The sequence below is a fragment of the Cervus canadensis genome, chromosome 27 (genome assembly GCF_019320065.1).
Source record: "Cervus canadensis isolate Bull #8, Minnesota chromosome 27, ASM1932006v1, whole genome shotgun sequence".
In the NCBI taxonomy this organism is placed as follows: Eukaryota; Metazoa; Chordata; class Mammalia; order Artiodactyla; family Cervidae; genus Cervus; species Cervus canadensis.
In genome coordinates this window covers 26001854-26073942 of record NC_057412.1, presented here as the reverse complement: position 1 = coordinate 26073942, position 72089 = coordinate 26001854, and positions in this window count along the sequence as shown.

Sequence of the window (72089 nt, the reverse complement as noted above, 5' to 3'; positions counted from 1 at the left end):
TTCATGGCTCAGCGGTAAAGAATCCACCTACCAATGCAGGAGACATGGGTTTGATCCCTTGGTCAGAAAGATCTCTTGGAGAAGGAAATGACAACCCACTCCAGTATTCCTGCCTGGGAAATCCCATGGACAGAAGAGCCTGGAGGGCTAGAGTACATGGTGTCTATTAGGTACTTAACGACTAAACAACAACAAACACTGTTTTCACAATTTTCAATGATTTCTCAGGATTATTGCTTAATAATTGTGTTACTTCCTGAATAAAAGGTTTGGAAGATTTAGGATGGTTCTATAAATGGCTTAAGTAACCAAATGCTTAAGCAACATCTTCCGTAAATGTAATCTGTAGCTAAATCGGCTAAGAGGTCATCTATGTGACCCTTGGTACTTATCATTTATTTTCCAAAGTTTTTTTTTTAATATAAAATTTCTCTTTTATTTATTTATTTTTTCATTTATTTTTATTAGTTGGGGGCTAATTACTTCACAATATTGTAGTGGTTTTTGCCATACATTGACATGAATCAGCCATGGATTTACATGTGTTCCAAAGTTTTAAATCACCCAGAGTAGCAAAAAATAGAAGAGGATTTAATTGATATCTTGGTTTTGCTTAGTATCATGTCTTTGGGAATAACAAGTTGGGAGATAATTGCACCCTTTTTCTTTGAGAGAATTCTTTCTTCCTCATTCCAACTTTATTTTCCCAACCCATTCTCTTAAAGAAATTCTGACTATATTGACCTATCACAATACTCCCATTCTCCTTGCTATTTAAATACATCTTCTTTGTATCACACTATTCTCTACTAAGGACTTCATTCACTTCTACCTAAATTCATTTTATTAATTTTTTTTTATGCCGGTTCTCTAGCTCTCCCATTGTAGTTTAAAATATACAAAGAGAGAGTTTGTCTTGTTCACTTCTACATACCTAAACTGAGATCTGACCTGGAACATAAGTTTTATATAATATTTACTGAGTAAATGGACTGGCAGAAGAATAGGAATGTGATACAAGACACAATTAAAATTGAGCTTTCTAAGTGTAGTTGGCAGGGAAATTTCCTTCTCTTGAGTTCTGAAGTTATGAACAGTTATTCTCAGAGCTGCTGGCTTTCATGTCTCCAAAGGAAAAATCTTAAAGAATAAAGTTGACCCACAGTAAGAAGTAGAGATGAGATGAAAAAGATGATGAGAACTTTTGTTGGATTAAATATCTGTTTCTTAATATTCATCAGAGGAGCTGCTGTTTCTGCAGATTTTCCTTCAACTCAGAGTTACTCCAATATCCTTCGGTTAAAGAAGGATCCTTCAGCAAAACCTAGAGTTGGAAATCTGATTTCCATGCCAAACAATACTGACTGATCAGGGTCGAAGAGGAAATAATTTGATTCATTGAACTACTATAAATGGAAGCAAAAACTTCTCTAATAGGATTTAATATTTTCTATGTGATTAGCTCCTTAACAGTGTAAACAACACTTCCACGTAGAGTAGATCATCTGAGATTCACAATACCTCTGTGAGGAATTTGTGTATCAATAGAATCTTTTTCAAGATAAAGTAGTGGTGCTTAGGTCATACTTATTAATGTTATAATATCACTGGATGCTTAGAATATGCTAAAGTTGTCACTAAGCATGTTAAACGTTATGGAAATCCTAGAGGTTAAGTTCTGTCATAACCCTCTTTTTAAGAAATGAGGAAGATGGGGTTGATGAGGTAAATACTTAGCAGAGACACACAGGTAACAGTTATATGGCAAGTCAAGTTCATAAGGCTAATCATTGAGATAGGCCCGGAAACAGTCTATTAAAATAACAATGATTGGATATGACTAAGAATCAAAGTAATACATGTGTTTTGTGGGTAATTTTGGGGGGAGAGTTATTTATCATAACTGATTTACATTTCTTGTGGATTACTTCCATATCACATGTCTATGCCTAATGTGCTTTCTGATGTGTAGACCCAGCTACTTAAAGAGCAAATAGTTCAGCTAGGTTGGGGTATTGTTCATTCACTCAGTCAGGTCTGACTATTTGAAACCACATGGACTGCAGCACGTCAGGCTTCCCTATCCTTCACCATCTCACATAGTTTGCTCAAACTCATGTGCATTGAGTTGACGATGCCTTCCAAGCATCTCATCGTCTGTCGCCCCTTCTTCTCCTGCCTGCAATCTTTCCCAACATCAGGGTCTTTTAGAGTGAGTTGGCACTTCCCATCAGGTGGGCAAATTATTGGAGCTTGAGCATCAGTCCTTCCAATGCATATGCAGAGTTGATTTCCTTTAGATTTGACTGGTTTGATCTCCTTGTTGTCTACAGGACTCTCAAGAGTCTTCTCTAGCACCACAGTACGAAAGCACCAATTATTCTGCATTCAGCTTTCTTTATGGTCCAATTCTCACATCCATACAGGACTACAAGAAAAAGCATAACTTTGACTATATAATGCACTATCTAGGGGTATCATAGCTTTTCTTCCAATTAGCAAGCATATTTTAATTTCATGACTGAAGTCATGATCTGCAGTGATTTTGGAGTGCAAGAAAATAAAGGTTGTCACTGTTTACATTTTTTCCCCATCTGTTTGCCATGAAATCATGGGACCAATACCATGATATTAGTTTTTTTAAATGTTGAGTTTTAAGTCAGCTTTTTCACTCTCCTCTTTCACCATCATCATTTGATAGTAAGAAAGGAAGCATGTAAGATCTGGCTGGGAAGAGTAGATTAGTCAGTTCAGCCACTCAGTTGTGTCCAACTCTTTGTGACCCTATGGACTGCAGCAAGCCAGGTGTCCCTGTCCGTCACTTACTGGCGGACATTGGTCAAACTCATGCTCATCAAGTCAGTGATACCATCCAACCATCTCATCCACTGTTGTCAACTTCTCCTCTTGCCTTCAATCTTTCCCAACATCAGAGTTTTTTCTTATGAATCAGTTCTTCGCATCAGGTGGCCAAAGTACTGGAGCTTTAGGGTCAGTCCTTCCAATGAATATTCAGGACTGATTTCCTTTAGGATTGACTGGTTTGATCTCCATGAAGTCCAAGGGACTCTCAAGAGCCTTCTCTAACACCACAGTTCAAAAGCATCAATTCTTTTGTGCTCAGCTTTGTTTATAGTCTCCCATCCATACACGACTATTGGAAAAGCCATAGCTTTCCTTAGATGGACCTTTGTTGGCAAAGTAATATCTCTGCTTTTTAATATTCTGTCTAGGTTGGTCATAGCTTTTCTTCCAAGGAGCAAGTGTCTTTTAATTTCATGGCTACAGTCACATCTGGAGTGATTTTGGAACCTCCCCCCACCAAATAAAATATTTCACTGTTTCCATTGTTTCCCCATCTATTTGTCATGAAGTGACGGGACTGCAGGCCATGATCTTAGGTTTTTGAATGTTGAGTTTTAAGCCAGCTTTTTCACTCTCCTCTTTCACTTTTATCAAGAGGCTCTTCAGTTCCTCATTGCCTTCTGCCCTAAGGGTGGTGTCATCTGCATATCTGCATATATTTCTCCCAGCAATCTTGATTCTAGCTTATGTTTCATCCAGTCCAGCATTTCGCGTGATGTACTCTGCATATAAGTTAAATTAGCAGGGTGACAATATACAGCCTTGATGTTCTCCTTTCCCTATTTGGAACCAGGCTGCTGTTCCTGTCTGGTTCCAACTCTTACTTATTGTTCTGCATACAAATTTCTCAGGAGGCAGGTAAGGTGATCTGGTATTCCCATTTCTTGAAGAAATTTCCACAGTTTGTTGTCATCAATGCAGTCAAAGGCTTTGGTGTAGTTAATGAAGCCAAAGTAGATCTTTTCCTGGAACTCTCTTGCTTTTTCTATGATCCAGCAGATGTTGGCAATTTGACCTCTGGCTCCTCTGCCTTTTCTAAATACAGCTTGTACATCTGGAAGGTCTTGGTTCATATACTATTGAAGCCTTGCTTGGAGAATTTTAAGTATTACTTTGCTAGAGTGAAATGAGTGCAATTGTGCAGTACTTGAACATTTTTTGGCGTTGCCTTTCTTTGGGGTTGAAGTGAAAACTGGCCTTTTCCAGTCCTGTGGCCACTGTTGAGTTTTCCAAATTTGCTGGCATACTGAGTGCAGCACTTTCACAGCATTATCTTTTAGGATTTGAGATGGCTCAACTGGAATTCCATCACCTCCACTTGCTTTGTTCATAGTGATGATTCCTAAGGCCCACTTGATGTCACATTCCAGATGTTTTGCTGTAGGTGAATGATCACACCATCATGGTTATCTGGGTCATTAAGATTTTTTTGTACAGTTCTTTTGTGTATTCTTGCCACCTCTTCTTAATATCTTCTTCTTCTGTTAGGTCCATACCATATCTGTCCTTTCTTGTGCCTCTCTTTGCATGAAATGTCCCCTTGGTATCTCTAATTTTCTTGAAGAGATCTCTCATCTTTCCCATTCTATTGTTTTCCTCTATTTCTTTACATTGATCACTGAGGAAAGCTTTCTTATCTCTCCTTGCTGTTCTTTGGAACTCTGCATTCAGGTGGATATATCTCTCCTTTTCTCCTTTGCCTTTGGCTTCTCTTCTTTCCTCAGCTATTTTTAAGGCCTTAGCTATTTGTAAGGCCTCCTCAGACAACCATTTTACCTTTTTGCTTTTCTTGGTGATAGTCTTGATCACTGCCTCCTGTACAATGTCACGAACCTTCATCCACAGTTCTTCAGGCACTCTGTCATTCCCATCTAATCCCTTGAATCTGTTTGTCATTCTACTGTATAATCATAAGGTATTTGATTTATGTCATACCTGAATGGTCTAGTGGTTTTCCCATCTTTCTTCAATTTAAGTCTGAGTTTAGCAGTAAAGAGTTCATGATCTGAGCCCCAGTCAGCTCCTGGTCTTGTTTTTGTTGACTGTATAGAACTTCTCTATCTTCAGCTACAAAGAATATAATCATTCTGATTTTATCATCAGCCATTTGGTGATGTCAGTGTGTAGACTTGTCTCTTGCCTTCTTGGAAGTGAATGTTTGCTATGACTAGTGTGTTCCCTTGACAAAGCTCTGTTAGCCTTTGCCCTGCATCATTTTGTGTTCAAAGAACAAACTTTCCTGTTACCCCAGGTATCTCTTGATGTCTTACTTTTGCATTCCAGTCTCCTTTGATGAAAAGGACATCTTTTTTGGGTGTTTGTTCTAGAAGGTTTTGTAAGTCATCATAGAACCATTAACTTCAGCTTCTTCGGCATTAGTGTTTGGGGCATAGACATGGATTATTGTGATACTGAATGATTTGCCTTGGAAACAGACAGAGATCATTTTGTTGTTTTTGAGATTGCACCCAAGTACTGTATTTTGGACTCTTTTGCTATCTATGAGGGCTACTCTATTTCTTCTGAGGGATTCTTGCCCTCAACAGTACATCTAATAGTCATCTGAATTAAATTTGCCCATTCTGGTCCATTTTAGTTCACTGATTCCTAAAATGTCAGTGTTCACTCTTGGCATCTCCTGTTTGACCACTTCCATTTACCTTGATTCACATACCTATCATTCCAAGTTCCTTCCAATATTGTTCTTTATAATATAGGACTTTACTCCATCCCAGTCACATCCACAACTGGGCATTGTTTTGCTTTGGCTCCATCTCTTCATTCTTTCTGGAGTTATTTCTTCACTCTTCTCCAGTAGCATCTTGGGCACCTACTGATCTGGGGAGTTCATCTCTCATTGTCATACCATTTTGCCTTTTCATACTGTTCATGGGGTTCTCAAGGCAAGAATACTGAAGTGTTTTGCCATTCGCTTCTTCAGTGGACCACATTTTGTCAAAACTCTCCACCATGACCTGTCCATCTTGGGTAACCCTACATGGCATGGCTCATGAACAGACTCCTCTTTTCTTGGGATTCTCCAGGGAAGAAGACTGGGTGGGTTGCCATGCCCTTCTTCAGGGAATCTTTGTGTCCCATGATCGAACCCACATCTATTTTGTCTCCTGCATGGACAAGCAGGTTCTTTACCACTAGTGCCACCTGGGAAGGCAGTGTGTGAGGGCCTTAAGTATCACACTGTGAACTGTGGCCTTAAGTAAAGGGGCTGGCAGGGGCTTTGGTTGGAGCTGTGTACTGGCTAATATTTTTCAAGTCATACTGTAAATCCTCTCTTGAGTATGGAGTATGTAACTTGCTTCCTACTTTTATCTTTCCACCCTGATTTTAAGTTGCTGCTCTGATCACATAGTTCTACTCAAAAAGTTTCAGTGTCTGCACATGTCCTCCAGAACAAAGTCCAGGCATCTTAGCCTCTGACCTCAAACTAAAATATCAGAAGCACTTACCCAACCTTGATGAGACTTTACCTTTGCTGGAAAAGCCTCCCACATGCATATCTACTTTCATCTTGCTGTATTCTGATATGACTTGCCTTTTCTAACCTGATACATCCTATACCTATAATGGTCTCCATTGACATTCCTCTATGTGCAAATTTCCCCCATATTATAGTTCCCACTTCAAATTGTACTGTCTTTATTATATCCTCTTTCAGTGCAAATTAATTTTCTAATACAATTTTTATGACTTTATGGCTCACCAAATTTTGATCTTGTGAAATAATTTTTCTCTGTACAAATTGGTTTGTAAAATGTTGGGTTAAACATACTTTAATAGGCTTTTCTCCTCATAAGCCTTCTAGAGGTTTTTTTTCTGTGATAATGTGGATGTCTTTAAGAGATAAATATGCCAATCATGAATTATCAACATTATTTAATTAAGGAAATTATTTTTTTGTGGACACTAGGATTACTTACTCAGAGAATATTATTTGAGAGGAATAGTACTATTTGACAATATTTTGTTGCACCTACTCATTATATTTGTAGCTGAAATTATCCATAAAAAAATGTATTTCTTCCTTTCCTTGAGTGTTGATTCTTATGGGAAAAAAGGCTTATCTTCCTATACTTGCTTACCTTTAGGAAATTCGTGAAGTTTTACAGTATCTGGTAGTTGTTTGCTAATTGATAGTTGAGTTTAAAGAAATTTTTGCCACATACTTATAGTTTTCAAGAAGACAATAAGACTATTTTTATTAGTGAATATCTTATGTTGAATACTTTTTACACATGTATTATATTTTATTAATTGTCACAAATATTTTCATGTATTAAAATATATACTTTGAATTATTTTACTAATTTTTGATTTTTTTTGTTATTCAGAAATGCTTTGATAGGTGATGCCTAACTTAATTTCTGAACTTCATATATGAAGAATATAAGAAAAATACAATAATAGTAATCATAGGTAATTTATAATAAAAATAAATTAAAGTTCAAGTTTCAGGGGCCCTCACTCATGCTGTGTTTTTTGAGGTGCTGGGAAAGGTCCTAGAAATGTGTTCATGTGATTTTGTTACAATAGATTCTTATTCTGTTGCAACAATAAGATAGCTTAGTACAAGTCCTTTAATACTCTTACTTCACTCTGAGTTCCCCTCTGTCATATTTACTTACATGTTGGGTAGCTCTGAAATGACCACAGTTGTCACCCCAATTTGTAATTTTCTGATGTTTATCTTTTAACTGAATATCCACTTTCATCCCCAACGTAGAAGTTGTCAGTACACTTCGGTACTTCCTGCCCCAGGCTTACTCAGGAGCTGAGCCAGCCCTGCTAGACGGTTCTGTGCTCTCCTCTGGCTGCCCTTTCCCTCCGTAGGACTTTCTCGAGTTTCAGGAGTCTGCACAGTGCAGGGGCGTACACAGCGTAGAGAAGGGCAGAAATTCCAGGGAATACCTCGGGAACAACCCTCAGGCAATGCAGAGTAGGCGTGGTTTAGTCCCAGTTCTCGGGCCCTCCAGCTTGACCTGAGGTGTGATCTAAAATGTCTCTCAAAGGGCTGACACCAATTGCTCCAAGTGGTGACTGCATTTTTTTATGTTCTTTTATTGGTTTTCTCCATATCATTGCCTCACTTCTTCACTAGGCTTGTGAGATCACTTCTCATGTGAGTCAACTGTACCCATGTTCTCTTCCTAGAGTTTGCTTCTGGGAAAGCCAAATACATTTGGTTTTGTATTTGCATATTTGTATTGCTTTTCTGTAAATGTTCACAAGTGTGTGCTAAGTCGCTTCAGTCATGTCTAACTCTGCCACCCCATGGACTGTAACCTGCCAAGCTCCTCTGTCTATGGAATTCTCCAGTCAAGAATACTGGAGTGAATTGCCATGTCCTCTTCCCTGGGATCTTCCTGACCCAGAGATTGAAGCTGTATCTCTTGTGTCTCCTGCATTGGCAGGTAAATTCTTTACCACTAGCACTACATGGGAAGCCCAAAGGGTTGCCTGTGTTGTGTAAACTTCAAGGTCTATACAACCTAGATCCTCTGTTCAATGTGGCATACTTATGGAAAAAAGAAAACTATTATTTAATTCTGAAAGCTTCTCACTCACCACAAGATAACGGGGTAGGCAGTGGGAATTACTGTTATAGATTCACATGATCTTTAAAATAAATGCTGAAACTTTTTTTGATATCATGAGATAATCTGTGCAGAGGAAAATCTTTAGTTTTATATTAAGAAAACTATTTTAAACCTCGACCTCTATTATCCCTCAATAACAGAACTTCGAGGTTGAAGTCGGGAACTTGGATGTCGTTTTGACCTGTTTCATTCAGCAGCCATGCCCCTAAGCTACTGTTAAATTAGAGAAGTTAAACCAACAAACCAAACAAAAACAAAAACAGTAAGGAAATGTCAATTTGGCTTGCATCCCCATAAACAAAAGCAAGACTTCTGTAAATAAAAGTAAGTCAGAATTGGATGGGAATGTCTTCAATGCCTCACAGGATCAGTAATGGGCTATGTGCAGCTTTCCTTTCTGGGTCAGCTGTCTGAATCCTGCCCCGGTCAGCTGAAGCCAAGAAAGTCATTATTATTTCACAGCTGATTTATACAATCGATGGAATGAGTCTATTTTCGCTCCAGGTTTTGGAAGACAGGTGTCTGCAGTTGAGCACCCCCTTCACACAGTGCGGTAATTGGCCCCCTTGTTAGCAGCGTGGACAAGAAAGGCCAGGGATTAAATGAACACTGAAACTGAACCACAGCACTGTGGCTGACCCAGGAGCCTCAGTCCACTGGCCAGACAGGATTGATAGCCGAGCAGGATTTTCTTTTTCCTGCCCCGCACTGTGCAGATTGAAGGGGAAATTCAAAATACCAGGCGGCAGCTTGCTATTTGTTCAGGGCACTTAAAACATTTTGAAAAGAAAAGGATTTCAAAGGAGCTTATCAAAAATTGCTTTTGGCATGGAGCTCTGCTTGACATGTTTCAACATAAGAGTAAAGTGCCATGGTCGAGTTATAACCCCTGAATACATAAGTTCATCATCACAACACTTGCAAGTCCCACATTGAAATAATTCTCCTTCAGGCACTTGGTTGAAAAGTGGGGCTAGGTCTGATTTCCTTTTAGTTCTGTGATAGGTAATAGAGTGGTCATTTTCAAACAGTTCATAAATTAAGAAGTAAAAAAAAAATGGATTTTCCATTTTCATAATTTCACTTAGGGTATCTTTTGAAGTGTGTATTATTAGTTTGTCCTAATGCAAAACTACCAACTGAAACTAATCTCCCTAATGAGGTTCATTTGTCCTTTGACAAAGCAATAAATGTTTCCTCAAGAAAAACTTAACTAATAGCGTGGCCAGTACTTTATAATTAATTTTCTTCCTCAATCCTTGCAAGCATGAAAACAAACAGTAAAGTTTTCATTTGTTCATCTTTTTAGAACAACTGTTTAGCAGAGATATGCTTGATTAATGGATTTAATTTGTTCCTTTCTTCTGTAGTCAGTTTTCATATTACGTTGGTTATCAGTGGATAGGACAATAATGTGGGCCTGCTCATTGCTCTCCACTCCGTCAGTGTCAGTACTGGCTTCTCGCTCCGGGTCTGCATCTTTAACCTTTGTCGTCCTGCAGAATCTTTCATCAATCTGTGTTACAGTCACCTTGGGAAGAAAAGGCAGAAGCACTCGGTCAGCACTTACAGGTAGTAAAGTGTGTCATTATTTCTAACGAAATGCTGGCAGCAGTGCACCTTTCATTTCCAACTAAAATATGATTTGTGAGATCAGTAACCCGACTGTTACAAGGGAAAAATGGAAGGTACCAGTCTGGTCACTACAAGGCCCTCTGTAAAACCAACACAAAATACCAAAGATGTCCCTGCGTGCCAAGCACTTTCAAGTGGCTGGGGATAGTTTTGCAAATGGAATATTATTGTCAAATAATGAAAGTACCCACGTAGGGGTCAAATAGCATCATAAAAAAAATATAAGAGCTGACTTCATATACTGGCCATTTTGCAGTAGGGGAGAAATCTCCATGGTTCAAATCTGGAGTTCACTCACCTTTCTAGCATGACATAGTGGCCATGAATTCTAGCTTGAGGGTTTTTTATTATTATTATTATTTTAAAAATCTAGCTGTGATATAGGCTCTGTGGAAAAATAGAAATATTTAAGAAACTTTAAGGGATGCATTTTTGGCAATTTTCTTGCTTCAGCATAAAATTTAAAATTAAAACGTATGCTTTAAGATGTTCTGTATATAAAATATATTTATATATTATGTAATTTGACCAAGGGTATGTTTATTTGCATATTAAAAGATAAAACTCTAAATTAGTATTTTCAAAATTCAGAAAATATAAAATAAATACATGCAGGAAGTTTGAAGAAACTTTCATAATCTTATTTTGGATACTGAGTTTCATACTTTAAAAAGTGACTTTTCTCAAAACTTATAAATTTCCAGTTATAAGAAGAATAGGTATTAGGGATATAATGTACAGCATGATGACTTGCATGGCTACATGCCACATACAAAGTCATTAAGAGAGTAGATCCTAAGATTTCTCATTGCATGGGAATTTTTTTTTCCTTTCTCTCTCTCTTTTTTTTAATCTATATGAAATGATGAATGGTAATCAAACTAATTGTGATAATCATTTCATGATATATGTAAACCAAGTAACTACCTTAAACATATATGGAACTGTTTGTCAATTATATCTCAATAAAACTGGAAAAATAATTGAAAAAATGACTTTTCTTGGGTATCTCTCTCAAAAAGTGAATTTGATTATTTTTTCTTAGTGTTCCTGTCACTATTATTGACATTTCTATTATAATAATAATACATTATTTGTAAACATTTCCAATAGCTACTGCAGGGAATAATTCTAAAGCAATATATTTTTAAATGATCTTGGCACTTATTCCATGTAATCTTTTCTTGACCTGTTTTGGAAATTAAAAATACAAACCCAAATAAAATGCCTGATATTTAAGAAAACTTTTATAATTTTAGATACAAATCAATGTAGAGTCAAGATCTGGGTTTTACTACCAGTTTTGTCACTTACTAGTTTTGAGTTATTAATATAATCATTCATTCTTGTCAGAATAATATAATCATTACCAACTTCTTACATATGCATCTGTGAGTCTCTGCCATATCACCTCACAATGGACAAGCATATTAGGTGGCTCCTCACCATGCACTTATTTCATCAGTATTTCTTATTCTGGCGTGAAGTGTATGCAGTAGCTATGTATCACACTGAACACCACGTCTCCCCTCTTTTTATGTACGTGTCTGTGCAACCCCCATCATCCCCAACTTCTTCCTCGTCTAACCCTTCCCTGTGTGTTGTTGTGGCTCGGCCTCTGTATTGCATTTCTCCCTGCCTAGTCCGGCCCATCCATCTTCCTCTACAGCTCTGCTGAGTAAATTCCTGCCTATCGTCACAGCTCTTCTAAAATGCTCCTCTTACTCCCTGAAATCTTTACATATTATCCTGGTTGGAATTAATTTATTCCATCTTTTTGGTCTTATAGTACTCTGTTTTTAATTCTCCTAATGTACCAACCATAGTTTGAATTGAAAAATAGTTATGACTATATGTATTGTCCTTACCACTAAACTGTAAGGTCTGAAGTCTAGACTACATGCTTTTCTCATCTCCTCCTCACCTGGGCCCTGCCTCACAGGCAGAGCAAAAATGTCTGTTATAGAGGGCAGCTTAATAAAATATATAGAGTAGGTACCTGAATAATTTGATCATAAATTATGAATATCTTTTATTATTCTGAAATCACAAATATATTTTGCCAGATATTATCCCAAGAAGGGGACAAAGAATGATTTTTTAAAGGAAAATAGTATACATACAAAAACTTCCTCTTATTTTTTTCCCCCTTTTGTCACATAGTGCATTTAAAAATAATTTTCTTCCCATTTTATTGAGATACAGTTGGCACACTGTTCAAGTTTAAGGTGTACAACACAATGATTTGACTTATATACATCATGAAATGATTATCGCAATAAATCATCTCATAAAGATACAAATTTTTAAAAAAATAGATAAAAAATATTTTATGTGATGAGAACAACTATTTGGATTGACTGTCTTAACAGCTTCCATATATAGCATGTAGCAGTGTTATTATATTTATCATATTGTACATTATTTCCTTAGTTTTTATTTATCTTATGACTGGAAATTTTTACTTATAAAAGTTTGCTCATGCAGCTCAAATATGAGAGAGAAAGAGAAGGTAAAAAGCTCAACACAGCAATTTATATATTAATTTTAACTTGATCTGTTACGAGTAATGAAAACTTTGATAGTGGAAAAGAAAAACAACTTGAGGGAAAAATTATTAATGATTGGAGAATGTCTTTAATTAAAACTCTTTTACTTAAAACAAGAGTCTACGAAACTCCTCCCCCTGCAAGGCACTGTACATTTAATGTACAGTATCTGCAGGCCTTTGTCATCATTCCAAAGATTGTCCTTCAAGCCTTAGAAGTTTATGGAAACAAAAGAGTTCATAAGAATAAAGTCCTTATTTGCAAGGCTCAATACAACCTTAGGCTTCCCCTTAAGATCTCATAACCCCATCTTGTCTAGAGAGGAACCAGTGTGTTTTAGTGATATTTCTCTTCTCAGGTGAGTTTGAAGGACTGTCCCATTAAGCTCTACCTGTTAATATTTACTTTGCCCAGAAGCTACTGCTAGCCACGCACCAGGATTGTATTGCTTATTCCATCCCCAGGTTTATTGAGATATAACTGACATGTAACATTGTGCAAGCATAAGATGTACAACTTGGTAATGATTTGATATACATGTGTATTGTGAAACAATTACCACAATAGGTTAATTAACACATTCATCACATCATATAATTACTCCCATTTTTCATGTATGTGTAGTAGAATATCTAATATCTACTCTCAGCAAATTTAAATATAAGATATAATTTCATTAACAGTAATCATCATGCTGTACATTAGCTCCCTGGGAAGAATTCATCTTATAATTGGAAGTGTGTATCCTTTGACAAACAGCTAACTTCCCCCCCGCCACCCCCACCTCTCAGCTACTGCAACCACTATTCTACTCTCTGCTTCTTTGAGTTTGACTTTTTTACCTTCTACATACAAGTGAGATAAACACTGTTTATCTTCCACTATCTTACTTATTCCACTAAAGTAGTGAAGATAGGTAACAGCCTTGAACAAAAGAAAATTGAGTGAAAAGGTATTTAAAAGGTGAAGTATTATACAAAAATGCAATTTTGCTTCCATCACAGAGGATCATTTATAATTTTATATATATACATATATATACACACACACACACACACACACACACACACACAACTTGCTTTGTTAAGACCACAACTTCTCAAACATGTGTTTATAACTGGTTTAGGTTGCTTATAGTATAACAAGATCTGGCAATTTTTTTATTTAATAACTAGAGGCAGAACAGAACCTTTCTTATTTTATTTTCCACACATGTAATTTTTGTAATAATTTTGTTAAAGTAGGATTTTCAATAAACTAAACCGTTACATAAATATAAAATAAACATATCAAATATTTTCTAACTCACTAATACTTAGGAAACTAGCAAGAGTTTAAAAACAGTAAAATAAAGACTTGGATCACAGACATTTACATCCTCTATCAGTTAAACTTCTTTTGCATCAGGACAAATGAGAACTATTTCATTGCTATGATCAAGAAACATTTGTATTCCTTTTAGTATTCTACTGAAATTAAAGTTAATTTCTATCCCTTCAGAATTCTAAGATAGTCTTTTTTTTTAAGTATTTATTTATTTACTAGTAGCTGTGCCAGGTCTTAATTGCCGGATGTGGGGTCTTTTTAGTTACAGCATACAAACACTTAGTTATGGCATGTGGGATCTGGTTCTCTGGCCAAGGGTAGAACCTGGGCCCTCTGCCTTGGGCACATAGAGTCTTAGCCTCTGGACCACCAAGGAAGTCCCTAAAAAGTAGTTTAGTCAAAGATATTCAAAGGTATACATTGTACAGCATCAGATAACCCCAGAGACTCAATTAGACAATATCCAGCATTCCCTTAAAGAAATCTCAGTAATATTTTTGTCCCGTTTCCAAGCCTTTCCATTTTTTCCTGACCATTTTTATACTAAAAACACTGCCCCAATTATTCATATTTATTAAATTAATATCATTTTTTTCACTTATAAGCTCAAATTTTTATTGTTGGAGAGAAAAATGTCTCCTTCTACTCTTTTTCGAAGGACAATTTATCCTCACAGCTAGTTTCTTTCCTAGTTATTCCAGGCTAGAATATAAATATCTAGGATGTGCCACATAGTCCCTTAAGGAAAAAAATAACATAATGAAAATCACTCAAATTTAGCAATTTAACATAGGTGACCTTTCCATGTAGAAGAAAAGCTTGAAAGGGATGGCATTGAGGTGTTCTCAAACTCTAGAGAGAGGGAGACATACTTAAAAGAATGAGGATATGGACTTGATTTGAGGGAGAATGAATTCTCAAAGGGCTTCAATCCTACTTTCAGAATCAGTGGTATAATGGATAGTCATCACTGAAGTTGTGTTAATGTGCAGATTAAGCTGTAGAAGCTAAAGACTTTGGTGTCTGAGTTTTAATGCCTGAGAGAAAGAAGTAAAAAGCGATTCCAGTTCTGTATTTCTTAGAGACTGTCCCTGGTTAATGCAATAGACATTTGATTATTAAGCTTGTAAAACAAGGGAGCCACGTTTTAGGAGGAAAGGAGGTTTCTGTTTTGTAGTGGTTGCTTGACTGTTTAATGTCAGAGTTGCCCTTGAGGCCAAACAAGCATGTGTATGTGCTTCTCAAGTTATTGGTTGTCTTGAAAATATGGAACAGGCAAAATCAGAATAATAACAGGGCTTTGTAACATAGTAGTGGAGATATGACTAGGCTCCTTTACAAAGATATACACATCCAGGACAAGAAAAATTGTTATGAGATAAGCTCTGGGCAGTTAGGTTTTCAGTTTGAACTAGTTAGAGCTAGAAAGAGTGCTACTGAGGGTGAAGTACATTTAAAAGCTGCCTGTAAGTAAAGTAGAATGAATTTAATGAGCTACGGAGAAGGACAGTTTTCAGAGTTGTGTATATTGTGTGCTTTTTCCTTGGTATATGTGTATAAACCTTACTAATTGCCCTCTTTTAGTGTTGAAAAATGTTTTAAATCATTTATACCTTTTATTATATTCCAAATTTTTCAAAATAAGCATATTTAAACTTCACAGTCAGAAACATATAAAACAGATGTTACTGAAAATATAGCTTTTAGAATGATATAATATGAAGTAAGAGTTTACAATCATATTAACTTATTGATTTATTTAATGTATTAAGCAGAAGTATACAGTTCAGCTATAAATGAAAAGGCAATCCATTAGCCATTTGTAAGATTACTGTATGTGTATGATAATTATTTTAGTCAACTTAGATTAAATTGTTTTTGTAAAATACTCTGCTAAGAATCTTCAAAATACTACTACTGAATAACTTATAATTACTTGGTCTGTACTGATTAATAATGAAATATGCAGAAAAGCAAATAGTAGATGGATTGCTTAGTTCTCCACATTGTCATCTTAGTAAAGTTTTTGCAGTGATATGTATGTAAATGATCTTCAGGTTCTAACTAACCACAGTTCAATATTACCTCAAGAGTCTTTAAAATACAGCATAGGCTTAGACTATATTAAGAACTATGCTGTATTCTAGTCATGATTAGGAATGTTTTCATTATATACTAAGCTAGCCAGAAAAGCATTTTGCGAATTGATTTCAATTCAAAGTAATACATTTTAAGGAGAAATGACATGGTTGAAACAGAAAGCATCCATGAAAAGGAAGGAAAATATTATATAATCTGAATTTTATTTAGTAGGAATAATTGAGTGAATGAGATAAGATTAACTCAGAAATAAGAGGATTTGAGAAAAATAAATATATGTATTCAAATGTGTGAGGAGTTGTCAAATGCAAAAAGAGGGTGCTTACTCAGTATTGTCCTGAAGTTAAAAGTTATAAGAACACAGATTATGAATCAACATATGTAAGAATTTTCCATCCTTTTCATTGATGTTGTTTATATTATAAAGTTGGGATCTCCCATTCACTGGATGTATGAAAACTGAAACTAGTGATTCATCTCAGAAACAGAGTAGAAGATATCAAGGTTCTTTTGGCCATAGATTCTATAAGGATGTGGAGGTTATGTTAACAAATTCTGTTTAGTATATGTTTAGTGAAGCCAAAGTTACAGATTGGAAAAATATTTTTAATATTAGTCACCATGTTCTAGAATATAAAATCATACCAACCATGCTATCACTTCTGAAAGAATCATGATAATAGAAAGAAAGAGGGAGAAGCATAATCAAGACCCTTCTAGTGGAAGCCACAACAAATCGAAACTAGCATAACCAAAAGAAATTTATAAAATCACTTAATTGCAATGTCTTAGATTTGAATGGGTAGATTCAAGCATCGTTATATGCAAGTGATCAAGTGATAGTTTTAACAATCTTTCTTCTTGATACATGCATCCTCTCTTTCTCAATGTCTTATAGTAGATCTTTTCTCTGTTGTGTTTTATTTAAGTTCTCTTCACATGCCAAGAAATATGCCCCTAGATATTCAAGAATACCTAATTCTAAAACTTCCTGATCTCAGACAGCATAAAGACCTACTCTCTTTAACATTTAGTGTGTGTGTGCTCAGCTGTGTCTTACTTTTTTGCAGTCCCATGGACTGTAGCCCATCAGGCTTCTCTGCCCATGGGATCTCCCAGGCAAGATTACTGGAGTGCGTTGCCATTTCCTCCTCCAGGGGATCTTCTTGACCCAAGGATAGAACCCACACCTCTTGTGTCTCCTGCACTGGGAGGCAGGTTGTTGACCACTAGCTCCACCTGGAAAGCCTTCTCTGGCATTTAGAAGGATCATAAAATAAGTTTTCTAATTTACTGTTATGTATTTTGATTGTATTAGAATAATCCCTGTTATCCACAGGGTAAACCTAGATACAATTCACACTTTCATGGTTGAGGATTAGAAGAAACAGGCAAAAAAAAAAAAAAAAAAATCACATGAAATTAGAAATAGTTCTAAAAAGAAGATGAGAATACAACAAGTATCTAGTATATGCACAATTAATAGCTAAAGTACATCTCACTAGGCATGCCCACACAAATCATTGCCTTTCTTATTTCCTAGACCTTTTTACTTTTGATCATATAACTAGGCCCAAGTCCTGGCCTTGAAATGGGAGTAACTTAACTGTGTAAATAGGAAATAAAGAAACCTTAACTATTAACCAAGAATGGAAAGCTACTACTTGTTTGTATGGAGTTTTTAGTACATATCCTTAGTCAATTTACCTAGCCAGTGGCCATAAAACAACTTAATCTTTAGTTATTTGCTCATTAAGCAATCATTTTTTAAATGCCAGCTAAACATCAGAATGTTGCTCAGTTCAGTTCAGTTGCTCAGTCGTGTCCGACTCTTTGTGACCCCATGAATCACAGCAAGCCAGGCTTCCCTTCCATCATCAACTCCCGGAGTCCACCCAAACCCATGGCCATTGAGTCGGTGATGCCATCGAGCCATCTCATCCTCTGTCATCCCCTTCTCCTCCTGCCCTCAGCATCAGGGTCTTTTCAAATGAGTCAGCTCTTCGCATTGGGTGGCCAAAGTATTGGAGTTTCAGCTTCAGCATTCATCCTTCCAATGAATACTCAGGACTGATTTCCCATAGGATGGACTGGTTTGATCTCCTTGCAGGTCAAGGGACTCTCAAGTGTCTTCTCCAACACCACAGCTCAAAAGCATCAACTCTTTTGTGCTCAGCTTTCTTTATAGTCCAACTCTCACATCCTTATATGACTACTGGAAAAGCTATAGCTTTGACTAGATGGGCCTTTCTTGGCAGAGTAATGTCTCTGTAATATGCTGTCTAGGTTGGTCATACCTTTTATTCCAAGGAGCAAGCGTCTTTTAATTTCATGTCTGCAGTCACCATCTGCAGTGATTTTGTTGCCCCCCCCCACCCAAAATGAAGTCAGCCACTGTTTCCACTGTTACCCCATCTATTTGCCATGAAGTGTTGGGACCGGATGCCATGATCTTAGTTTCTTGAATGCTGAGTTTTAAGCCAGCTTTTCACTCTCCTCTTTCACTTTCATTGGGAGGCTTTTCAGTTCCTCTTTGCTTTCTGCCCTAAGGGTGCTGTCATCTGCGTAACTGAGGTTATTCATATTTCTCTCAGCAATCTTGATTCCAGCTTGTACTTCAATCACCTCCACAGTTCGCATGATGTAGTCTACATATGAGTTAAATAAGCAGGGTGACAATGTACAGCCTTGACGTACTCCTTACCCAATTTGAAACCAGTCTGTTGTTCCATGTCTGGTTCTAACTATTGCTTCTAGACCTGTGTACAGCTTTCTCAAGAGGCAGGTAAGGGCGTCTGGTACTCCCATTTCTTAAAGAATTCTCCACAGTTTGTTGTGATCGGCACAAAGTCTTTGGCCTAGTCAGTAAAGCAGAAATAGATATTTTTCTGAAACTCCTGCTTTTTCGATGATCCAGCAAGATGTTGGCAATTTGACCTCTGGTTCCTCTGCCTTTTCTAAATACAGCTTGAACACTGGAAGTTCTAAGCTCGCATACTGTTGAAGCCTGGTTTGGAAAATATTGAGCCTTACTTTGCTAGTGTGTGAGATGAGTGCAATTGTGTGATAGTTTGAACATTCTTTGGCACTATCTTTCTTTCAGTTTGGAATGAAAACTAACCTTTTCCAGTCCTGTGGTCACTACTGAGTTTTCCAAATTTGCTGGCCTACTGAGTGCAGCACTTTCACAGTATCATCTTTTAGGATTTGAAATAGCTCAACTGAAATTCTATCACCTTCCCTAGCTTTGATCCTAGTGATGCTTCCTAAGGCCCACTAGACTTTGCATTCCAGGACATATATTTTAAAAGACATACGTATGATAGCAAAGCATTATACAGAGTGAAGTAAGCCAGAAAGATAAAGACCAATACAGTATACTAATGCATATATATGGAATTTAGAAAGATGGTAACGATAACCCTATATGCAAAACAGAAGAAGAGACACAGATGTACAGAACAGACTTTTGGACTCTGTGGGAGAAGGTGAGGGTGGGATGTTTCGAGAGAACAGCATCAAAACATGTATATTATCTAGGGTGAAACAGATCACCAGCCCAGGCTGGATGCATGAGACAAGTGCTCGGGCCAGGTGCACTGGGAAGACGCAGAGGAATCGGGTGGGGAGGGAGGTGGGAGGGGAGATCGGGATGGGGAATACATGTAAATCCATGGCTGATTCATGTCAATGTATGACAAAAACTGCTACAATATTATAAAGTAATTAGCCTCCAACTAATAAAAATAAACGAAGAAAAAAAATAAAAATAAAAGATAGCAAAGCCTATCAGAGTCCAACAAAGGAAACTGTCACCATTGACTGGAGGTTGGGGAGACTTCTCCAAGATGGCGCCATTTCAGGTGGGCTTACCTGTGTCTTACCAGAGGTTCAGGACGTGGATTGATGGACAGATTTGGGAAAAGTGTACTATGTAAACAAAACAGTATGAAGCAAAGTGCAGAATATTTTTAAATTGCCAAAGGTTTCTAACTAAGACCAATTTCTCCTAGGGCATTTCAGCGGGGACGCTATTGACACTTTAGGTGTAGCATGCCTTTGTTTTATGTGACTCCACTAGCAATGAAGGAAAATTAAGATGCTTACTTCAGTTTGCTACATACCAATAACACTCTCCAGACATAATGGCATCCAAAAATCTCCAAGATATTTTCAGAATCTGATTTTGAAATCATTTGCAGTCCCTGTTGAGAACTATTGCTCTTGGATAGTTTCTGATTTTTAAAAAAAGAAAAAAAAATGTTATAATGTATGTCATCTATGTGCCTAGTTGTTCAGTCACGTCCAACTCGAAGCAACACTTTGGACTGTAGCCCTCCAGGCTCCTCTGCCCATGGGATTTTTCAGGCAAGAATACTGTAGTGGATTGTCATTTCCTCCTCTAGGGGATCTTCCTCACCCAGGGATCAAACACACATCTCCTGTGTCTCCTGCACTTTAGGCAGATTCTTTACCTGCTGTGCCATCAGGGAAACCCACCTGTCATTTGGAAGTACTGAGTCCCAAGTGATAAAGTCTGGATTAGCAGTAGAAAGGTGGAAATGGAGAAGGGAAAATATAAAGGTGCTATTAGTATAATTTTATTTTAGTTGCTTCCAGATGACATCCAAGCAACAAAAATAAAATTATGTTAATAGCACCTTTATATTTTTCCCTCCTCCTTTTCCAACTTTCTGCAGCTAATCCAGATTTTATCACTTGGGACTCAGTATTGCGTGTGCTGAACTAATTCATTCCAAGCTCTTCTTCAGGTTTTTCTTCCCTGAAGCAATCTTGCATACTCCTGCCAGACCACTACTACATAGTACTTTTATTAGATAACCAGTTGTAGCACACTATTTCTGAATTCATAGTATCAGTCCTCCTGTTTGAATTCCATGTACATTCATAAACTGGCCATTTCTGCTTTTTACACATTAAAATTAATCATTATCCCAAACCAACTTCACTTCATTCTGGCAGGTTTCTTGCTGAATATACTCCTGACATTATTATCCTGGGACTATGCACATATTCTCACTACCAATGGTACCCTCTCATCCTTTCCTGTTATTTAAATATTATGCATCTTTAAATATCTAACTGAACCTTCACCTTTACAATGGAGACTTATTTTATGTTGCTTACTCTTTTTGGTTTCCTGTTAGTTGAACTTTTATAAAATGATGGTAAGTACCACAGAATGTGCAACTTTCTTACATATAGTACTGTTAGGATATGTACTTCCATAAATTGTTGTTATATAGGCTTCTATTTTAAATAAATTTGTATTTATGATCCACTGTTCAGGACATCTAAAACAGAGTTTAGTTAGAGAACTGTCATCATAGTCAGGGTACATTTAATGAGAGACAAGTGAGAGGGGTTGACAAATTTAGTTCTGAGAGAGAGAAGCAAGAGACTAAGCAAAGCTGAATCCAAAAATTGGACTGCAAGGAGATCAAAACAGTCAATCCTAAAGGAAATCAGTTCTGAATTTTCAATGGAAAGACGGATGCTGAAGCTGAAGCGCCAATATATTGGCCACCTGATGTAAAGAAGTGACTCATTGGAAAAAACTCTGATGCTGGGAAAGATTGAAGGCATGAGGAGAAGGGGATGACAGAGGATGAGATGGCTGGATGGCATCACCGACTCAATGGATATGAGTCTGAGTAAGCTCTGGGAGTTGGTGATGGACAGGGAAGCCTGGTGTGCTGCAGTCCATGGGGTCACAAAGAGTTGGACACGACTGAGTGAACTGAACTGAACTGAAGGATAGTCATGCCTCTATTAGATTTCTCCAGAGAAACAGAGCCAATAGGAGACATAGATCTAAATGATATAGACATAGATAGCAGGTAGATAGATTTATTTCAAGGAATTGTCTCATATGATTATGGAGGCTGAGCAGTTCCAGGATTTGCATTTAACAAGCTGGAGACCCAGGAGACCAAATCTGAAGAAGTCAGATTTTCTGATGACATAAATTCCAGTCCAAGGGCAGGAGAAGACTGATATTACAGTTCAGCAGTCAGGCATGCCAATTCCTTCTTAGTCTTTTTATGCTATTCAGACTTTGAATTAGCCTGAATTGGGTGGAGCTCATCTGCATTAGAGAGGACAATCTGCTTTATTCAGTCTATTTATTCAGATGTTAGTCTCATTCAAAACCCCCACAGTCTCAGACCAAATGTCTGGACACACATTGTCTCAGACAGGTTAACACATAAAATTAACCATCATACTGTCATTGACTAGAATAGTGAGTAAGGAGAACTTGCAGCCCTTACAAAGAAAATAGTAAGACAAAATCAAAATATTGATAGACTATCCATGCTGAATTTTATGGTGGGCATTAGAAAATGCAGCATTGGACCTTGATATTAAAAGTAGTGATAAGGAGCATAGGAAAAAACCCTGGTAATAGGTAGATAATAAAAGTTGACAAAAATAAGAGGGAAAATAGGAGGGTGATAACAGAAATTATCATAGAATATGAAAACAAAGAGAAGTATCATTCATTACAAAATCATAATATAGTTGGTTCTCATTATTCATAGATTCTGTATTTGAAAATTCACCTACCCCTAAAGTTTATTTACAACCCCAAAAGCAATACTTGAGGCACTTTCACAATTCTTTGATGGACATCTTAGAATACTGAAAAACTTGAGTTGTCCAAAGTGAACAGGAGGAGAAGGGGATGACAGAGGATGAGATGGTTGGATGGCATCACTGACTCAATGGACAAGAGTTTAAGCAAACTCTGGGACATGGTGAAAGACAGGGAAGCCTGGTGTGCTACAGTCCATGGAGTTGCAAAGAATCAGACACAACTGGGTGATTGAACAACAACAAAGGGAACATTCCCAGCTTGGACAAAGTAATGCCTTGCCTTCTTCTTTCTTATCTCATAATGTAGGTGAGTATCGTTGTTGTGGTATATTTAGTAGCAACATTTTAAAAAATTGTTCTTTTCATTGGTAATTTCACTCCTTGAAATGGTTCCCAAGAATAGTTTTTAAGTGGTGTTTAGTGTCCCATGGCAGAAGAGGACTGTGATATGCCTTATGGGGGAAAATATGTCTTAGATAAGACTCTTTCAGGCATGAAATGGTGTTGTTGGACATGAGTTCAGTGTTAATGAATCAATGATATATATTAAATAAGATGTTCTTAAGAACAGTTTATCTATTTACCACTTGTCAAAAAAACTCATGGTCAGAGACTTTTAGGAATCTAACCCTGCATTCCCCTCAGGAGCAATGGTTTAGTGTTTGCTGAGTTGGTATTCATGGAATCTTTATCTAACATAGCTACTGCAAATAATGAGAATTGGCTATATATGGTATATTTGTTGGCACAGTGTTCTGATAGTTTTAACATTAATGAGAAAAGCTAAATGACATGTATTGTCAAACAAATAAATGTTAAAAAAATGTATTTCATTCTGTGTTAAAAATCAGGTAATTGATGAAGTATTTTCAATTCGGTTCAGTTCAGTCGCTCAGTCGTGTCCGACTCTTTGTGACCACATGAACCGCAGCATGCCAGGCCTCCCTCTCCATCACCAACTCCCTGAGTCCACCCAAACCCATGTCCATTGTGTCGGTGATGCCATCCAACCATCTCATCCTCTGTCGTCCCCTTCTTTTCCAGCCCTCAATCCTTCCCAGCATCATGGTCTTTTCAAATGAGTCAGATCTCCGCATCAGGTGGCCTAAGTATTGGAGTTTCAGCTTCAACATCAGTTCCTTCAATGAACACCCAGGACTGATCTCCAAAACCATAGCCTTGACTAGATGGACCTCTGTTGATTTTAGAGCCCAGAAAAATAAAGTCAGCCACTGTTTCCCCATCTATTTGCCATGAAGTGAGGGGACCAGATGCCATGATCTTAGTTTTCTGAATGTTGAGCTTTAAGCCAACTTTTTCACTCTCCTCTTTCACTTTCATCAAGAGGCTCTTTAGTTCTTCTTCACTTTGAAATATTTTAAAATGACTTTGTAAACATTTTAAAATATGGTTTAAGATAAAGTCATTTAGAATATATTTTATCATCCATATTTACCTTGAATTTAGTTTTCCCTACAGATTGGTCCCTTTATTATTTTGGTTCCTTAAGTTATTCTTGTCCTAATTCCTACTTCTGGATACTCCTCCCTGCATTTTTTTTCTAGAAAAGAATGATGATGCCAATGAGAAATAAGAATATCCAAAGATCATAACTTTAGTTTTAAATTTCACTTTTTAGCTGGTTGAGTTTAAAGAACATCATATAAATGTGATATTTATTCATTTATTTAATATCCATTCATTCAATAATCATCTATTGACCTTCTACTAGGTTCCCAGGAACCTCTTTGCCAAGAGTTAGTTAGCAAAGGTTTTATGGTACTTGACACTTAAACTATTTATAGACCTGCTTTGATGAAAATAAATTCATTTTAACAGAGGATTTACTATACTAATATGGGGCCTTGGAAGGAACTCTTGGGATGTGAAACTTTGGGGACTCCGAGACTTGAGCCTCACTATTTTCAGAAGTTCTCTGCCTTTAGTAGAATCAGCAATAGAAATCATAGTCACACATAAATCTGGGGATTAATAAATTTAAGCATAGGAGCTATAATGAAAATAGCTTAATGTATTGGTTTTCTAGGACTGAGATAATAAATTACCACAAACTGGCTGGCTGAAAATACTATAAAGGTATTCTCTCACAGCTCACAAAGCCAAAGATCTCTAATTAAGCTATAGGCAGGGCTAGTCTTTCTGGAGTTATCTACAAGGAGAATCTGTACCACAACTTTCTTCTAGCTTCTGTTGATTGCCAGCTATCCTTGACATTTTTTGGCTTGTAGCTTTATCAGTCCACTTTCTGCCATCATCATCTCATGGCCTTCCTCTGTTTCATATATCTAGGTGTTCATATTCTTCCTGTAAAGATACAACAATTGAGTTTAGGACCCCCTCTAATTCAGTATGACCTCATGATGATTAATTACACCTGCAACGATCCTATTTCCATGTAAGTTCATATTCTGAGCTTCTGGATAGACCTGAGTTTGGGGGAATGAAGGTGGACAGTATCTAACTCATTATATCTAATCACCAGTAACAACTGAAAGAACAACTAAGAAAGGATATGTGTAGAACTTTGGTAAAATGTGAGGGAATAACTCACTGAAACTCACTCGACCTGGGCAAGGCAGGACACAAATGCAAGTTCAACCTGTAAGGATTAATGGTTGGTGTTATTTAAGTCACTAAGTCACATCTGACTCTTTGCGACTCCTCTGTTCATGGGACTTCCCAGGCAAGAACACTGACGTGGGTTGCCATTTACTTCTCCGGGGCATCTTCAGTCCAGGAATCAAACCCATATCTCCTGCATGGGCAAGTGGATTCTTTACCACTGAACCACCAGGGAAGTGCAAGGATTAAGGGTTTAATACATTAATAACAATATTGAGTCTATGCTGAGGTATCAGATATAACCAATTCCTCTTTATATGTCTCCTTTAGGAGTGAGGAGAGTTGATTAAAAAGTTGGACCTAAATGTAAAGTACATCCATATTTCATAGTATATTATATAAATATAGTAGAAGCTTTTTAAATTTTATGAAGAAGTCATGTATATTTTTAAATTTAAGGTAATAAATACTATAAACTGATGCAGAGGTAGTTGAAGGGAACACAGAAATTTTCACACATGTTTTTGGAGAATTTGAAAAGACCTTGGCTAAAAGATGCTGCAGAAATGAGTCCCATTAAATATATAGCACAGTTTAAATCTATTTAATAGCTCTAGTATTTTTAGGAGAATCTGAGTAACAACATTTCCATAGAAAAGAGAAAATACTTTGGGGCTTCCCTGGTGGCTCAGATGATAAAGCGTCTGCCCACAATGCAGCAGGGATCCAGTTTCGATCCCTGGGTTGGGAAGATCCCCTGGAGAAGGAAATGGCAACACACTTTGTACTCTTGCCTGGAAAATTCCATGGACGGAGGAGCCTGGTAGGCTACAGCCCATGGGATCGCAAAGAGTCAGACACAATTGAGCGACTTCACTTTCTTTCTTTTTCTTTTTTACTATTTTCAGGGATATCAAAAATATAATGCTCTCAAGAATCACAAGAACCTACATCCTGCTCTCAAGAATCACAAGTAAATATTGTGAAAAAAATTTCAAACTTAAAATTTGGGTGAATTTAACCTAACAATATATTTTTCACATGGCTTGTGACCACCTGTTGGTACCAAAAGGGATGAGGCTCTTATGGGCTATTGACTGTTCCTGTGGAACAAAATTACAGGAAAGGAAGGGAAGAGCATGACTTACAGTCCAGTATATGAGCATGATTTACAGTCCAGTGTTTATGTGCATGTGTGTATGTTTGACCTTTCAATATTCTTAGAGTCACAAAGACTTCTTGGAATTGTTTTTGAGGAGAAATATAATATTAATATTACTTAGGTGTTTTGGTTAAAACAGGTTTAGTTAGATTTAGTTCTGACTTCATTTTCAAATGTTCTGAGATCTGTTACAATGGAATGAGAACAAGAATTCTATATGACATTTTGGAGATTTACATTTCATTTTGGCATAAATAAATACAAGACTAATTTGCTTCAGTGAACAGCTACAGGGTGTATTTCCTTTTGTCTCCTCTGTTATTTTCTCTTGCCTGTTGTGGCAAATAGTTTGCATAGCCAATCCCTGGAGTGGGCTACTTAAATTATTGATACATATTAAATGGTATCATTGAGTAATAATGCTATTCCACTTAACATGTCTCAGCATGAATAAATTGGCTGTTCAAGACAAATGCTTCTGTTTGTAAATTATAATAAAACATATCTTAGAAGCTAAAGCCTGAAAATAAACACTATTTTTTGTCCTATATCTATCACATTCTTAACCCACTCCATCTTTATCAAAGAATTATGTCATCCATTTCCCTCATAGGAACCAAAAATCTCTAACATCTAGCTAGTCATAGACTTTTGAGAAAAAACTTGAGTGTCAATGTTCTAGAAGCAAAACTTGTTTTGTACAATGAACATACAAAGAGACGACTGTATGGTTTTCTCCTCTTTAGCGCTTTCTTTTAAGTGAAGCTTTGCTTTAAGAGATTTACACTTTTAATGCAGATAATTTGAATAATTATACTTCTTTGGGGTAAAACTAGTACATCCCAGTTTCAAATTACACTTAGCTCCTAGTTAAAATTTGAAAAATGAAAGCTTAAATAAAATAGGTGAAAGATCTCTTTCTACTCAGATAAGTACACACGGGCATGATTTAAATAGTGTTTCTAGATTTGTTTTTTAAATTATTTGACTAAAAATTTTAACAAGGAGATTTTTAAAGGAATTCACAACAATCTGAGATTAGTTTGAGACTTCAAAACTATAGATAATTCAAAAAGATTTCCAGTGGCTGGCGGCTATACGTTATATTGCGACTACTGTCTATTTGCCTGGAAACCATTTACCTGATGTAATAGTTACCAGGTTCACTGGGTATATGTACAAGAAAGCCTGTCTCCTTGCCTGAAGAGAATATTTTAAAAAGTGGAGAAAACTTTGCTTCATGCTGATTAATCACTAGGCATGATGTGTGTATAATCCATATTAAAGTCACGAGTCAAAGGAGAAAACAAGAGAAATATAATATTTTCCCAGTAGTTCTCAAGAAAGTGAAGAGAATCAGGATGATCAAGTCTCCTCACCCTCTCAAAAGGTTTCAAATGTAAAGTATGATGTTATTTTGATTAGTTATATTTTCAATTATATTTGGAGGAAGAGATGTTACAAAATGTAGTAAAATAAGTATCTCCAGCATACTTCAGATTTTAATCTTAATTTTTCATTTGAAGTCTTCTCCCACAGTCCCCATTATTCTTAGAATCTAAAAAAAAAAATGTAGCCCTGTCATTGCTTTCAGTTCATGAGAGTTGCTAATTCATAGAGGGTAGAAGAGAATCTGCAGACAGCGTTGTGGGTAGAACAGGAAAAATACCCAGGAAGCATAGCAGGATGTACCACCCCCAAATATGTATCTTTGGAATAAGGATGATTTTGAACTGATTATTTTGAGGAACAGCAGATGTAGGAGAAGCTCTGAAAAGACAGTGGAAGTTACTTTTTGCAAGGAAGATTCCAACTATGGGGGACCTCCATTTACAAAGGCGTCTCCCTCTCTGCTCAGGAAAAAAGTAAAGTTGTTAATCGCTTTAGTCATGTGGGACTCTTGTGACCTCATGAACTGTATGTAGCCCACCAGGCCCCTCTGTCCATGGGATTCTCCAGGCAAGAATACTGGAGTGGGTGGCTATGCCCTCCTCCACGGGACCTTCCTGACCCAGGGATCAAGTCCAGGTCTCTCACCTTGTAGGCATATTCTTTACCATCTGAGCTACTGACAGTTGCCTGTGCAGGAAAAGGGCAGCTCTAAATCATAAGAACATCTTAGCAGTGAAGAAGCCCCAACTTAAATCTTTGTACCAAACCTAACCCTTACTTTATCAGAAAAATCTTACTTTTCCTGGTAACCTCCCCATAACTGACCTCTCCACATCTTTCCTTCTTTTGTCTTTAGTTGAAAATGGTATTAAAGCTAGTGGCCTACGCTACCTCAGAGAGTTACTCGTTCTCCCCCAGAGTATTTCCCTTGTATATGAAGCATACATGTTAATAAACTTCTGTTAATTTGTCTCTTGTTATCTTTTGGGCTTCTCAGATGGTGCTAGTGGTAAAGAACCTTCCTGCTAACACAGGAGATGTAAGACATGTGGGTTCGACCCCTGGTTTGAGAAGATCCCCTAGAGGAGGGCATGGCAACCCACTCCAGTATTCTTGCCTGGAGAATCTCATGGACAGAAGAAAGACTGGTGGGCTACAGTCCATAGGGTCGCAAAGTGTTGGACATGACTGAAGTGACTTAGGACACAAGCAGTTTGCCTTTTATTACAGGGTTCACAGGCAAGAACTCAGAAGAGCAGAGGAAAAATGACTTTTTCCCCTCCCGCAGCATCAGGGTAATCCATTAGGTAGACGTCTCTTCTCAGAGAGAATGAATGAATAATTTAGGAAAAGACACATCTTCTGTTTTATAAATATAAGAAGAGGCACTAACCTGGTATGAAAATTCCAGAAAAAGTCAAGCTAGCAATGTGCTGTACATCAATTGAAAAAAAAAAACAAAACAGTCTATAAAGATACTGATCACGGATTTTAAGGTCAAAAAATTTTTTAAGATGGTGGAATGGCCTATTTAAATAAGATGTGGATTATTAACAGATGACAGAGAAAGTAAAACAATACATCCAATAATTTACTAAGTCATTTCTATCATAAATGATAATATTCACATGCAAAGAGTAGACCCAAGTCAAGAGGTCAGCTAATATAACCATTACCAGTTTAGAGCTATTTTAAATAATTTCAATTCTTCATAATCAAAATGCAGCTTAAGATATGGAAAGAAATTGCTGATACAATTAAAGAGGTAAACTATTGTTCAACTAAAATATTTAAAACTTCTCAAGGGCAAATAACTATAAATTTATTTGCTAGAATCCACATCTCCTGACCATCAACTCAGTGCTTTTAAGTGACATTATAACCTTAGGATGCTAAATCAAATGATTACCTTGGCCCAGGGCCCACCTTCCAAATTGAATAACTTTTCAATATTATAAAAAAAACTCTAGATTTACCATCTGTGATGCCTTGAGCCTTTACTAAGTACTTTATATACATTAGAACTAAGTTTCATAAAAAGCCTGATATAAGCAATATTAACTTCATTTTATGACAAGAAAATGAGGCTCATAACAGTTAAATTTCTAGCCTGGTGTCACATAATAGAAGAGTTGGGGTTCTTCATGTATAAAAATGGTATTCTGTTCATACTTTCTAATATTATTCCATCACTTTACTTCATTTGAGCAATGTAATTTCTCTGTCATTATGTCAACCAGCAATGCATGTGTAGATTTTTCCTTCTGCTTGTTTTCTTTTAAATGTATACTATAGATCACTGCTTCTCAAAATTTATTGTGCATATGAATCTCCTGGAGATCTTATTAAAATTCAGATTCTGACTCAGGTGAGGCCTGAGATTCTGCAGTTTTAACATAATTCTAAGTGATGTTGCTGCTGCTGTTCTATAGCCCATGCTTGAAGGGGTAATCATTAATAGTGCTATAGCATCATAGTTTGTGGACTTAAAGCAGTCTAGAAACTATTACTCTTCTGCAATGAGGTGAGAAACTTGTACAAGGATGTAAATCAGTGTCCATCTTCCTTCATGGAGAAATTTGTTAAGAAAAGAATGACAGGTGAACTAAACGATGTGCTTAATGACAAGGTAGATTTACATTCTCATGACCCAAGCACCTTACCTTAAATGAGACATGGGTTTGGCAACAAACAACTCACAGACAGGCTACATTCAGAAGCACATATATTGGGAGTTGAGAGAGGAAGAGCATTTTGAATGGGGAGGAGGACAAATAAAACAGTTTTTTCTGGGGGGTGGGGTGGGGAGGATTATCTGTAGAAGTTGCAAAAGTTGCAGTGAAGAGCCATAAAGATTGAAGAGCCATAAAGGCAGGGGGGAAAGAGTTTGGACAAAGGGTGATTTGACGTTAAAGACAGACATTTCCTACTTTATCAATTTACCTTTGGCTGTGGAAAAATGTTCATCCTGCCATTCTAGCATTAGAATCCTAGTAAATAGTGGTGTCAGTAATTCTCATGTCTGACTATTAGAACCAATCTTGAGAGCTTTAAAAATAATCTCCATGGAGACTGTGATTTAATTATTTTACATCCAATGCTTGATCATTAGAATTTTTATTTTAAAATTCCTCAGGGTATCTTGTGTTTTCCTGGTGGCACTAGTGATAAAGAACCCGCCTGCCAAGGTAGGAGATGCAAGAGATGCGGGTTCAATCCCTGGTTTAGGAAGATGCCTGGAGAAGGAAATGGCAACCCACTATAGTATTCTTGTCTGGAGAATTTCATGGACAGAGGAGTCTGGTGGGCTACAGTCCATGGGATTGCAAACAGTTAGGCATGACTGAGCTTACAAACACACAGGGGATCTTACTATACATCAAAGGTAAAAATACCGAAACTATATATAATTAGTCCTCTAAAGACTAATTTATGAAGCTAGTGTTACTTATAACATTATTTCTAGGAAACAATGTTATAATCCAGTATTTAGTATCATCAATCCTCTACATAATTCAGAGGGAATTAAACAGATTTTGAGACCAGCAAGGAGTGATTAGTAGGAAAAACATGGACTTAGTGAGTACAGGTTGGGACAAACTAACTTTACTTACTTTTTGGGTAGACTTATCATATAAGATAAATGAAATTTGCATGACAATAATACTTTTTTCTTTTTGTGCTTGATAGAAAAGCACTTCCATATATATATTGTGTGATATTCACTATAATTCTGAATATTAGGAAATAGTACATTTTTAATCTTTTTAAGATTGAAATCCTGAAATAATAAGAGACTCACTTACATTTACATAGTTAGATTTACTGACATTATATAAGATCTTATATAAATCTCAGGTGCAGAAAAGCACTGATAAAGTCTTTCATTACAACTTTTGGATAAGATGGAAAGATGTGAGCTGGACTATAAAGCAAATGGAAGGATCTGTAGATTATTAAATATATTTATTTAAAGTATGTTGATTGATGTCAACCTTGATAAATTTCTATAGTGAGGCGATCAGAGTCTGTTCTGTTCTACACTTTTAAATATTTATTACTAATGAATATGATAAAGACATATAAGTTATGGTTGCCAGATACACAAAGCTAAGATTGACAGTCAGTATTCTGTATACCAGAATCAGTAGTTAAAATCATGACAGACAGAGGTCAAATACAGCAAGGTAAAATTTTACATGCAGACTAAAGTTTGCATTCAGTTCAAAAATACCAAGCACATCTAAAGAGAGCATATTAAGCATCCTCAAATATTTGAAGTATTTTTTATGAAGAAGAGAAGTTTGATGTAGTTTGTATCGATCTCCAAGACAGAAATAGGAGAGTGAACCAAAGATCAAGGTAGTGTGTAGCAGAACAGGAAAGGATTTTTGACAGAAAAGGAACTAATATTTTTAGAATCTTTGTCCTGATAAGGATTTGGTATTCTGCCACAGTATTCTGCTTAATTATTGTAGCACTGCTATGAGGAAAGTGCAATAAAAGCTGCTACTATAGTGAGGAAACAGATTATGTAAGTTAAGCTTTTTGTTAAAAATCACACATAAAACATGAGGTAAACTCAAAATTGAAACTCAAGTTAGTTGGTTTCATTTTGCCAGAAATAATTACCAAAATAGTAAATTCTGTCTCATGGGAATTATTAAAACTGAGCCTAGAGAGAAAACCTTTCAGTGGCAACGATCAGTTCAGTTCGGTTCGTTCAGTCGATTAGTCGTCTCCGACTCTTTGCGACCTCATGGACTGCAGCACGCCAGGCCTCCCTGTCCATCACCAACTCCTGGAGTATACCCAAACTCATGTCCATCAGGTTGGTGATGCCATCCAACCACCTCATCCTCTGTCGTCCCCTTCTCCTCCTGCCTTCAATCTTTCCCAGCATCAAGGTTTTTTCAAATGAGTCAGCTTTTCGCATCAGGTGGCCAAAGTAGTGGAGTTTCAGCTTCAACATCTGTCCTTCCGACGAATATTCAGGACTGATTTCCATTAGGATGGACTGGTTGGATCTCCTTGCAGTCCAAGGGACTCTCAAGAGTCCTCCAGCACCACAATTAAAAGGCATCAATTCTTCTGCGCTCAGCTTTCTTTATAGTCCAACTCTCACATCCATACATGACCACTGGAAAAAACATAGCTTTGACTAGACAGGCCTTTGTTGGCAAACTAATGTCTCTGCTTTTTAATATGCTATCTAAGTTGGTCATAACTTTCCCTTCAAGGTGTAAGCGTCTTTTAATTTCATGGCTGCAATCACCATCTGCAGTGATTTTGGAGGCCAAAAAATTAAAGTAAGCCACTGTTTCCACTGTTTCCCCATCTATTTGCCATGAGTAATGGAAACAGATGCCATGATCTTAGTTTTCTGAATCTTGAGCTATAAGCCAACTTTTTCACTCTCCTCTTTCACTTTCATCAAGAGGTTCTTTAGTTCTTCTTCACTTTCTGGCATAAGGGTGGTGTCATCTGCATCTCTGAGTTACTGATATTACTCCAAGCAATCTTGATTCCAGCTTGTGCTTCCTCCAGCCCAGCATTTCTCATGATGTACTCTGCATATAAGCTAAATAAGCAGGGTAACAACATGCGGCATTGTCGTCCTCCCTTTCTAATTTGGAACCAGTCTGTTGTTCCATGTCCAGTTCTAACCTGCATACAGTTCTAACCTGTCCAGTTTCTGACCTGCATACAGATTTCTCAAGAGGCAGGTCAGATTGTCTGGTATTCCCATCTCCTTCAGAATTTTCCACAGTTTATTGTGATCCACAGAGTCAAAGGCTTTGGCATAGTCAACAAAGCATAATAGATGTTTTCTGGAACTCTCTTGAGTTTTTGATGATCCAGCAGATGTTGTCAATTTGATCTCTGGTTCCTCTGCCTTTTCTGAAACCAGTCTGACATCTGGAAGTTCACCATTCACGTATTGCTTGGAGAATTTTGAGCTTTACTTTACTAGCCTGTGAGATGAGTACAATTGTGCAGTAGTTTGAGCATTCTTTGGCATTGCCTTTCTTTGGGAATGGAATGAAAACATGACCTTTTCCAGTCCTGTGGCCACTGTTGAGTTTTCCAAATTTGCTGGCATATTGAATGCAGCCCTTTCACAGCATCATCTTTTAGGATTTGAAATAGCTCAACTGGAATTCCATCACATCCACTACCTTTGTTGGTAGTGATGCTTCCTAAGTCCCAGTGGACTTCACATTCCAGGATATCTGGCTCTAGGTGAGTGATCACACCATCATGATTATCTGGGTCTTGATGATCTTTTTTGTACAGTTCTTCTGTGTATTCTTGCCACCTCTTCTTAATATCTTCTGCTTCTGTTAGGTCCCTACCATTTCTGTCCTTTATTGAGCCCATCTTTGCATGAAATGTTCCCTTGCTATCTCTAATTTTCTTGAAGAGATTTCTAGTCTTTCCCATTCTATTGTTTCCATTTCTTTGCACTGGTCACTGAGGAAGACTTTTTTTTTTTTTTAATCTCTCTTTGCTATTCTTTCAAACTCTGCATTCAAATGAATATATCTTTCTTTTTCTCCTTTGCTTTTGGCTTCTCTTTGTTCACAGCTATTTGTAAGGCCTCCTCAGTCAGCCATTTTGCTTTTTTGCATTTCTTTTTCTTGGGGATGGTCTTGATCCCTGTCTCCTGTACAAAGTCGTGAACCTTCGTCCATAGTTCATCAGGCACTTGGTCTACCAGATCTAGTCCCTTAAGTCTATTTCTCACTTCCACTGTGTAACCATAAGAGATATGATTTAGGTCATACCTGAATGGTCTAGTGGCTTTCCCCACTTTCTTCAATTTCAGTCTGAATTTGACAATAAGGAGTTCATGATCTGAAGCACAGTCAGTTCCTCGTCTTGTTTTTGTTGACTGTATAGAGCTTCTCCATCTTTGGCTGCAAATAATATAATCAATCTGATTTTGGTGTTGGCCATCTGGTGATGTGCATGTGTCGAGTCTTTTCTTCTGTTGTTGGAAGAGGGTGTTTGTCATGACTAGTGCGTCCTCTTGGCAATACTCTATTAACCTTTGCCCTGCTTCACTCTGTACTCCAAGGCCAAATTTGCCTGTTACTCCAGGTGTTTCTTGACTTCCTACTTTTGCATTCCAGTCCCCTATAATGAAAAGGACATCTTTGTTGGGTGTTAGTTCTAGAAGGTCTTGTAGGTCTTCACAGAACCATTCATCTTCAGCTTCTTCAGCATTACTGGTTGGGCATAGTTTTGGATTACTGTGATATTGAATGGTTTCCCTTGGAAATGAACAGAGATCATTCTATCGTTTTTGAGATTGCATCCAAGTACTGCATTTTGGACTTTTGTTGATTATGATGGCTAGTCCATTTCTTCTAAGGGGTTCCTGCCCACAGTATTAGATATAATGGTCACCTGAGTTAAATTCACCCATTCCAGTCCATTTTAGTTCACTGATTCCTAAAATGTCGACATTCACTCTTGCCATCTCCTGTTTGACCACTTCCAATTTGACTTGATTCATGGACCTAACATTCCAGGTTCCTATGCAATATTGCTCTTTACAGCATTGGACCTTGCTTCTATCACCAGTCACATCCGCAGCTGGGTGTTGTTTTTGTTTTGTCTCCATCTCTTCATTCTTTCTGGAGTTATTTCTCCACTGATCTCCAATAGCATATTGGGCACCTACCAACCTGGGGAGTTCATCTTTCAGTGTCCTATATTTTTGCCTTTTTATACTGTTCATGGGGTTCTCAAGGCAAGAATACTGAAGTGGCTTGCCATCCCTTCTCCAGTGGACCACATTTTGTCAGAATTCTCCAACATGACCCGTCCATCTTGGGTGTCCCTACATGGCATGGCTTAGTTTCATTTAGTTAGAGAAGGCTGTGGTCCATGTGGTTAGATGGGTTATTTTTCTGTGATTGTGATTTCAGTCTGCCCTCTGATGCCCTCTCTCAGTGCCTGCCATCTTAGTGGGGTTTCTCTTACCTTGGACGTGGGGTATCTCTTCAAGGCTGCTCCAGCAAAGCGCAGTCACTGCTCCTCACCTTGGACGTGGGGTTGCTCCTCTCAGCTGCTCCAGCGCTGTGCAGCCCTTGCTCGCTATAATAGATTAATTTGAATTATTTAAAATTTTCTTTTAATTGTTAGACTTATTGATATTGTGACCCCCTTTCTTTAGCAATTACTTCCTTCTCAATCACATGATTATCATTGGGATTACCTGTTTGAGAGTCATGTGACTCGTTCCCTAGCAGAGTTATATGCTTCCCACCTCACCTGAAGCCTAGTTGGTTGACTGACCATAGGGTGGGCGGGCATCAGTTTTAGACTGGGCAGTGAATAGTTTCCATGAGATTTCTAAAGTTGGAGCATGTTATTCTTATTGCAGGTTATTCAGAGTACCAAATCTAAGGCTCAAAAATTGCTAAAAGCCATGTTTTCTTTCAAGTTAGAGATAGAAGGTCTAAGAGAGGGAATGAGAGATGAGAAAGGGAGACACCAGTGGCATCCAAGAACCTGATTCTGTATTTCTGAGGCTAAAATACATTTCAGGCTTTGTTTCATGACAGACAGCCCTTTGCCTTTGGCTTCAGCTAGTTTGAATTGGATTTCTCACCACTGCAGGGCAGGGTCCCCAGTCACTTTCTGCCAAGAATGCCAACAAATAAAATTTAAGTCATAGAAATGGCATTCGAGGATTAAGTCTTTGCATATATGAGTCCCATATTGAAATAAATTACAATTTAATTCTTTCACAAAAATGTTTACCACATAGTGTAAAGCTTGATATTTATCTCTTCTTAATTTATTTTGTTCTGTGCCAATGAGTTTTGTGTTCATGACATTGTTTAATTTTTCCAATAAAAGTCCCTTAGTAATAATGGTGTAGGAATATGGAAACCAAAGTTACCGATAAGATATATGTGAATTGACTGTGTATGGGTTTGTAAAATCAGAGTTCTAATTTTAGCTCCTTGTGCTACTCTATAAAATTAAACTTACTTTCTATTAAGGATATAATTGCAACTGAAAGGTTTTTTAATTAGAACAATTAAAGCTATACTTCCAATGTTTTGTACAGGGGCCTAACATTAACCCTGCAGTTAATGTCTTTAATGATTTATTTTATATAAAGCTAATTAAAAATTTAGGCTTTTAATATAGTCTCTGCTTCATTTTATTCTCAGCATCTCATATCATATTCAGAATGGTGAATTAAATTATGATGAAATAGTTTACATTGTGTCTATAGCCATTAACCTTTTAGCAAGGATTTCAAACAGAGCCATGTATCAGAGGGTCAATTATTTGATAAGAAGGCACTCTGATTTTTATTCAATAACCTTATTATAAAAATCACACTTTAATATATATCTAGATTGACATTTGGGGTACATATATTATTCCAATAAATTTAGACTTTCCTATCATCTTGTTTTCTAAAAACAAATGTTATTGTGCCCATTTGGCTATTGATGTTTTACATATTTTGTTGAAATGAGCTTTAAGTGAACATTGAATTATATTAGAAAATATTAAGATGTTAAAAAATTTTTAATAAGATGAAGTATATTACTGTGAAAAATTTTAAAATATAGCACAAATATGTTCTCAATGCCAAGAGAAGGTGAGGATATTAATCTTGTAATTGTCTCACATAACTGAAGAGTATGAAAGTAATCACTTCTTACCAGCGAAAGGTTGACATATGTTTTTATTGTTTGTTATTTTTGGTAAAATTATTATGCAACATCTAATGTTTTGAGAAATGAAACAAAATGATAATCACATGTTTGCAATATGCTTATAAATATGAATATATACATGTACACATATACAAATAAAATTATTAATTAAAGCAACTTACAATTTTGAAAGGTGTTCTGAATATATGACCTTAACAATCAACAGCAACACTTGCTTTTCTTTTGGTGATAACAGCACTTTTTCTTAGTGGGTATACTCTTTCCTAATTATTTAATTTCTAATAGCACAGTGTACATGAAGGTGAGAATTGATAAGCAAAACAAAACCTAAAGTAAACTGACTTTTTTTTTTCTTTAGAATAATAATCCTAAATTGAGTAATATTCAAATTTTAAGAACTTAAAAATGAGCCCTTCTTTTTATACAGTTAAAAATCCTATGCTTTTGGAGATGTGGTTGTATTCAGATTTTCCTAAAATTCTGTAAACTGTTCAGTGACGTTGGATATAGCCTTTTGCATCTCTGTTTGTGTCCACTTATCTATTTATGCTTAAATAAGTGTGAATATATGTCTATGACATATCAACAATTTTTTAATGAATAAAAAAATAGAAAAATGTATTTCAAGTATTAAAACCAGCTAATTTAGTGTCATTTTAATTGTTATTTTGCGATAGACTGAAAGTTTGTGTTCCTCTAAAATCCAGTGGTTAAAATCTAGTACTCCATGTGATGATATTTGGAGGTGGAGCCTTGCAATGTTATGTTAGTTTCTGCTGTAGCTTCCATAAATCTTTATGAGAAATTTATGGTTATATAGAAGATCAGCAGAAAAATTGAAACATCTAGGGTATTTCTGTGGTGTGTTTGTGTATGCTCATTCAGTCATGTCCAACTCTTTGCAACCCCATGGATTGTAACCCACCAGCCTCCTCTGTCCTTGGAATTCTTCAGGCAAGAATATGGAATCAGGTTGCCATTTCTTTCTCTAGGGGGTTTTCCTAACCCATGGACTGAATCCACATCTTTTGCATCTCCTGCATTGGCAGGTGGATTCTTTACCCCCATGCCACCTGAGAAGCCCCATTTCTGTGGTACCTCTTTACATAAAATCTTAGGAAAAAAATTCATTTTTCATCACAAAAATTTTAACTATATTTTGTGAAAAATCTCAAGATGGAGAATATATATTAATTTAAATTTATTTTTTCTCTAGTTTTATTGAGATATAATTGACATATAATATTGTGCTAGTTGTAAATGTACAATATGATGATTTGATATACACATGTATTGTGAAGGGGGCTTCCCTGGGTTAGATGGTAAAGAATCTGCCTGCAATGCAGGAGATCCAGGTTCTGTCGGGTGGGGAAGATCCCCTAGAGAAGGGAATGGTCACCCACTCCAGTATTCTTGCCTGGAGAATCCCATGGACAGAGGAGACTCGAAGGTTGCAGTCCATGGGATTTCATGTATTATGAAATGGTTACTGTGATGAGTTTAGTTAACATACATAATCTCACATATTTACCCTTATTTGTAGTGATGAGAACTTTTAAGATTTGCTCTCTTTGCAACTTTCAAATATGCAATACAGTATTGTGAACTCTAGTCATTGTGTTGTAAATAACATATCCATGCTGTAATATATTGTAAATAACATATCCACAACTTATCTTATGACTGTAAATTTGTACCTTTGACCACCTTTACTCATTTGCCTCCTGTCACGACTGAGTGACTTCACTTCCACTTTCACTATCCTCCACCTCTGGCAACCACAAATCTGATATTTGTTTTTATGAGGTTTGTGAAAGCATTAGTTGCTCAGTCGTGTCTGACTCTGAGACCCCGTGGACTGTAGCCTGCCAGGCTCCTCTGTCTATGAAATTCTCCAGGCAAGAATACTGGAGTGGGTTGCCATGCCCTTCTCAGGGGATCTTCCCAACCCAGAGATAGAACCCAGGTCTCCTGCATTGCAGGAAGATTCTGAGGTTTATATATACTTTAATATGTTTATTTCATGTAGGTGATATTATACAGTATTCATCTTTGATTGATTTCACCTACCGTAACACCTTTAGGGAAATTAAAATTGAAGTCTTGTTCAGGCTTCAGTAGACAAAGCAGAGTAGGCCTCTCATCTTGCTTCTGCCTCGATGCCGCCTTGGCTGCGTGCCTGCCTGCTCGAGAACTGACTGTTAGCAGCCAGCTGGGCAGCATCATAGATAAGGTTGGGGGTGAGTCTTGGAATCCTCCTGAGCCCCAGAGATCTGACCAGTCTCCTGGGCTTCAGAATATCAACACTTACAAATTAAAGCAAATGGTATAAACATGAAACCAGAGCAGCAATTTAGTCACGGACTGAAGATACAGACTGGTGATGATATCAGTTTGTAGCCAGGGATTATAAGAGAGAAACCCCCAGATTGAAACTTTGAAGTCTCACCCATGGAGTGGACCAGCTGTCTGGGACCTTTTCCCTGTTAGAACTCTGGATTTGCCGTGACATGGGATTCCCAGAGCTGGTTGAGTCCAGATATGGGTCAAAACCCAATTTGGTGATGTATATTCTATTTCTCTGTATTTTTAATGATTGGTATTAAATTGAAAGTAAGTTAGATAATTCTCTAATTAAATATTGAAATTGTTTATTTGTATGTAATGAGTGATTTCTTTTGTTAACAAGTCCTTTGAACCTAAAAAAAAAAATTGAAAACTTTTGGCAAAACATGCCCTCAAGATCTATGCCTGTGGTCACAAATGGTAGTATTTTCTTCTTTTTAATGGCTGACCAATACATCACATGGGCCTGTCTCATGGCTCAGGGGTAAAGCATCTGCCTGCTAACACATGAGGCGTGAGTTCAATTCCTGGGTTGGGAAGATCCCCTGGAGAAGGAAATAGCAATCCACTCCAGTATTCTTGCCTGGAAAATCCAAAGAACTGAGGAGCCTGGTGGGCTACAGTCCATGGGGTCACAAGAGTCAGATACGACTTAGCAAGTAAACAGCAGTATCATTTTAGTTCAGTCACTCAGTCATGTCTGACTCTTTGCAACCCCATGGACTGCAGCATGCCAGGCTTCCCTGTCCATCACCAGCTCCCAAAGCTTGCTTAAACTCATGTCTATCAAGTTGATGATGTCATCCGACCACCTCATTCTCTGTCGTCCTCTTCTCCTCCTGCCTTCAATTTTTCCCAGCATCTGGGTCTTTTCAAATGAATCAGTTCTTCACATCAGGTGGCCAAACAATATTTCACATCTTTTTTTTTTTTTTCTTTTGTCTATTCATACAACAGTGGATATTTAGGTTGTTCCCATGTCTTATCTATCTTATTTTATATATTATCATAGTGAACATGGGAGTGAATATCTCTTTGGGGTAGTGATTTTGCTTTCTTCAGACATACCCAGAAGTGGAATTTCTGAACCTTATGGTATTTCCATTTTTAATTTTTAAGGAAACTTCATACTGTTTTCAGTAGTGACTGTACAAATTTACATTCCCATCAAAAGTACAGAGGTTTCCAGTTCTCCACATCCTAACCAGGTTTTGTTCTCTTGTCTCTTTGATAAGAGCCATTCTAACAGAGTGATCCTAGTGGTGCTAGTGATAAAGAACCCACCTGCCAATGCAGGAGACATGAGATGCCAGTTCAGTTCCTGGATTGGGAGGGTCCCCTGGAGAAGGGAATGGCAATCCACTCCAGTTTTCTTGCCTGGAGAATTCCATGGACAGAGAAGCCTGGTGAGCTACAGTCTATGGGGTTGCAAGGAGCTGGACATGACTGGGGCGAATTAGCATAGCACATTCTAGCAGATGTGAGGTAATATTTCATTGAGGTTTTCATTTCCCTACTAGTTAATGAGGCTGAAAAATTTTTCTGTGTACCTGTTGGTCAGTTGTATGTCTTCACTGGAAAAATATCTCTCTTGGTACTTTGCCCATTTTTAAATTTGGATTAATTTTTTGTTTGTTTGTTTGCTATTGAATTGTATGGGTTCCTTATATATATTTTAGATTTTAACCCATTGGCAGTTTTGTGGTTTGAAAATATTTTCTCCTATTTTGTAAACCATCTTTTCTTTTTGTTGATCATTTCTTTTCCTGTGTAGTAGCTTTTAAGTTTGATGTAGTCTCACTTATTTATTATTGATTTTGTTGCTTCTGCTTTAGATGTCATATCCCAAAAAAACATTTTCAAGTCCCATGTCGCAAGCTTTTTATCCCAATTTTGTTACAGGAGTTTTATGGCTTCAAGTCTTACATTTAAATCTTTAAACAAACCATTTCAAGTTAATTTTTGTGAGTAGTGTAAGATAGTGGCTTAATTTCATTATTTTGCACATGACTCTCCAATTTCTCTAGCACCATTTATTGAAGAAACTGCCTTTTCTTCTTTGTCTATTCTTGCTTTGCCTGTTAAATAATAGTTTACCATATACTTATGCATTTATTTCTGGGTCTCTATTCTGTTCCATTGGTATGTGTCTATTTTTAAGGTAGTATTATAGTGTTTTGAATACTATGGCTTTGTAATACAGTTTGAAATCAGGATATATGATGCCTCCAGCTTTGTTCTTCTTTTCTCAAGCTTGCTTTTTCAATTTGGAGTCTTTTGTGGTTCTATGCATATTCTAGCAGTTTTTTTTTTCCTTTTCTGTAAAAATGCAATTGGAATCTTGATATTGCATTGAATCTATAGATAGCTTTGGGTAGTATGGACATTTTAGCAGTATTAATTCTTCCAACATATAAAGTAGAAGTGAAGTCACTCAGTCATGTCTAACTCTTTGTGACCCCATGGACTATCGCCTGCCAGGTTCCTCCACCCATGGGATTTTCCAGGCAAGAATACTGGAGCGGGTTGCCATTTCCTTCTCCAACAACCTATAAACATAGGGTGTATTTCCATTAATCAATGTCTTATAGCTTTCAGTGTAGAGATCTTTTGCATCCTTGGTTAAGTTTGCTACTAAGAATTTTATTTTTTAATGCTATTGTAATAAAAATACCTTCTTTATTTTTTCAGGCAATTAATTGTTAGTGTATAGAAATAAAACTCATTATGGAGTATTGGTTTTTTTATCCTGCAGTTTACTGGATTTGTTGATTAAGATCTAACAGTTTATTGATACAGTCTTTAGGATTTTCTGTATATAAAATTAAGTCATCTGCAAATAGAGGAAATTTTAATTCTTTATGAATTGTGATGGCTTTTATTTCTTTTACTTGCCTGATTGCTCTAGCTAGGACTTTTAATACTCTGTTGAATAGGAGTGATGTGAGAAGACACCATTGTCTTGTTCCTGATGGTAAAGGAAGAGTTTTCGACCTTTAACCATTGAGTGGGTGGCTCAACTGGTAAAGAACCTGCCTGCCAGTGCAGGAGATGCAACAGATGTTGTTTGAACGCTGGGTTGAGAAGATCCCCTGGAGAAGGAAATGGAAACCCACTCCACTGTTCTTAGCTGGAAAATCCCATGGACAGAGGCACCTGGTGGGCTACAGTCCCTAGGGTCATAGAGAGTCAGACATGACTGAGAGTTCATGCACATGATGTTAGTTGTGGGCTTGTCATATATGGCAGTTATTATGTTGAAGTACATTTCTTCTATACTTAATTTGTTGACTTTTTTATCATGTGTGGATACTGAATTTTGTAAAATACTTTGACTGCATCTGTTGTGATTTTTTATCTTTCACTGTGTTAATGTGATATATCATATTTATTGATTTGAGTGCACTGAAACATCTTTGCATCCCGCTTGATAATGTGGTATTATCCTTTTAATGTGCTGTTGAATTCTGTTTGCTAATATATTTGTTGAGAATTTTTGCATTTATGTTAAGATATTGGCTGGTAAGTTTCTTTTCTCATACTGACCTTAACTGCTTTTGTTATCAAAATAAGGCTGGTCTCATGAAATGAGTTTGTGAGTGTTCCCTCTTTTTCAGTTGTTTTTTTTTTTAATTTGTGAAGGATTGATGGTAATTAAAAAAAAAAAAATTGGTAAAATTCACAGTGATGCTATCTGGTCCTGGGCTCTTTGTCAAGAGGCTACTGATTACTGATTTAATCTCCTTAATCCTTACTTGTTCACTTAGATTTTCTAATTCTTCCTAATTCAGTGTTGTGAGGTTGTATGTGTCTAAGAATTTATCCATTTCTTCTATGTTGTCTTGGAAGAAATCAAGTTTTTCTAGTTTGTCTAGGTTGACCAACATGTCTACTTGTACTAGGTAGTAACACATTGAGAGTTTTCATTGAAGTGATTTTTAAACATTACATTATATTTACTATGTTATTGTCTATCAAGAAAGGGTCAGTTAAATTACAGATTATCATAAAATAGAATTCATGTACTTGTATAAAAAATGAGGTATGTATGTATTGATATGAATATACTACCTATTATTAAATGAAAAAATCAAGATACAGAGAGTGTGATAGTGTGCTATTTCTTATGAAATAAGGGGGTTTAGGCATATATTATTGTCACTTGTATAAATATAAACATCAAGAGATAAAGACAAAACACAGTAATAATCATTATTTTTGTGTATTTGTAGGTTAGATGGAGGTGAGAATGTGAGGGATTTTTCATTGTATAAATAATTATATATAAGTATAATATGTAATTCATATAACTAACATGTTATATGTGCAAACATGTATGTGCATGAATATATATGATACACACAAATACATGCCACAAGTCCCCATGTATATATGATGTTGAAATAGACAAACCACTGAAAATTAAGTTGAAAATATTTGCCTGGGTTATATGAAAATGAGTCATTCACTCTTTTTCTAAATAATTACCTCTACACAAAGGCCGTATCTATGTAGTCAATCTGACATTTTCTGTCCAAGTGGTTAAATTTTAACTTCCTGTCTTCATTTTCCTAAACTGATGTCAGTGTTTTGACACTGGTTCTTGGTAATGAAAAGATTGCCCTGGGCTGGAGTCCTAGATGTGTGTACATGGAAGAACATTATGGACTCTTTCCAGAAGCACTAGGGAAAAATCCATCTGCACAATAGGAAGCAAGACTGGGATAGCTATATTTGTGTATTCTGAATAGCCCCATGTTTTCCCCAGTGTTCAGTATCTCTTTGTACAGCTTATTGGCCATTAAGGAATATATTTGAGCTGGGATCTAAAGGCTTGTTGAAACAAGGACACGCAGCCCTTGATAAGAATTTATTTCTACAATAAATTACAACTCTTTCAATTCTAAGAGACCAGTATTTTCTATTTTTGCTTCAAAAAGGAAAATTATATATATTCATTATATTTGAAATTTGTGAAAGATGCCACAAATAATGATGTTTTATAATGCAGCTACAATGACGCATTTGACACTGAGAATAGCAATGCCAAGTTCTCACAGAAATGTCCCTTGAGCAATATACAATACTTGATAGTATGCTCAGCACATATATAATTTTTTTCTATTATGACATATTTTATATAAAGAAAATTTTCTATTATAGTGGGTACTCTTCAGTGATTGCTGTCATAGCAATAATACCTGACATAATGGGCTATTTATAATCCACAAAACACTTTTCATTCATATTATCTCATTTGTTTCTTGTGGAGGCTAATAGCATTTTAAAGAAGGCAAAACTAAGTTAAGGAATGTCTGTTACATGTTCAAAGCCAAATATCTAGTAAATATAGGTGTAGGGACAAACTTAGATTTTGTGACATTTTATTTCATGCTTTCATCATTATATTTACTTAGGACTTTAAAAATTAAGTGTTCCAAAATATTTTAAATCTCTCACCAAGATACCAAATGTCTCACAAAGGTGGCATATACCTTAAATTATAACCACTGATGTTACTTTGTAAGGGAAATTTTTAAATCTATTATATTTGGGAATGAAAGTATTAATATTTTACTGTTATTGCTTTCTTTATAAAAGAAACTTCATTCCTGTCCTACAGTAGCCAGTGATTAGAAGGAACTAAAAACAAAAAATGTCAAGGTCTTTGAAGCTACACCATCACAAAGTAAATTTTTCAAACTATATGTATTTAGAGATACTGGATATCCTATCCGTTGTCCATCTTAATTGTAGACAAGTGAATATTGACAAGGAAGGGCTCCCAGAGAGGAGAGACAGAGCCTGCCTCAAAGCAGGCATTTATACTGTGGCTGCACAGCGGTATTTGGTAAAAGTTATACACTAGTGATTTCTGCATATGTCTTCTAAATGGGAATTTTTATTACAGATATATTATTTCATCCCTACCACTGTGCTTAAATTATTATTGAAAACAGAGGATTCATTTAATATTAGTTTCAGACCAGTGGACTGTGAGATGTTATCTACTATCCTGCATGAGACAAACACACAAAAAGCAAACATCCATGGCTTTGAGATTGTTCGGCAACTGGGTGAAATTTTGAGCCTGATACTTTTGTAAAAAGGCTGAATCTTTCAGTATTTGGGAATAGGTGCCTCCTTTGATAGCTAGTTTGCCAAAGGGGTGGACTGTGGAAGGATTAAAGTTACATAGCAACAGAAATCTATATTATTGTGCTATGAAGTTATCTTCAAACGTGAATGTGTGTGCACACACACAACACAAACACTTTGCAGACTCCTTGCAAATAATTATAGCAGTGTGACTATGTTCTGATCAAAGATGCTTAAGGAAGAAGTAGTAGTAGAAACTTATGAGAAAGGAGTTTTTAACTTTTCTTCATTCATCCAATGCCCTGCTGGAATTTGAATATGATGGCTGGAACATTATAAGTGTTTCTGGACAATGAAGCTACTCTGAGTATAAGTCAGTCACTGAAGGTGGCAGAACAGAGAGAAAGACTAGACATCTTTGACGACAGAGTCCTGCTACCTCTGGAGAAGCATATTTTGCTGATGCCACTGCTATTTCTAGTTACTGTTAATAGCACTGAACATGATACAACTATCAAAAGAAAGATTGGTAGTGCAGTGGCAAGAACAATTTGTTAGTGCAGTGGCCACTGCCTAGAATACCATATTCTCCTTGCTGCTTCCCTATTGCCTGAGCTCAGTTCAGTATTGAGATGGAGGAAAGTGTATCCTCAGGAAATAAAAGTTAAATTTAAGAGGACAGAACTGGGGTTTCAGATAAGTGAATGGAAGATATTTCTTGCCAAACAAACCAAACTGCAAATAAAATAAATGAATGAAATGGTGAGTGGATGCCAACCTTCCAAGTGCAAATAGGAGAAGTTATAGTTCAAGGAGAGGAAACATAAGAGATAGCAGATAGATTTTGCTGATATGACAAATGTATAAAAAAAATGCTTACTTCATGAGATGTTGTGAGATTTAAACAAAATAATACATATGAGGTGGTTATCATACTACCTAGCAATTAATGACTTTTCTATAAATATTATTATATGTTTATTAACTAAAAAATGACATTAGTTTTAAAATAGCTAAGGTTTTCCAGTTTAACATCAATATAAACAGGGGGTTTTCTTCTTTGGTCAGATATTAAATTCATATCATAGTGGGCACATTTTTGAAAGTTTTTAAGTTAGAAAATATTACTATATATTAAGCATTTTGTCCTCAAAATTTTGTCCTCAAAATTCTGCTTTATTTCAGAAGAAATTTAGACTGGGGAGATACTTCTATTATTATCCAATGATAGAATGTGGAAATTTTCAAAAGAAAGAAAGTGAAGCAAGATTTTTCTTATCTGACAGTAACAGGTCCTATAATGTTACTATTAAAATTTTTCATTTTTTACCCTGATTAGCTAAAATTACCAAATTGTGCAGTAATTACTAAAATTATTTAAATGTAATACAGTATTTATGTGAACTCAATTTATGACTAAGTTGTCATTTTAAATGTGTGTAAAATTATGCTTAACTTAGTAATTATTATTAGCATAATTGGCCATTAATTGAAAGGTAAAAAAAATCCTTATAAATGGAGGAAATATTTATGCTTTAAAAATAAAATAATAAACATTTCAAAACTGCTAAAGAACCTTAGTTTACATTCAGAAAGGACAATTTGTTAGGTGAAAAGAGTCAAAAATCATGAATGTAAGAAATGGAGTATTTCCTGCAATATTAATAAAGAAGGATGTCACAGTCATTAGCAATTTCATCCTTCCAGGGCAACCAGGAAGGAGAACAATATCCAGTAGCCATTAGGCTGCAGCCACTCTCTAAGGTGAATACTGAGGAAAAACAAAGGATGATGGCCCTAGATAACTGAGATGCATATGAAAAGAATGCTTTTAGTGAGCAAGACTCTTTCATCTTCCCATACATAGGAAAGTGCTAAATTCCTTAACTTGAGATATCTGCATTTCTTTAATTCACAAAAATATTTTGATGTTCAGACTGCCTGCCCTTTGTTGCAAACTTCTATATAACTTAACTTCTTCCCCCACCTCCTCAGAGCAGTTCTCTCAGGGTCACTTGAGATACTGTCTCCTGGGTTTGAAATCCTAAAAATTCCCGCCAAGTAAAACATAACTTTCAACTTTTAGGTTATGACATTTTTTAAGTTGACTAGTGAAGAATATCTGGTACACAAAAATGAAAAGATTAGGTGTAATTTTACCATAAAAAAAAAATCTAAGAGAAAAATAGACTCATAAATTGTTTAAAAAGTGTACTAAAGATTAATATTCCTAGATATGTAATAGACAAATAGCCCATACATATGATTTTGAGCATCTTTCTTTGGAAAGTGCCTGCTTTAGTAGTCAGAACACAATTTGGTATCCTGCAATGAAAAAGCTTGTTGCCTGTCACTGTAAAATGATGCCTGTCCATGTACACTTCTTACACAGTTCACAGTGTCTTCTAGTACATCACTACTAAGTAAAGAATGATGGTCAGATCAACAGATATTCTGATCAATCCTTCCACATAAAAGAGAGATAAAGCAGTTTGATAAAACTCAGGAGAAAAGGAGAATTTTAACACATGTATACTCAATGTCTGCAAAAATCTAACAAAAGATATTCCACTATCTGTGGAATAAATCTGCTTTTTCTTAAGTACAAAATTTTGGAACATTTCAAGGTTATTAAAAATTGCAAATTTTAGAAAGTCTAGAAAATAAAAGATGAGAAAAACAAATGGAAAACAAGAGGAAAAAAATGCAAAAAGTCAGTAAGACATATATCCAAGTACAGGAGCTTCTGAAAGCTACATAGAAATATTGTTGGGAAATTATCAAATAAAAGTATATAAGGAGACTTATTAACTTTGAGGAAACACTAGTTTTCAGGTTGCATGGCCCACTTAGTGCTTAAGGCAATGAATTAGAATATACAATCCAAACAGAGACGGAGACAGAGCCAAAGCAAAAACAACACCCAGTTATGGATGTGACTGGTGATGGAAGTAAAGTCTGAAGCTGTAAGAGCAACATTGCATAGGAACCTGGAATGTTAGGTCCATGAATCAAGGTACATTATAAGTGGTCAAACAGGAGATGGCAACAATAAACATTGACATTTTAGGAATCAGTGAGCTAAAATGGACTGGAATGGGTGAATTTAACTCAGGTGATCATTGTATCTACTATTGTGGGCAAGAAACTCTTAGAAGAAATGGAAGCCATTATAGTCAACAACAGAGTCTGAAATGCAGTACTTGGAGACAATCTCAAAAATGATGGAATGATCTCTGGTTGTTTCCAGGCAAATCACTCAATATAACAGTAATTGAGGTCTATGCCCCAACCATAATGCTGAAGAAGCTGAAGTTGAATGGTTCTATGAAGACCTATAAGATCTTCTAGAATTAACACCCAAAAAAGATGTCCTTTTCATTATAAGACTGAATGCAAAAGTAGGAAGTCAAGAGATACTTAGAGTAATGGGCAAATTTGGCCTTGGAGCAAAAAACTGAAGCAGGGCAAAGGCTAAAAAAGAGAACACACTGATCATAGCAAAAGCCTTCTTCCAACAACACAAGAGAAGACTCTACACATGGACATCACCAGATGGTCAGTATCAAAATCAGATTGATTATATTCTTTGCAGCCAAAGATGAAAAAGCTCTATACAGTCAGCAAAAACAAGACCGGGAGCTGACTGTGGCTCAGATCATGAACTCCTTGTTGCCAAATTAAGACTTAAATTGAGGAAAGTAGGGAAAACCACCAGACCACTCAGGTATGATCTAAATAAAATCCCTTACAATTATACAGTGGAAGTGACAAATAGATTTAAGGGACTAGATTTGATAGACAGTGCCTGAACAACTATGGACGGAGGTTCATGACATTGTACAGGAGGCAGTGATCAAGACCATCCCCAAGAAAAAGAAATGCAAAAACGCAAAAAGATTGTCTGGGGAGGCGTTACAATCAGGTATGAAAAGAAGAGAAGTGAAGGCAAAGGAGAAAAGGAAAGATATACCTATTTGAATGCAGAGTTCCAAAGAATAGCAAGGAGAGAAAAGAAAGCCTTCTTCAGTGATCAGTGAGAAGAAATAGAGGAAAGCAATAGAATGGGAAAGACTAGAGATCCCTTCAAGAAAATCAGAGACACCAAGGAAACATTTCATGCAAAGATGGGCACCATAAAGGACAGAAATGGCAGGGACCTAACGGAAGTAGAAGATATTAAGAAGAGGTGGCAAGAATACACAGAAGAGTTATATATAAAAGATCTTCATGGCTGAGATAATCACGATGGTGTGATCTATCACCTAGAGCCAGACATCCTGGTATGCAAAGTCAAGTGGGGCTTAGGAAATATCACCATAAACAAAACCAGTGAAGTGCTGGAATTCCAGCTGAGCTATTTCAAATCCTAAAAGATGATGCTAAAAGTGCTGCACTCAATATGCCAGCAAATTTGGAAAACTCAGCAGTGGCCACCGGACTGGAAAAGGTTAGTTTTCATTCCAATCCCAAAGAAAGACAATGTCAAAGAATGCTCAAACTACCACACAATTGAACTCATTTCACGTGCTAGCAAAGTAATGCTCAAAATTCTCTAAGCCAGTCTTCAACAATATGTGAACTGAGAACTTCCAGATGTTCAACCTGGATTTACAAAAGGCAGAGGAAGCAGATATAAAAATGCCAGCATCCATTGGATCATCAACAAAGCAAGAGAGTTCCAGAAAAACATCTACTTCTTCTTTATAGACTGTGACAAAGCCCTTGAATATGTGGATCACAACAAATTGTGGAAAATTCTTAAAGAGATGGGAATACCAGACCACCTGACCTGCCTCCTGAGAAATCAGTATGCAGGTCAAGAAGCAAGAGTTAGAACTGGACATGGAACGACAGACTGGTTCCAAATTGGGAAAAGAGTACGTCAAGACTGTATATTGTCACCCTGCTTATTTAACTTATATGCAGAGTACATCATGTGAAATGCCAGGCTGGATGAAGCAAAGGCTGTAATCAAGATTGCCAGGAGAAATATCAATCACTTCAGATATGTAGATGTCACCACCCTTACGGCAGAAAGTGAAGAACTAATGATCCTCTTGATGAAAGTGAAAGAGGAGAGTGAAAAAGTTGGCTTAAAGCTCAATATCCAGAAAACTAAGATCCTGGCATCTGGTCCCATCATTTCATAGAAAATAAATGGGGAAACAATGGAAACAGTGACAGACTTTATTTTGGGGGGGCTCCAAAATCACTGTAGATAGTGACTGCAGATATGAAATTAAAAGGTGCTTGCTCCTTGGAAGGAAAGTTATGATCAAACTAGACAGCATATAAAAAAGCAGAGACATTACTTTACCAACAATGGTCTAGTCACAGCTATGGTTTTTCCAGTAGTCATGTATGGATATAATGTTGGAGGATAAAGAAAACTCAGTGCTAAAGAATTGATGCTTTTGAACTGTGGTGTTGGAGAAGACTCTTGAGAGTCCCTTGGACAACAAGGAGATCCAACCACTCTATCCTGAAGGGAATCAGTCCTGAATATTCATTGGAAGGACTGATGCTGAGGCTGAAACTCCAATACTTTGACCACCTGATGCGAAGAACTGACTCATTGGAAAAGACCCTGATGCTGGGAAAGATTGAAAGGGGGATGAGAAGGGGATGACAGAGGATGAGATGGATGGATGGCATCACTGACTTGATGGACATGAGTTAAATATGCTCCAGGAGTTGGTGATGGACAGGGAGGCATGGAAGCCTGGTGTGCTGCAGTCCATGGGGTTACAAAGAGTTGGACACGACTGAGTGACTGAACTGAGTTGAATCCAAAGAGAAATATGAGCATTGACATTTATAATTGTAAAATTTCAAAAACTGAAATATTAAATGAAGATCATGGAATAAAAGAGAGAACCAGAGTGAGGTACAAAGAGAGAAAAAAAAAATTCCAACATAAATCTTGTCCTTAATCAATTTTTGATCATTTATAATATAAAGAAATTTATAGCTATTCAAATTTCAATGGTCTTATAATTTTGCTGGATTGTTTGTTGTTATTTCAACATTATTCTACTTCCATACTCTCCAATGTATTTCAAGGATGATACTCTGATCTAGATTTCTGAAACTCACATGGCATTAGACATCTGGGTTAGATGCTACCAGTGAAAGGCTATCACACATCTTTTAGACATAGGTGGCAATTGCCAGATGAAAGAACAGAGAGTATTGCTGGCCAAAACCTTGACTTTCTTTGTCCACCAAAGTCAAATAAAAATAGAGTTTGGAATTTGGTGGCTTTAATTCTCAGTCAGCAGCTCAGCCAGGCAACATGGGAGCGCAGTATGCTCATGTCTCAAGAACTGTGTCCCTCCCACTCCATGAGTCTAGGAGCTTATGTAAGATGCGGGCTCACAGTCAGGAGCTAGTGATGAAAGACAAAGGTGTTAGGACCTTGATTTCTCCCTCTTGTATTGTTTCAGAGATAGTAATCAGCTGGAGTCAGTAACCCAGTAATTGAGTCTGGCATTTAAGTGACTCTGTGGCCTTTCTGACACGTAAAAAAGAACTATAAGAGGAAGAGTGTCATAAGGGTACACACCAGATACAGGCTGTGTTTAGCATAGAGTGAAAGGGAAATAGATGTGAATTGTAGCTCCTGTAGAGTTAGGGAGCAGAAAAGTAAACTTAGTTACAGGCATGCAGAGTTAGGAGCAGTTAAAGTTAAAAAATAACTAGGTTTTTAAGATGTCTTTCCTTCTACTAACCCTGGAGTTCTTCATTTCTTCCTTCTCTAGTTGCTTTAGGTGTAGAGCTAGGTTATTTATTTGGCTTTTTTCTTGTTTCTTGATGTAAGCCCGTAATGCTATGAACCTTCCCCTTAGCACTGCTTTTACAGTGTCCCATAGGTTTTGGGTTGTTGTGTTTTCATTTTCATTCATTTCTATGCATATTTTGATTTATTTTTTTATTTCTTCTATGATTTGTTGGTTATTCAGAAGCATGTTATTTGGCCTCCATATGTTTGAATTTTTAATAATTTTTTTTTCCTGTAATTGAGATCTAATCTTACGGCACTGTGGTCAGAAAAGATGACTGGAATGATTTTAATTTTTTTGAATTTACCAAGGCTAGATTTATGGTCCAGGATGTGATCTATTCTGGAGAAGGTTCCGTGTGCACTTGAGAAAAAGGTGAAATTGATTGTTTTGGAGTGAAATGTCCTATAGATATCAGTTAGGTCTAGCTGGTCCATTGTGTCATTTAAAGTTTGTGTTTCCTTGTTAATTTTCTGTTTAGTTGATCTATCCATAGTTGTGAGTGGGATATTAAAGCCTCCCACTATTATTGCATTACTAAGAAGCATGTGAAAAGATGTTCAACATCACTCATTATCAGAGAAATGCAAATCAAAACCACAATGAACTATGATTACACGCCAGTCAGGATGGCTGCTATCCAAAAGTCTACAAGCAATAAATGCTGGAGAGGGTGTGGAGAAAAGGGAACCCTCTTACACTGTTGGTGGGAATGCAAACTAGTACAGCTGCTATGGAGAACACTGTGGAGATTTCTTAAAAAACTAGAAATAGAACTGCCATATGACCCAACAATCCCACTTCTGGGCATACACACCGAGGAAACCAGATCTGAAAGAGACACATGCACCCCAATGTTCATTGCAGCACTGTTTATGATAGCCAGGACATAGAAGCAACCTAGATGCCCATCAGCAGATGAATGGATAAGGAAGCTGTGGTACATATACACCATGGAATATTACTCAGCCATTAAAAAGAATTCATTTGAATCAGTTCTAATGAGATGGATGAAACTGGAGCCCCTTATACAGAGTAAAGTAAGCCAGAAAGATAAAGACCAATACAGTATACTAACACATATATATGGAATTTAGTTTTATATCCTGCAACTTTACTATATTCATTGATTAGCTCTAGTAATTTTCTGGTAGTCTTTAGGGTTTTCTATGTAGAGGATCATGTCATCTGCAAACAGCGAGAGTTTCACTTCTTCTTTTCCTATCTGGATTCCTTTTCCTTCTTTTTCTGCTCTGACTGCTGTGGCCAAAACTTCCAAAACTATGTTGAATAGTAGTGGTGAGAGTGGGCACCCTTGTCTTGTTCCTGATTTCAGGGAAAATGCTTTCAATTTTTCACCATTGAGGGTAATGCTTTCTGTGGGTTTGTCATATATAGCTTTTATTATGTTGAGGTATGTTCCTTCTAGTCCTGCTTTCTGGAGAGTTTTAATCATAAATGAGTGTTGAATTTTGTCAAAGGCTTTTTCTGCATCTATTGAGAAAATCATACGGTTTTTATCTTTCAATTTATTAATGTGGTGTATTGCATTGATTGATTTGTGGATATTAAAGAATCCTTGCATTCCTGGGATAAAGCCCACTTGGTCATGATGTATGATCTTTTTAATATGTTGTTGGATTCTGTTTGCTAGAATTTTGTTAAGGATTTTTGCATCTATGTTCATCAGTGATATTGGCCTGTAGTTTTCTTTTTGTGTGGCATCTTTGTCTGGTTTTGGAATTAGGGTGATGGTGGCCTCATAGAATGAGTTTGGAAGTTTACCTTCTTCTGCAATTTTCTGGAAGAGTTTGAGTAAGATAGGTGTTAGCTCTTCTCTAAATTTTTGGTAGAATTCAGCTGTGAAGCCATCTGGTCCTGGGCTTTTGTTTGCTGGAAGATTTCTGATTACAGTTTTGATTTCCTTGCTTGTGATGGGTCTGTTAAGATCTTCTATTCCTTTCTGGTTCAGTTTTGGAAAGTTATACTTTTCTAAGAATTTGTCCATTTCTTCCAAGTTGTCCATTTTATTGGCATAGAGCTGCTGGTAGTAGTTTCTTATGATCCTTTGTATTTCAGTGTTGTCTGTCGTGATCTCTCCATTTTCATTTCTAATTTTGTTAATTTGGTTCTTCTACCTTTGTTTCTTAATGAGTCTTGCTAACGGTTTGTCAAAGATGGTAACGATAACCCTATATGCAAAACAGAAAGAGAGACACAGATGTACAGAACAGACTTTTGAACTCTGTGGGAGAAGGCGAGGGTGGGATGTTTCGAGAGAACAGCATTGAAACATGTATATTATCTAGGGTGAAACAGATAACCAGCCCAGGCTGGAGGCATGAGACAAGTGCTTGGGCCTGGTGCACTGGGAAGACCCAGAGGAATCAGGTGGAAAGGGAGGTGGGAGGGGGGGATCGGGAAGGGGAACACATGTAAATCCATGGCTGATTCATGTCAATGTATGGCAAAAACCACTACAATATTGTAAAGTAATTAGCCTCCAACAAATAAAAATAAATGGAAAAAAAAAATAACTAGGAATGTTTAGGCCTGCTCACTGTTCTCTTTATTTGCTTTGTTCTCAGGAAAAGGAAAGGAAAACAAACAAACAAACAAAAAACCTATATGCCCCCCCCCCCCCTTTTTTTTTCCTTTTCACTGCAACAAACGCACAGGGCTTGCAGTTAATTCTCTGTGAACTGCTCCCAAATCCTGCACCTTAGGTATCCTGAAGGCCAAGAGCAGTTTTTATTTAATTGCTTTCCTACTTTCGGGGTGTGTGTGTGGGGGGGGGGGGGCGCTTTCCAGGTGGCGCTAGTGGTAAAGAACTTGCCTGCCAATGCAACAGACATGAGACACATGTTTGATCCCTGGGTCAGAAAGATTCCGCTGGACAGAGGGGCCTGCTGGGTTACAGTCCATAGGGTCACAAGGAGTCCAATATGACTGAATCAACTTAGCATGCACGCTACTTTCTTGGTGCTAGAAAATCTAGATTACTTCCCACTTTCCTGGTGGAACACTATTTAATACCCCTTCTATGCACAGAGTCATAGGAAAATTAAAGGAAAAAAAAAAAGAGAGAGAGAAACAGAGACAGAAGAGGTTACATGAAAAAAGCAAGTTACTAGATACTATGTAATTTTTATTAAAATACATATATAAACTTCAAAAATCTCTACATCTCTAAAGAACATTAAGAAAGGCGTGTCAGCAAAACAACTACACTCTAATATTAAAAAAAAATCAGAAAAAAAAAGGTGTGACAGAATACACACACAATAGTTAATACTGATTAGAGAGATGGAACTGGAATGGGGTTAAGATGACAAAGAAGTGGGGTGACAATAAAACATGATGTCTTTCTTTATGAATATTGGGATTGCTTGATTTATTACAAAGATTATGAGTTGTTCTTTTAATTACATAATGCAAATTCAAATGTATTTAAAATATATTTCCCTTACAATCACTAGAAGGCTGACATAACTGCTTCTTCATGTGTCACTTTCATCTTCATTTCACTCTAGAGTTATTTCTGATTTCAGAACTCAGTAGGGCAATTAGCTAATTAGTGGCTAGTTAGCACAATAGTAGTGTTTCTAATGACCTTTCATAAGAAACTGATAAATGCTAGATTAAAATAATATGAACCATATATGTTTGGGTGGTAGTCTGTGGTGGTAGCAGTGGGAAACAGGATTAAGTTATTTGGTATACTTCAATGGTGATGCTGTGAAAGTGCTGCACTCAACATGTCAGCAAATTTGCAAAACTCAGCAGTGACCACAGGACTGGAAAAGGACAGTTTTCATTCCAATCCCAAAGAAAGACATTGCCAAAGAATGCTCAAACTACCGCACAATTGCACTCATCTCACATGCTAGTAAAGTAATGCTCAAAGTTCTCCAAGCAAGGCTTTAGTAATATGTGAACCGTGAACTTTCAGATGTTCAAGCTGGTTTTAGAAAAGGCAGAGGAACCAGAGTTCAAATTGACAACATCTGCTGGATCATCGAAAAAGCAAGAGAGTTCCAGAAAAACATCTATTTCTGCTTTATTGACTATGCCAAAGACTTTGATTGTGTGAATCACAATAAACTGTGGAAAATTCTGCAGGAGATGGGAATCCCAGATCACTTGACATGCCTCTTTTGAATCCTGTATGCAGGTCAGGAAGCAACAGTGAGAACTGAACATGGACCAACAGACTGGTTCCAAATCGGGAAAAGAGTATGTCAAGGCTGTATACTGTCACCCTGCTTATTTAACTTATATGCAGAGTACATCATGAGAAATGCTGGGCTGGAAGAAGCACAAGCTGGAATCAAGATTTCCGGGAGAAATATCAATAACCTCAGATATGCAGATGACACCATCCTTATGGCAGAAGGTGAAGAAGAACTAAAGAGCCTCTTGATGAAAGTGAAAGAGGAGAGTGAAAAAGTTAGCTTAGAGCTCAACATTCAGAAAACTACGATCATGGCATCTAGTCCCGTCACCTCATGGAAAAGAGATGGGGAAACAGGGGAAAGAGTGGATGACTTTATTTTTTTGGCCTCCAAAATCACTGCAGATGGTGATTGCAGCCATGAGATTAAAAGATGCTTACTCCTTGGAAGGAAAGTTATGACCAACCTAGATAACATTAAAAAGCAGAGACATTACTTTGCAAACAAAGGTCTGTCTAGTCAAGGCTATGGTTTTTCCAGCAGTCATGTATGGAAGTAAGAGTTGGACTATAAAGAAAGCTGAGTGCTGAAGAATTGATGCTTTTGAACTGTGGTGTTGGAGAAAACTCTTGAGAGTCCCTCGGACTGCAAGGAGATCCACCCAGTCCTTCCTAAAGGAGATCAGTCCTGGGTGTTCATTGGAAGGACTGATGTTGAAGCTGAAACGCCTATACTTTGGCCACCTGATGTGAAGAGCTGACTCATTTGAAAAGACCCTGATGCTGGGAAGGATTGAGGGCAGGAGCAGAACGGGACTACAGAAGATGAGATGGTTGGATGGCATCACCAACTCGGTGGATATGGGTTTGGGTAGACTCCAGGAGTTGGTGATGAACAGGGAGGGCTGGAGTGCTGTGATTCATGGATTCTCAAAGAGTCAGACATGACTGAGCGACTGAACTGAACTGAAATGAACTGAATGAAGCTGTCTACTTGGGAGGCTTTAAGCAGTAATTGTGCAAGTTAGTAACAAAAACACTACCTTTTATTTTTTATTTTTGCTGCACACCTGCAATGTCACGTGGAGACAGCAGCAGAGAAAAGAACAGAACTCAATGTCTTCTATATGAATGTTGAAAAAATGTTGCCATGATGCACTTCACTGCCATGTAGGTCAGCTTATAAGATTTTGGAGTGTTTTAAATGTATACAAAAATAGGAAATGTTAGTTGTTCTGGTAAGGTTTAAACATATTATGTACTGGAAGGTATAGTTTTTATTATTATGAATGAGCATGTTGACATAAGGTGTGATAGGAGCAAGAATAGCTGTTCTCTGTTTGTTCTGGCAGTGCATTATATTCACATTATGTTTTTTGAATTTTGTTTAAAGATAAGCACAGTGAGTAATTGTAACATTAACTGGTAATGTACTGCTGATACATGAAAATAGAGAAACAAATTAAAAACATCATTCAACTGCAATTTTAGAGTATAATAAAAGTCTGGACTTCAAAATGCACAAGGACTACCCATTTGACAGAATTTTTACATTGCAGTCATTATATGAAATGCCATCTTTAATAGATGACAAGTGTTTCTACTGATAATTGATATGCCATTTTAGACCATATATATATATACATATATATACATACATATACATATGTATATATACATATAGACCATATATATACACATATATACATACATATACACATATATACACATACATATATATATATACATATATATACCCATATATATCAGTTCATTTTGGTTCAGTCGCTCAGTTGTGTCTGATTCTTTGCGACCCTGTGAACTGCAGCACGCCAGGCCTCCCTGTCCATCACCAATTCCTGGAGTCTACCCAAACCCATGTTCACTGAGGCGGTGATGCCATCCAACCATTTCATCCTCTGCCATCCCCTTCTCTTCCTGCCCTCAATCTTTCTCAGAATCAGGGTCTTTTCAAATGAGTCAGCTCGTCATATCAGGTGGCCAAAGTATTGGAGTTTCAGCTTCAACATCAGTCCTGTCAATGAACACCTGGGACTGATCTCCTTTAGGATGGGCCTGCTGGATCTCCTTGCAGTCCAAGGGACTCTCAAGAGTCTTCTCCATCACCACAGTTCAAAAGCATCAATTCTTCTGCATTCAGCTTTCTTTATAGTTCAACTCTCACTTCCAAACATGACCACTGGAGAAACCATAGCCTTGACTAGACGGACCTTTGTTGGCAATGGAATGTCTCTGCTTTTTAACATGCTAGCTAGGTTGGTCATAACTTTCCTTCCAAGGAGTAAATGTCTTTTAATTTCATGGCTGCAATCATCATCAGCAGTGATTTTGGAGCCCAGAAAAATAAAGTCAGCCACTGTTTCCCCATCTATTTTCCACGAAGTGATGGGACCAGATGCCATGAAGTTAGTTTTCTGAATGTTGAGCTTTGAGCCAACTTTTTGACTCTCCTCTTTCACTTTCATCAAGAGGCTCTTTAGTTCTTCTTCACTTTCTGCCATAAGGGTGGTGTCATCTCCATATCTGAGGTTATTGATATTTCTCCCGGCAATCTTGATTCCAGCTTGTGCTTCATTCAGCCCAGCGTTTCTCATGATGTACTCTGCATATAAGTTAAATAAGCAGGGTGACAATATATAGTCTTGACGTACACCTTTTCCTATTTGGAAGCAGTCTGTTGTTCCATGTCCAGTTCTAGCAGTTGCTTCATGACCTGCATACAGGTTTCTCAAGAGGCAGGTCAGGTGGTCTGGGATTCCCATCTTTTTAAGAATTTTGCACAGTTTATTATGATCCACACAGTCAAGAGTTTTGGCATAGTCAATAAAGCAGAAATAGATGTTTTTCTGGAACTCTCTTGCTTTTTTGATGATCCAGCAGATGTTGTCAATTTGATCTCTGGTTCCTCTGCCTTTTCTAAAACCAGCTTGAACATCTGGAAGCTCACGGTTCATGTATTGCTGAAGCCTTGCTTGGAGAACTTTGAGCATTACTTTACTAGTGTGTGAGATGAGTGCAATTGTGCGGTAGTTTGAGCATTCTTTGGCATTGCCTTTCTTTGGGATTGGAATGAAAACTGACCTTTTCCAGTCCTGGGCCACTCTTGAATTTTCCAAATTTGCTGGCATATTGAGTGCAGCACTTTCACAGCATCATCTTTTAGGATTTGAAATAGCTCAACTGGAATTCCATCACCCCAACTAGCTCTGTTGGTAGTGATGCTTTCTAAGGCCCACTTGACTTCACATTCCAGGATATCTGGCTCTAGGTGAGTGATCACACCATTGTGATTATCTGGGTCGTGAAGATCTTTTTTGTACAGTTCTGTGTATTCTTGCCACCTCTTCTTAATATCTTCTGCTTCTGTTAGGTCACTACCATTTATTTCTGCCCTTTATTGTGTCCATCTTTGCATAAAGTGTTCCCTTGGTATCCCTAATTTTCTTGAAGAGATCTCTAGTCTTTCCCATTCTTTTGTTTTCCTCTATTTCTTTGCACTGATCACTGAGGAAGGCGTTCTTATCACTCCTTGCTATTCTTTCGAACTCTGCATTCAAATGGGTATATCTTTCCTTTTCTCCTTTGCTTTTCACTTCCCTTCATTTCACAGCTATTTGTTAGGCCTCCTTTGAAAGCCATTTTGCTTTTTGCATTTCTTTTTCTTGGGGATGGTCTTGATTCTTGTCTCCTGTAGAATGTCATGAACTCCATCCATAGTTCATCAGGCACCCTGTCTGTCAGATCTAGTCCCTTAAATCTGTTTCTCACTTCCACGGTATAGTCATAAAGGATTTGATTTAGATCATACCTGAATGGCCTAGTGGTTTTCTGAACTTTCTTCAATTTCAGTCTGAATTTGGCTATAAGGAGTTCATGATCTGAATCACAGTCAGCTCCTGGTCTTGTTTTTGCTGACTGTATAAAGCTTCTCCATCTTTGGCTGCAAAGAATATAGTCAATCTGATTTTGGTGTCAACCATCTGGTGATGTCCATGTGTAGAGTCTTCTCTTGTGTTGTTGGAAGTTGGTGTTTTCTATAACCAGTGTGTTCTCTTGGCAGAAGTCTATTAGCCTTTGCCCTGCTTCATTCTGCACTCCAAGGCCAAGTTTGCCTGTTACTCCAGGTGTTTCTTGACTTCCTACTTTTGCATTCCAGTCCCCTATAGTTAAAAGGACATCTTTTTTAGGTATTAGTTCTTGAAGGTGTTATATCACATACATATAGTTAAATTTTGATCCAAAAAACTAATTATCCTACTAAGCAGGTGGTTTATGTTTGTTTTTAATATACATTAGGCATTAATTATATTTGGCTACAAATTTATTGCAGTACTTTTGGGTACTCTCCTTTATCTCATGGTATAGATGAATAAATTTGTGATAAATTTAGTCAAATGTAAACATTTATAGAAAAGAAATTTTTAATGTGAACATTAAGTAACTGGAGAGACTTTAAGAATAGCTTTATAGCTACAGATTATGTAATTCAGTGACTCCTAAACCTAGCCTATTGTAATGTGCTTTGAGAATATTCCTTGACCTCAGTCTGTTTTACTTAATCTTATTCTCTGCATTTGCACCAGAAAACTTGTTGCTCATTTTTTTTATTAGTGTCTCAGGTGACTGATGATCCTTTCTTCACATTTCTGATAGAATCCATCTCCTTGTGGATTGATGTGGAACTGGAATCTAGAGAGTTAAGACAGATGTTCAAAGGGAGATTAGTGCCTCTTACATGGCTTAGCATGTTGGCTATCATATTTTCCTGTTGCAAACAGTACACAGTACACAGATTTTTGAGGGTGTTAAATTTAACAACATAAAATTAACATTTCAATCATAGGATATTGGCCTTGGGAGAGGATTCAATTTGTTTATTTTAGCAAGCTTATATTATCATCATAGAGTCTAAGTTCTTCCTTACGCAATGTAGTCAATATTACTTTGATATAAAAGGGTAGATGAAAATTAATAAAAGGTGAGTCTTACTCTGTCTGACTCACAACAAGGAGTTTCTTTTGTTGTTGCTGTTGTTCAGTCACAAAGTCATATCCGACTCTTTGTGACCCCGTGGACTGCAGGCAGCATGCTAGGCTTCTGTCCTTCACTTTCTCCCAGAGTTTGCTCAAACTCATGTCCATTGAGTTGACGAGGGCATCCAGCCATCTCATCCTCTGTTGCCCACTTTTCCGCCTGCCCTCAACCTTTCCCAGAATCAGGGTCTTTCCCAACAAGGTCGGCTTTTCACATCAGGTGGCCAAAGTATTGTAGCCTTAACTTCAGCATCAGTCCTTCCAATGAATATTCAGGGTTGATTTCCTTTAGGATTCACTGGTTTGATCTCCTTCCTGTCCAGTGGACTCTCAAGAGTCTTGTCCGGCACCATAGTTTGAAAACATCAATTCTTCGGCACTCAGCCTTCTTTATAATCCAGCTCTCATGTCCGTATGTAACTACTGGTAAACCATGGCTTTGACTATATAGAACTTTGTCAGCAAAGTGATGTCTCTGCTTTTTAATATGCTGTCTAAGTTTGTCATAGCTTTTCTTTCAAGGAGCAAGCATCTGAGTTTCTTTAGAAGTTTTATTTAGTTTCTAGTATTTCCATCCATTTTTTATCTTCCCAATCTCTCTTTTTTTAGTGCAATTTCTACTGAGGGTGGTTTAAAAACAGATTAATGAAGATCAAATATTCTGCTAACATATACAGTAGTAGCATTATCTGGTGATGTTTTAAATTATTTAATTAGCTAAAAGAGATATGTAGCATGTGTAATTTTGTAAGATGATGTATGAAGAAATCACATAACAAATTAAGAAAATGTGTATACATTGATTGGGCACTGAGTTATGAACTTCGATGCTTTAACCTTTATTTCTCTGTTTTCTTATAATTAGACTGGAACAATTGTAATACATAACTCACAGTGTTGTTTTGAGTAGTGGAAGGCATGGAATTACAGTTCTCAGATTCTCTTCATTAAAACTGGCTGCAAGGAGTAGTGATGTTGACTGTTTTCCCCAGATGCCACCCTCTGGATCCATCAGTGTATCTGCATAGAAGCCATCCTTCTCCCAGGATGTTTCCAGTCAATGACTGAGCATGGCAGGGATCCTGGTGCCTACCCTTTCCTGAAGGGCTCAGGGCTTCTCCTACTCATAACTTTGGCTCAGGGGCTACCACCACCCTTGTGGAACCTTCCCAGCATGTGCTACAGTCTGAGACTCTCTCTCTGCCCCATTATCCTTCCTTTCCCTTTTCTTTTCCAGTTGCCATAGCTGTGTTTAAGTCTGAAGGTTCTTGTAACAAACTCCTGCTTCCTTACCTTTTTCCTACACGGAATGTTTCACATCATAAATGACTTTCATATCTTATCCTATCATGGTAACTGGTACTTGAGAGACCCGAAATAAAACTTGAGAATACTGCAACTTGAGAATAAATAACTATTAGTAAAAATATTTAGAATTTTGCCTGCACATACTGCAGTATATAAGTACTATATGTGATGTCCTGAAAAAAACAAGTGCCTTGGAGTACAAAACGAAGCAGGTCAAAGGCTAACACAGTTAGCCAAGAGAACGCACTGGTCATAGCCAACATTCATTTTCAACAACAAAGGAGAAGACTCTACAAATGGACATCACCAGATGGTCAATACTGAAATCAGATTGATTATATTCTCTGCAGCCAAAGAAGAAGAAGCTCCATAAAGTTAGCAAAACAGGTGCTGGAGCTGACTGTGGCTCAGATCATGAATTCCTTATTCCCAAATTCATACTTAAATTGAAAAAAGCAGGAAAAAAACACTACACCACTCAGATATGACCTAAATCAAATCTGTTACAATTATACAGTGGAAGTGACAACTAGATTCAAGGGATTACATCTGATAGAGAGTGCCTGAAGAATTATGGATGGAAGTTCATGACATTGTACAGGAGGCAGCCATCAAGACCATCCCCAAGAAAAAGAAATGCAAAAAGGCAAAATGGTTGTCTGAGGAGGCCTTAAAAATATCTGTGAAAAGAAGAGAAGTGAAAGGCAAAAGAAAAAACAAAACACATACCCATTTGAATGCAGACTTCCAAGGAGTAGCAAGGAGAGATAAGAAAGCCTTCCTCAGTGATCAGTGCAAAGAAATAGAGGAAAACAAAAGAATGGGGAAGACTAAAGATCTCTTCAAGAAAATTAGAGATACCAAGGGAACATTTCATGCAAAGATGGGCACAATTAAGGGCAGAAATGGGATGGACCAAGAGAAGTAGAAGATATTAAGCAGAGGTGGCAACAATACACAGAACTATACAAAAAAGATCTTCATGACCCTGATAACCATGATGGTGTGATCACTCACCTAGAGCCAGACATCCCGGAATGTGAAGTCAAGTGGCCTTAGGAAGCATCACTATGAACAAAGCTAGTGGAGGTGATGGAATTCCAGTTGAGCTATTTCAAATCCTAAAAGATAATGCTGTGAAAGTGCTGCACTCATTGTGTCAGCAAATCTGGAAAACTCAGCAGTGGTTACAGAACTGGAAAGGGTCAGTTTTCATTCCAATCCCTAAAAAAGGCAATGCCAAAGAATGCTAAAACTATGGCACAATTGCACTCATCTAACATGCTAGCAAAGTAATGCTGAAAATTCTCTAAGCCAGGTTTCATCAATACAGGAACCGTGACCTTCCAGATGTTCAAGCTGGTTTTAGAAAAGGCAGAGGAACCAGAGATCAAATTGCCAGTATCCGCTGGATCATCAAAAAAGCGAGAGAGTTCCAGAAAAACATCTACTTCTGCTTTATTGACTATGCCAAAGCCTTTGGCTGTGTGAATCACAGCAGACTGTGAAAAATTCTTAAAAGATGGGAATACCACACCTCCTGCCTCTTGAGAAATCTGTATGCAGGTCAAGAAGCTACAGTTAGAACTGGAGATGGAAAAACAGACTGGTTCCAAATGGGAAAGAAGTTTGTCAAGGAGGTATATTTTCACCTTTCTTATTTAACTTATATGCAGAGTACATCATGCAAAATGCCAGGCTGGATGAAGCACGAGCTGGAATCAAGATTGCCAGGAGAAATATCAATAACCTTCGATATGCAGATGACACCACACTTATGGCAGAAAGCAAAGAAGAACTAAAGAGCCTCTTGATGAAAGTGAAAGAGGAGAGTAACAATGTTAACTTAAAACTCAACATTCAGAAAACTAAGATCATGGCATCCTGTCCCATCACTTCATGGCAAATAGATAGGGAAACAATGTAAATAGTGACAGACATTATTTTTGGGGGCTCCATAATCACTGCAGATGGTGATTGCAGCTGCCAAATTAAAAGACACTTGCTCCTTGGAAGAAAGGCTATGGCCAAACTAGACAGCATATTAAAATGCAGAGACATTAATGCATCAAACATGTCCATCTAGTGAAAGCTATGTTTTTTCCAGTAGTCATAAATGGTTGTGAGAGTTAGAATATGAAGAAAGCTGAATGCTGAAGAATTGATGCATTTGAACTGTGGTGTTGGCAAAGACTCCTGAAAGTCCCTTGGACAGCAAGAAGATCCAACTAGTCTATCCTGAAGGAAATCAGTCCTGAATATTCATTGGAAGGACTGATGCTGAAGCTGAAACTCCATTACTTTGGCCACCTGATGGGAAGAACCGACTCATTTGAAAAGACCCTGATGCTGGGAAAGATTGAAGGTGGTAGAAGGGGATGACAGGATGAGATTGGTCATGGCATCACAGACGCGATGGACATGAGTTTGAGTATGCTCCAAGAGGTGGTGATGGACAGGGAAGCCTGACTTTCTGAAGTCCATGGGGTCGCAAAGAGTTGGGCACAGCCAAGCAACTGAACTGAACTGAACTGAGGATGAAAAGAGTCAAAAAGCACACACTTTCAGTTATAAAATAAATTAGTCATGCATTTGTAATGTACAACATGGTGACTATAGCTTGGAATACTGAATTTCTTATTTGACATTTGCTAAGGGAGTAGATATTAGTTCTTATTACAGAAAATGCAATTTTTTGGAGCTATGTAAGATAATAGGTTGAACTTGACTTATGATCATTTTCCAAAGTATACTAATATCGAATCATTATGTTTATGATATACCTGAATTGACATATTATGTCACTTATATCTCAATTAAAAGTAAGTAAAATTTTTGATTAATAACTTGAGTAATTTTACTAGATATGTATGAGATAAAATCAACAGAAGTATGAGAACTATTATTGCCGAACATTCCAAAAAAATGTCATTACTGGCCATTTTACTATCAGATGATTTTTCCAATTGAGTTTTGAAGTTCTTGGCATAAAGAACTGGCAGTGGTAAATTTATTTACTGAAGTAAACAATTATGTCACAGTTTAATTTGCTATAAAACTTTTATTGAGACTTGAGAAAACAATCCTATAGAGCAAATGCAACATTATAATCTCATAGCTTCCAATGTACTGTATCTAGAGGCTTTGATTTATTACCTTGGTGGAGCATTAATTGAAAATTTTACAGCATAATCCACCTTTTGCTTTGTGTCATGGTGTGCAACAATTAATAAGTCAAAAGACTTTGGATGTTTTGAAGAATTTTCTTTTGTTTTGGCTGGGGGAAAAGAGGGTGTGAGAAATGTACAGAGTTAAATAGTTATGTTTATAGAAGATTAAAGGATAGTTAAACAAACTGAAACATACATACAACTTCTTATAGGCAAAGTAGCTCAACATGGAATTGTTTACAAATATCATTTGTCCATAAAATGTTAACTGTATTGTAAATTATCTCCTGATAGTTATTTTTATAATATATATAATCCTTATTAATTTATTAACATTTTTTCTACACATTTTATGAAATATTTATTAAATTTTCTTATGTAAAACTTGCATATGAAAGTAAAACAGTTTCTAATTCATCCCAGAAATTTTTCTATGACTCATTCAGAATTTGATCAGTGAGATATTAGCAAGACAGGCTTCCCTGGTATCTCAGCTGGTAAAGAATCTGCCTGTAATGCGGGAGACCCTGGTTCAATTCCTGGGTCAGGAAGATCTGCTGGAGAAGGGATAGTCTACCCACTCCAGTATTCTTGGGCTTCCCTTGTGGCTCAGCTGGTGAAGAATCCACTTGCAATATGGGATACCTGGGTTCGATCCCTGGGTTGGGAAGATACCCTGGAGAAGGGAAAGGCTACCCACTCCAGTATTCTGCCCTGGAGAATTCCATGGATTTTGGGATCACAAAGAGTCAGACATGACTGACTGACTTTCACTTTCAGCAAGACAATTATCTGAGCTAAAGTAAGGTAGAAAATTTGGGTCTGAGTACTTGCACTGACATTTAGTAAAGTCTGTGATCCTAGATCTTTTCCAAAACTAAGTTTATCTACCAGATGAAAATGTTATATATTTTGCATGCACTTGTGGCTATTTAAATTCATTTTTCATATTACCTAAAAATGAGATTGGTTTAAGTTTCCTTATGTGTGCGTTACTTTGTATTCTTCCTTCACTGCTCTATGCCACCTATTATGAAGTTTGGTGGTTAATCCATCTAAAGCTGCTCCCAGCCTATAACTCACTTGGCTTAGAGCGATTAATCTTGTGTTTGTTTTTAGCCTCATTACTCAAGCTGATAGGACTTTGCAGAGTAGAAAACAGGAAATTGTGCTGAGGAGCAAGAAAATGAAGAATCTGGGTCAATTTCTTGTTTCACAGGTCTTTACAATTCCATTGGTGCTTTGATTCTTTCCTCATTTCTCTGAGGCCTTGAGTGCCCTCACATGGTGTTGAAACCTATCAAGATATTCCCAGGTAACTGGCTGTGATCTCTCTTGCTACTTCAGCATCCATAGGGAGCCTCTGAGAGCTGGAGCTTGAGGCAGCAAATGAAAATAACATGTTTCTACTAATTATATGTCCACTCATCCACCCCACTGATCTTCTAAAAGGAGCAAACTCACAGAATATTCAGCAGAAGAAGAATAAAAGGAAAAGCGAATAACTAGTGGGAGGAAATTGGGAATATGAATCAAAATTAAGAGGGAGAGAGAAAGGGAAGCATTTTCCATTGCTCACTCTCAATTCAAGAATCTGAGGAGGTACTCCCACCGGAATAAACATTGTCACTTTCACTCTTAGATCTGCAGATTCCCAGGATTCCACACTGCACTTTTAAATTGATAAGAATAATTTTATAAAAATCAATGACTCACATTGTTCAGAACTACTCACAGAAGTCTGGTTTTCATGAAGGAACATGGGATTTTATTATACAAATTTTGAGGTATCATGAAAGACTATCGATGTTTATATCCAATCTTGATTAATTTTCACGATGAATGTAGGATGAAAAACAATTCATGTTAAATAGATGGAAAAGTTGGGATTGAAAATGGTTATATAGTTTGCTGAAATTCATGCATTTAGTAAGATTGAAATTCCAGTATCTTTCTACTTTATTACTTCCATTCAAAATGTTTCAATAATTTATCCCAATTACTTCAAGAAAAGAGAAAACACCTACTTGAAAGCTCTAAAACATAAAGTTGGGGAAAACAAAGTTTCTTGCCTTCTCTCTTCTTAGATCTCCTGTGTTTCCTTTCCTAACATCCTTCTCTAAACTCACATACTATTCTCCTCTATTTAAAAGTAGAGATGCAAACATACAATGCTTTCCTTATCTTCCTACCACAAGAACTACCAGTTTATGTGCATTTGCTCTCATAAACCTTGGCTTCCCATCTGTATTAAAAACAAATTTCACTGTGCATGTGTGCTCAGTCATGTCTCTTTGTAACTCCATGGACTGTAGCCTGCCAGTCTCCTCTGTCCATGGAATTTTCCAGGTAAGAATACTCAAGTGGGTTGCCATTTCCTCCTCCTGGGGATCTTCCCAACCCAGGGATCAAGACCACATCCCCTGTGTCTCCTGCATTAGCAGGCAGATTCTTTACCACTGAGCCACCTTGGAAACCCAATAAATAGGACTACCAGCATTTAAATGCCCATCTATTGCTTTCTCATGAATTCACTCTGAACATTGCCCTCTGTATTTGATTTCCTGCTTTCTTTTGGAACTTGCACTCCAGTTTACAAACATACTTTGGCATGTCCTGTCTTAAACATACAAAACAGAACAACCAACCATCCAAAAGATGGTTTTTAGGTCATTATTAAATTACATTTACAACTTGGTATAATGTACCTACTAGGCCTCTGATCCTGCACTTATAAACATTAGATAAATTGCTTTCCTTTGTTTATGTGTATGACTAAGTCTAGACCAATTTATCCTGCAGTAATAATGAACATAAAAAAAAAAAAATCTCTGCTAATTAAAAAAAAAAAAGTTCATCTTTTACTTATTTATAGCATGAATCAGCACATGAGAGAGGGTGAGAAAAGACTGTTCCTTCATGTTATTATTGGGCAAGAGAGTACAATTCTACCATGTGTCTTGGAGGGTAATGAAGACTGGAATATTAGCAAACACTAATGATTACCACACTATGAAACACAAAGAAATTGGAACTTCAACACTCTTCTCTAGTTTAATTCCTCAAGTCTGGCTTCTATAATTAGTTATTTACTTTATCTTAAGCATTTTGCAGCAGATTAAGGTGGTTATAAATTTTAATTACTCCTTAAATGGCAAGGAAGCTAATTTGGAACTTTTAATTATATTTATGTTAGCTTTTCACTTGTACCCATTACTTCACTAGCAAAAAATATTTATCCAATATATATTTTATAACTAATACACTCTCCTCATGAATTACTCTTGATATCAGCCAATCTTAAGAAGATCACTTTGTTAACAATTATGCAAGTATGTGCCCAGGCTATCAAATATCTTGCCCTGCCAGGAGACTTATTCACCTTTAAAATATCTTTGGGTGGATGAATTCTTTTTTGGGGGAATTTTCTTCCTCCCAGCGAACTGATAAGAGAAATTTAGAACACCTGAATATCTAAACCAGTTTTCCTCTAACTTTCCTGATTAACATAATGTCTGAAATTGTTCTTAGGTATTCTATGGTTTCTTTCTTATTTCTTCAATATACTGTGCATTGAAGTACATGACGGGTCCCAGAAACTTATGCATTTTTAACAAGCACCCCAGGTAATCTGTCATATTAACGAAACAGTGGACTAGATAATTTGGGAAATTTAATTCATTTTTAATACTGCCACTCTTGTACTTAATAAAGAAAGAATGTATTGCTTTTCAAAAAGCACTGTAAGGTTGAGAGCAGTCTCTTTCCTAGTCAAGGTGAAGGCACTTTGAGAGTATGCCTTTCAGAATGTCTCATGTTGCTAAAAGTTGAAAACTAAATATTTTATATTATGCATCATAAATGAACTGTGATCACAGTAGGATGCTCCATAACCAGCCTGGATATGTTTGGCAGTAGTATTGCTTTAACTTTTCCCATATGCATCCATGGAATATGTAAAACTTTTGTTTTTGCTCCATATTTAGTATAAGTATAGCTGCCAGGGTATAAGCGCAGCATTCAGAGCTCATTATGACCGCTTATTTTGAGAAGTAAAAAATATAGCTTCAAACATTTTGCTTATCCTAGCTTATTAATTTAGTTGGAGATAACTAGGATGGTGTGGTGCTTTGTAATTTCTTTGAAAGCAAATCTTAGATGTAATGTACTATTTATGCCTTCTCAGAAAATGTACCTCTTGCCAAATTCTATTAACTTTTATTGAACTTATGTTTTTAGTATTATTAAATTTTGTTAAAAAGACTATCTTTTTGGTAGATTTTGGGCTTCCCTGATAATTCAGTTGGTAAAGAATCTGCCTGCAATGCAGGAAACCCCGGTTGGGAAGAGCCGCTGGAGAAGGGATAGGCTACCCACTCCAGGTTTCTTGGGCGTCTCTTGTGAATCAGCTGGTAAAGAATCCCCTGCAATGTGGGAGACCTGGGTTCGATCCCTGGTTGGGCAGGTCTCCTGGAGAAGGGAAAGACTACCCACTCCAGTATTCTTGGGCTTCCCCTGTGGCTCAGCTGGTAAAGAATTTCCTGCAATGTGGAAGACCTGGATTCTATCCCTGGGTTGAGAAGATCCCCTGGAGAAGGGAAAGGCTACCCACTTCAGTATTCTGGCCAAGAGAATTCCATGGATTTTATTTAAATATAATACTTACAGAGAAAAGGTAGCATATGCTAAGTGTAGGGCTTGGTGAATTTTTACATAGAGAAACATTACTGCATAATCATTACCAACACCAAAAAGTAGAATTTTATCAGCATCCAGAAGTTCCCCTCAATCCTTTTCAAATTAGTAAGTACTTCTCAAGAGAAAACTTGTATTGTGACTTCTAACACATAACACACAACACATAACTCATTTATGTTAATAAAATCATAAAATATTAAATTTGACAAGTAAGTTCAGGAATATTTTGAGAAGAGGTTTATTTAATATAAACCAATCATGATATAAACTGGATGAAAAAGAACACTAAAGGAAAGCTGACATAAAGAGCACGTTGAACTTGAAAAGAACAAAAAAACATTATTTCCATTTATTCTCATTGGGAGGTATATGATGTCAAATCACCAAATTACTTTTGAAAAAGTGGTCCATAGGTTAGGTTATAATAAGTGCAGCCTCATTTCTACAGTGCCATTTATTTCCTGAGGGTAGCTCAAAACAAGGACAATTTTTAGCAAAACTAATAATGCTTAAGGAACAAATCCTTCCTGTTCAAGCTGTTAGGGGATACAGATGGCATGGTGCAGATAAACACAATTTTAACCTTGCATTTTCAAGGTTTTGTCAGCTATTATACTCATTGATGCTTTGGGGGAGTTCATTCTCTGGGAGCATAATAGTAAAGATTTGCCTCCCTAATATTCTGGTCCATCTAATAGAGAAATTAGAGTCACCATTAGTCTGGAAAGAGATTTGCAGAGTGAGTCATTTAATGTCTAAAAGCTGTAAAGCCTTTTGCCCAGATGGATGATGGGTATGCATGTTGGCTAGCTTTCCCAAGTATTACTGATTAAGCTGGAACATTTTCTGAGTGCTTTTCTTTCTATTTTAAATCTCAGCAGGAAGGTCATGCTCATG